This window comes from Poecile atricapillus, chromosome 3 (assembly GCF_030490865.1).
Source record: "Poecile atricapillus isolate bPoeAtr1 chromosome 3, bPoeAtr1.hap1, whole genome shotgun sequence".
Taxonomy (NCBI): Eukaryota; Metazoa; Chordata; class Aves; order Passeriformes; family Paridae; genus Poecile; species Poecile atricapillus.
In genome coordinates this window covers 93211780-93283868 of record NC_081251.1, presented here as the reverse complement: position 1 = coordinate 93283868, position 72089 = coordinate 93211780, and the positions used below count along the sequence as shown (strand labels likewise).

Sequence of the window (72089 nt, the reverse complement as noted above, 5' to 3'; positions counted from 1 at the left end):
TATGACATTTTGAAAGAAAACTATGACTTTTTTTACTAAGATGCAATCAGGGACACAACTTACCTTGGCCCTTTAAGTAATGTAGAACATGTGCTATACTTGTTCCTGAAACAGATTTTCTCTTCAACTTTCCTGATTTTGCAGAAAGATATTTTATAGAGATCCTGCCAAATATGAGAAGCTTTGCAGCAAATTTGCAGGAGATGCATTTTGCCACATAAAATCCAGTAAAATAGTTCACATAGCATTAAAGCAACATAGGCTGCACAACAATTGTGTTTCTCAACGCAGACATTTCTTACTCAACCTTTATCTCTGCCATGCTGCTGGATTTCAAGCAGCTGTTGAAGTTCCAGAGCTGTTTTTCTAAGACATGAGGCTCAGAACCACCCTTTCATGTGCTTGTCCAGTGCCCAGTCACTCTCTGAGCTCATAAGCTCTATGGTGATGTGGAAGAGTAAGAGATAAGGAAACACTTCTCCTCTCTCCTACAGTGAGAATTACTTGTATTCATGAAGTCTGTGTTACTAACACATTCTTTTGCTCAAAGACTGAGCTTTCTTGCTGATGCTAAAATGTTCGTATAATGCTGCTGTATTATTGCACTGTTGTACCAAAACAAAAATAAAAATATGTAGTTAAATTAAAAATTGGGATATTAATGGGCTTATAGACTTGCTGTCTTTATTCAGTGCCAATGAATGGCTGTGCTGTTGGCAGCACTCATTAACATTTCTCAAGTGGTTGTTGATGTCGTTATTATTATGGCATTATGGGCTTTCTTTTTCTTCATGCAAATATTATTTTTAACAAAGCTTGTGGGGAAAATGCTGTGCACACAGCTGTGTGAGGAACAAATTCAGAAAGGGCCAGATCAGTTTGTAAGAGAAATCAGGTGTGTTGCCATTGAGATTTGGGTCAGTAGCAGGGCACCAAGTGACTTGGCTTTCTTGAAAAACAGAGTGAGGCTTTTAATTTCCAAGCAGAATGGGGGAATGCGTGCAACCCACAGAGACTGGAGTCTCTCCAGGCCTATCTAACATAATGAGAGAATTCTTTGTGAAATGCATAAAATGATGACATTTTAGTGGTGAGTGAAATGCTTGATTACTTTTTCCATAACCTAAAATAATTGGAATGTTCTTATGCAATCCCATTCCCGGTGAGGACTAGGAATGTGTAACCTCACCATATATATTCCCGAGAGACATCTCTGGGGCAGAGTGTGGTGATATGGAAAAATGCATTGGAAAGTGTTTTTTAAGCCCCAAGGGAAAGTTATAGGCATGTTCATCTGAGAAAACATCCAGAAGACAAATTCAGAGTCATGGTCACAAGTCTGCAGAGAGAAAAGTTGGTCTGGGCAAGGTTTGCTGAGCTCCTTGGTGGCCACTGAGATAAAGATGAGTGCCTGACAGTCTGGCTTGTCCATGTAGCTGTTTTGTAGAAGGAGACAAGGGACACAATGCCTGCTGGCACCCTGGGACAGGGTGACACAAGCCTGGTCCAGGGGAGTGAGGTTTGGTGCCAATCTGGATGGACTGTCAAAAGGACAGCTTGGCCCTGAGCTGCCTCTTTGAGCACACTCTGTTCCCTGCCACCATCCTGAGGGGAGTCCACATCCATGCTGAGTGCTCCTGGGCTGCTGTAATTTATCCTCAAGTTTGGACATGGAGGATTAAGTGAATGGTCCTCAAGGGATTTTGGTATTTTGCAACACAGTGGAGATTTTAAACACTGTATAATATCTCTGACTAGCAAGGGTTAGCATGATCTTTGACAGAAATTCTTTTCTGGTAGATTGAGAGGCAGGATTTAGCATTTCAGAGGAGTACAGAAAAATGAAAATCTATTAAAATGGTCCTTGGCATTGAAGAGATACATGCTCCTGCAGCAATAGGAGTACTTCTGGGTACTGTGTTTGGGCTTGTATTTCACGTATAGACACCGAATATCTCTGTCACAGTTTAGCATCACACTGACACAAGCCAGAGCCAGCCACAGAAGAAAAGGATAGTCTCTGCCCTGTAGAAATGCCAGCTAGACATTCAGGAGGAATCTCCTGTGTTGAGATTCCCAGTACACAGGGAACTGCATTGGCACATGGAACAGGAATAGATGGGCATTGGGTGATACCAGTTTGAACACCTTGGTGTTGCTTTAAAGGTAGACCCAATCTTTCTCCTCCCAGTAGCATCCTACTCCTGCTAGCAGAGGATTATGTGTACTTAGTCACTGAGGACAGAGAATGCATTGCTCAGCATGGCTGTTTTATCAGACTCATTGGATAGTTCTTTCCTATTTTATGTTGCCTAAATGGAGAAATTTTATTAAAGACTAGTTTGCAAGTGGATTATATTGACCCAGCATTTTGTGGGGACACACAGTACCCAGAGCAGCTGTTTATAATATAGAAACATTTGAGCATTTAAAGCTGGACCAGTTTCATTGTGGAGTTAGACCATGAATAGTTGGTGCAAAGGAGCTGATATCTATAAGAGATTGAAAGACTGGAAAAGGCTGGTAGAAGTTATATATTGACTGAAGATGAGCCAGGCTACATCATGCCTATTCACCAAATTAATTATTTGTTTCAATATTTATAAAAGTGAATAGGAAACAGATGTCAGAACTGGAGATGTTTGTTAGGTTTCTGTAATGGAGAAAGGAGAAAGAGAGAGCAGAAATCAGAATCTCACCATAAGAGAGGAACAGGAAATTAAAATGTCAGACAACTGACAAAGCTGCAGGACCACACACAAATGTAAAGAGTTTTCCCATAGGATCTCCAAAACATTTTAAATGTAAGTCTTTTATCTTTTGCCACCTAGAAATCAGAATAAAGTAGGTTTTCTTTTTTTTTTATTTTTTTTTCTTGAGACGAAAATCTAAACATACACCCTCAATGCAGTTAGAATACAGTGTATTGAAAATTTTATTTGGAAACTTCTCTAAGTAGTTTGGAAAAGTCCTACAGATATATCTAACGAGAAGACAGAAAAGAGCAGGAATGGAAGTTGCTGATTTGTGTATTGAGTACCCACATCCTTGTCAGGAAGAATTCTTAGTCTTTATTCTGCAAAGACTGATGGTGTGGCCAGCAAAGGCCTTGCAGATTGGGGTCATCAGGGGTGTGCTTGTCCTCTGCACTTATTAAGGGCACCTGGGGCTTGTGGTCTGTCCTTGAATTTGGCTGCATTGAAATTAATTTCCCCTGATGTGCAAGATGTGGGCAAGAGAGTCCTGCAGGCATGAGGGGCATCTTTACAGTGTATGTTCTACCTAGAATGTTGGAGTGGGGGAGGATGAAAACAAGGGGGTAAAAAGATTGGGAGTTTTCATATTGAATAGATTTAGTGGAATTGTGGCAGTTGTATTAATTGAGGGTCAGGGATCCTGAATTCATGTGGGATTCTGATAGTCCATCTGCAGCCAGCACACACAGAAATCTATTCTCCATGCATGCCAGTAGAAGAGAGATCTGGAAAAGCCAAGTTGTACTTCACAGAAATCTGTTTGTGCTGCATCATTACCTGAATCAACAGGATTTCAAAAGAGGTTGGGAATCCCTATACACTTACTGCTCTCTTCCCTGCTCAGAATTGCTTCTAGTTTTCAGTATCCTTAGGAACACAGGGAGATATGTGTTTTGTCCAGTAGCCTTCCTAGATGGAACTGTTTGCTGCCACTCTAATAATCACTGCTTCTTTAGCTGACCCTTGCTTATGTCTCTTCATGTTCAGCAGTCATCACTGAGTAAGGGCTGTCTGCTGACCTTTCCTTCAATAGTGCATTCTGAGCCAACTGTGCTGCTCTGCTGAGATATGGATTTTTTTTTTCCTTCTGTCTTTTTTTTCTGTCTTGTGGTGGGGTTTTCTATGTCTCACTTTGACTTTGGCCAAATGCCTCACAAGCTATAGACTCTGAATGCCTGCCTTATTTGGAGAAGTACTTTCAGTTGGCTTGACCTCCCAGTAAGCTTTCTACTCTCCTTTGACCTGCTTCTGCCTTGCCAGTCTCTGTATTAAGCTTTTTTCCTCTCTTTCATTGTATAAGTTCACTCATCCTTCTTGCTTACACCCAAAATAGAAGAAAAAAGTTGAGTAGCTGCTGCTAACCCTTGCCCAGTCCTTCTGCTGGTGTTTGATGTTCACCCCAGGGACAATGAATTTGCAAGTTCCTATTCACACCACGTCAGCAGATGCTGCTGCTGAGGATTATCCTGTAACTTGTAAAATAGCTTTTTTGGACAGGTCTGCCTCAGAAAACTGTTGCCCACTGCATTTTAGCATTGATTGGCAAATCTAGCCCTTTGCAAGCAGGCTCTATAGTCCCTGAGAAACAGTCTGTTCTGTCTTCAGCTTCCAAGAGTCAGCTGTTTGGGTTAGTATTGCAGAATAGGACTATAATTTTAGAAGTAAATGCTGATCCCTCAGTTGGATCAATGAGATCAAGGTTGAGCCTTTTAGATCAACTGCAGACCACAATCTGCCAGAAAAATGACTTTGCAGCTAGCTCTTCCTCCAGCTAGCAGTGAGTAAGCCACAAGAACAAAGTGAGGAGCCGAACTTGGCATGGTAAAGTCCTTGGCCAATGACAATAAGATACCTGCAAAGAAGATGGGTTTTGTGATTTCCCCTGTATTTGCTTTCAAAAGGAGAAGCATTGGAAAGGGAGGTGAAATAATGCAAATCAATGGTGCAGCAGTTCAGGAACAAGCAGAGTGGCAGATGGATTCATTCTTTATTCATATCTTTTATTTTTTATTTGATCTAAAAGGGGAGTTTTCTGGAAAGACATGGCTTTTTATGGCACTTGTACACAGGTACTGTGGGAGCAGCAAATATATTTGGTTTTAGCTGACTGCTAAAAGGAGGACTTAGCACTTAGCTTTTGCATTTCTGCCTTCCTCCAAACACTGGGAGTTTTACCATGTGCTTCTTTGGCAGGTAGGTATCTCAGGAACCTGGTAGTTCCCAAAGATCTGAATGAAGCTTATCTGAAGTTACCATTTACTGGGCATGCGATGAAATCAGCGATGTTCAGGTGAGGGACACTAGGAATCTGTGTCTTTGCTATTCCCTGAGTGAAATGAGACTCACCTGTGAAGCAGCATTCAAAGGGGGTTTGTTGTACAATTTTAATTTACTTTTCTGACACTGCTTCTGATAAAGCCAGATCTAAATTAATCTCAGGGGCTACTCCAAAGGTGAGTTATATTTAGCCCATTGAATTTGTGACTTAAAGGCTAAAAGAAGATGTACATGTTACAGAAGTGTTGCCTGTGACTGACTGAAGAATAAAAATCACTCATTCTCCCCCAGAGAGTAACAGAATGGGTAAAGTTGGAGGGGTCCTCAGTGCGTCATTTGGTTCAACCTCCCTGCTCAAGCAGGGTCCCCATAATGAACAGTGCAAAAAATGGCATCCAAGCTTATTTTTTCAAAGATCTGGCTGAAACAAAAGGGCAGTCTGGAATAAATCTTAAATCTCTTCTTCTCCTCTCCACTTAACTGAATCCTGACATGTGTTTCATTGCCATTATTCCTGCCTTTCTCCCCACCATTGTGCTGCTGTAAAGCACAGAGAATTGTCACTGTGATGGACAGGACATGAGCAGGAGTGACCTGGTAAGGCCCAGTCTGGTGAAGGAGAAATGCACTGGAAGACAGGGAAGAAGGGTCAGCATCAGCCAATATCCAAGGAACTGATGCCTTTTTCAGAGCTGTGCTTATCCCTACTCTCAAAGCAAGCCTTTCACAGTGCTTCCCTCACCTGCAAGCCTTGCAAAGCCCAGCCTCTGGTGGGCTGCCTCCCTTTGCATCAGTCCCCACGTTACCACACAGCCGCTGCTGTCTGTGTGGTCTTTGGAATTCACACGGCTTGGTGGCAACCAGTAGGGAGGGAAAATAACGTGTTTTATTTATTTAGAGTCAAGCACAGTTTAAAGTCCATTCTAAATAAATAAAAACTCTTAGCCAGATTTATATAAATAAAAAAGCAGATTTTCCCCGTCTCTTTTGGCTGCTGTTGAACAGCATCAGTTTCAAGACCACACAAGGAGCTGTGTCGACAGCTCAGAAATGTGCAGGAAAGGCAGAGGTAGGAGGGGTTCAAAGGACCTTGATAACTTGCTTTGGGCTTCTAATGCATGGAGGTTCCCTGTGGATGTTAAGGAGTAGCCCTTTCACTGGGGTGAGTTAAAATGTTAGAAGAAAACTGTGAATATCTTAGGTCTTTAACAGAGGACTATTTCTATAAATGACCAGTTTTTCTTCAGATGGTTCATCCACTCTACCAAGGCATCTGTACAAATGGTAGGATTAGTTAGCACAAGTGAGCACTATTTTCTCTGTCTCTTAGTATAGCTTAGAGGTGACAGAGCACCAGTGAAAAGCATAGATTTGAGGAAAAAACGTTTTATTCTTAGGAGGCTGATCACATTTGGCTTTTAGGGCTTGGGTCTGTGTTACACAAAGGTTCCCAGTTTCCATCAAATGGTTCTCCCACACAGGTGCTGACAGTGTCGTCTCTCCTGTTACAGCCATCACTTAGGGAAACTCCAAGCATGGTTTAATTTTCTTGGGAATGAAATGTATTATGTCTGCACAAGGTTTCAGATCTCTCCTCACTTGCAGACCTGCCAAGATATCAGGAAGGGTGACAAGCAGCTGCTGTGTGGAGCACCTGGGTTTTGTTACTCCAGATGAGAGATTGTAACAGGCCTTAAATAGTTATCTGCTATAAATGGCTTCTCCTTGAAGCAGCATTTGCTGTGTTGCTCATGGATAAGGATGGGCTGGAGAACATGATTCTGCTGGCTGCAAGATTAGGCTGAGAACAAAAAGAGCCCAATTAATGATTGTTATTTTGTGGCTGGTCAGAGGCCACTACAATCCTGACAAGGAAAATCAAAGAAACACTTTGCAAAGCAAAGCTTTTCTCACAGTTCATTACCTCTTTCATATTCTGAACTTCCTCGTGCTGGCGGACAAAATGACCAACAGATGTTAGTCACATTGAGGAAAAATTTCAAAGAATAATTTTTTAAACATGTCCTTTTATAGCTTACTTTACCCACTTTATATATTATATTTAAAGTTATGTACAGTCATATATGCCACAATACTTTGGGTTGTCTTGTTTTGTTAGTAAAACATCAGCTCACTTTTCTCTTCCCACTTAATGACACAGCTGGGGTCACAGCTTGTCAAAGGCAATGGTGTCAGAACTCCTAAACATCTTCCCTAAACCTTTATCCTGAAGGAAGTTAGTATATCTCAGGGCTGTATTGCTTTGTGGTCCAGTTAGCAGTAAAATGACATTTTCTTTGTGCAGATTAAGTCATGATACGACTTCTACTTCTGCCATGCCAACCTGCAGATGGTTGCTTCATCTCCTAGAGACCTCTGATGCAGCAAATGGTCTTTGTCCCAGCCCACTCAAGCCAGAGACATGGAGAGTTTCCCTCCTGGCTCAGGGAGTCTTCCTCCTTGAGAACACTCCATGCCTCACTATGAAGGGCAGATACTTTGAAAATGCTACTTAAGAATCATTATTCTATTTATGATTATTCATAATCATAAATATGATTATTCGTATCAGTTAAGCAGCAATTCTCACTAGTTCTTACTAGCTTTGAAGGTATCCAAAGTGGGCACTTGGTGGTGGTCTTGGCAGTGCTGGGTTAATGTTGGATCTTGATGATACAGTTCTTTTCCAGCCTAAATGATTCTATAATTCCCTGATGCAGGAACATAGATAGTGTGCAATAGGCTCACATTGCCTTCTTGCATCAATTTCAAGGCCCTACAAGTCTACAATTGTTCCATGCATAGGGGACAGGATTCCATTTTTATGTGTGCATATTATTAGTTCAGGAAATTTTGCTGCTTTTTGAAAAGCTGAATTTAGGAGAGCTAGGACAGATAGTGCAAAGTACTTTCAAACCTGAATTACACTGATTTTTTTTTCTTATTTTTTTAAAAAAAATTGTTGAAATATTTCCATTATGAGTGTAAAACATCAGTGGCAATGCATTGTATGTGCAATAAACAGCTTTTTGAATTTATTAAATAACCCAGCCTTGCAACTTGACCAGCCATAAGTTCATTTATCGTGTTGCAAGCTGAGTTGCAATGAAGGATATCACTTACTTATCACAGCACTCTAAGTAATCACATCAGAGGTTATTAATTTTCACAACAGAGAATAAAAAATATGTATCTGATTTTTAAATCTCAATAGTAATATGAGATGTTTAGGCCTTGTATATAATTTTTTAATGAATTTTTATGAATTTTTATGAATTTTTTGATGAATTTTGATGAATTATTTTCTAAAAATGGTAGAACTGAACAAGAAGCAGGTGGTTCTATGCCTCTTTTATTGGTGACTATAAAATATCACACTATCTGTCAAGAATGGGCTCCTGGAGAAATTCTGTGCCATTTTACACAGAACAGCAACAAATCTAAGTCTTGAGAATCTCAGAGAGATGGAGCTATTCTTTCATTTTAAATATTTTACTGGAATTCAGTGTAAATGTTAGTTCTGAAGCATAAGAAAAATTTTAAGGAAAAAAAAATAAAATCCTGTGGGAGGCTGTGTTTTAGGAGAATAAACATAATTATCTGTGTGACTGTAGGCAGACTAATCTGGTACTGATTGTGAACAGAAAAATTAAAATCTTCTTAGGACATACAATTAGCTAGAGGTTAGAAAGTAATTGCTGTCAATGAAGATTGTATTTAAATCTAATTTCATATTTTGTGGCCAAAATTAAATGTGATGATCAGCTGCTCACTTAATAAACTAGACTGAGATAATTAGTAGGAGATAAAAGCACTCCATATTGCAAGAAGTGTCTGTGAAAAGGTTATCATCATCATCATAATAAGGGTAAAAAAGAGTTTTTTCATCAGGAAATCAGTCTGGCTGATTGCTAGTCCAGTGCTATAAAATTGACTTTTTTTCCCAGTTATTTGTAAAATATTATATTATATTATATTATATTATATTATATTATATTATATTATATTATATTATATTATATTATATTATATTATATTATATTATATTATATTATATTATATTATATTATATTATATTATATATTATCTAAAAGAGTTATTTTGATGTTTTGTTCTGGTAGGACCTTCTTGCAAACTATGGGGTACTCTTTGATACTGGTATGTTTGGAAGAACAGAAAATTTATCACAGACCCATGTGAGCAAAAAGGCCTGTATTTAAGAAGAAGAAGAGTCTCCATGGAAGACTTCTGCATGCTAGAAATTAGTGATCCTGAAAGTTTTAGAGTTCCTTGTAGTCACCTAATTTAACATAAGCTTTTAGGCTGCTTTTAGGAGCATGACTTCTGTATTGTGTGGGTGAGTGGGAGAAAACTGTATAGGGTTGGAGAGCTGATTATTCTTATGGATAGGACTGATGGGACTGATAGGACTCTTTGTTAGAAAAGCAGGTTAATTTCTGGTATCTGTTAACAAAGAGGATCATAAACCAAGGAAATACGTGGAAAAAAATCCCAGGGATGCTTTTAAGGGTCTAGTGATAATAGAGATGTTTAAGACTCTCAAATACACAGTGTATAGCATGCCAATATATATATAATAATATTGGTGCTATAATATATATATTATAGTATTTGTGTTGTATATATTATAACTGGTGTTGTAATTTGATCTGTAAATGTATGAACATTTTTATAAAGGAGTACATACGTAATATGAGCCTGTGTGTTTGGGAGGTTTGTGGTAACATGCCTCCTTCTCAATTACAATAGCATTCATTTAAAAATCTCAGACACTTAAAAGAACAAATTAATTCTTCTATCAAGCTGTTGTGATTCAGCTTGCTCTACCTGGCATGGTATTTCTGTGCTTAAAATGCAGCAGCACTTGGTGTGACTGGTATTGTGTACACAGCTCTAGCAGCAAACAGGCTTCTCTGATCTGTTGCAAAATGGACAGTAGGGTTTGGCCCCCTAAAATTTAGTATGTCAGATCTAAAATAATTTTAAAAGGAATTCACGTGTCTTCTCCTCCTCCGCACTGCCTGTAACCCGAGAGCATCCATGTGGCTAAGAATACAGACTTCTCTTCTCTAAATTGAAGACGTTCTGCTCATACCACTGGAGAAACAAACTAAAAAATAAGGCAACCAGATGTTAAAAAATGTTGAAAGTTCCTTTTTTTGGAAAGGTAGCTATGTTAAATAAACATTAAAATGCTATTTTTTCTATATAACTATTCATTTTAATGTCACCTCAAGAGTTCATCCAAGGGTCTTTGGGTCACTTGGGAGAATGTACAGTATATTTTGGCTTCACAGACTTCAACTTGCTACAAAGGGCTAATTCTTCCAATTAATGAAATAAATGTTGCTGATGTAGATGGATTGACAAATCAGTTCAAAGGCTAGTTTGTCCAGGCAGATGGCAAGTCTGATAGAGCTAGAATGCATCAAGAGGCCTCCCCTGGCAGGAAGAGGAGCCCCTGGAAGAACAAGATACAGTAACCATTCACCCCCATTCACATGGTGGCGATTTTTCTGCCCAAGCAGAACTGTGACAAAACCAGAGTGTGAAGCCTTCGTGTCCCATAAGACTTTCAACAGGGCTTCTTGTTTAGGGCAAAAGAAACCCATTCAGACAAGATACTCAGACAAGCTAAGGTGGCTGTCGGTCTGCAAATCTCTATTTGGTATACTGCAGTTTGATGTAGAAAAGCAGGTTAATTTATGGTGCCTGGTAAGGAAAGGTGAGCATAAACCAAGAAAATATGAGCAAATAATTCAAGGGAATGCTCTGAAGTTTATTGATACTTGCTCTATGATTAGATGGTGGAAAGTTAAACAGAGCAAGGAAGCTAAAGGGACAATATCAAGGTTACAACTCTTTTCATGTGGGTAAAACACTATTGGAAAGAACACGTTTTCCTTTTGAAAATACATTCCTCTCTTTGGGACAGCATTCTGAAGTAGCCGCATTCTAATACAGTTTACAACAGTTTATGAGAGCAGATGCATTGCGGTGTTGGTATTTCAGGGGAGGATCAGCTCCGTGGATTAATGCATTCACGTGCTTCAGCGATGATGGAGGTGGGTTACCGCACGCCTGGGACCCTCTGTAGGGCATGCTGATGTCTGGCTGCAGTTTCTGAGCTTTACAGCTTCAGCTAACTAATGTGATAGCCCCTGTGTTTCCAGACAGGAAATAACACTCGCTGTCAGCTGTGCTGGATGTGGTGATGGAAGGCGTGTTCCTGCCTTCATACCTATAGACATAAAAGGACTCACAGGTTTTGAGGCTCTCAGCTGGTGCCCATCAGGGTAACGTCAGAGGGTGTAAGGTGATACAGGATGTTGCACACTGCAGTAACCTGGATCTGCCACAAGTGGCTGGAAGTGCGCTACCTGGTGTGCCACAGTCAGATCTCCCACACCACAGTGCTCAGGCAGGTCCTTGCCAGAGCACAAGGATGATGTAGCAAACGCAGGGATCCAGCTTGCTGGAGCTAAGCTGCTTTTCTTCCCCATGTATTGTTTGAGCCTGCTCAGCTCTCTGTATTCTGTGCTGTGCTAGATTCCAAAGATAAAGATCACAGTTGGGCAGAGGGCAACCATCCCTGCAGTGGAAGTAACATTTGTGGTCTTAAAGTCTAGCTCAGTGAAAATAATAACTCCAAGTCATGGAATTGAATTGCTTTGCTACTGTATGAGCTTTAATGTAAATTAGCTATGTGAGGGGATATCTGTGCAAAAGTAGTTGAACTTCCAAATCCTAATTGGACATTACTCCATGGGGAAATACTGGACCTCAGTGTATGTAGATGGGGGGATTTTTTTCTTTCTTCCTGTTTATGCAGAGGTGCTTGTGGAGGCAGTCTTATTTTGTGTCACTTGGAGCTCAAATGAGCTGCAGAACAGTGCAGTATTATAGATAGCTGGCTGTTCACTGAGCTCTGGAAGGCTGAATCACCTCTTTTTAAAATACGTGTTTTCATTGATAGTAAAATTTGACTTTTCTAAAGAAAAATGTCAGGAATGCATGTAAGAAACTTGCTTATCATTAATGTTCTGGTAGCAGCTTAGTGATAAAAGCAATTATATTTGCAGTACATATGGATAACCTCTTATAAAGTATTGTTTAGAGAGCCCAGGAGAGAAATCTATGCAACACTCCAATGCAAGAATTTTGCTATCCCTTCTCTTAGGAGAAAGGTAGGCAAAGAAAGTAATTTGCTGTTTTGGGAGGAATCTATTTACCTTCCAAGAATTACCTATCAGGGATTGATTACTACCATAAGCCTATCTGCTGCTGCAGAGTGTTTGCTTTGTTTCTTAAAGAGAAAACAAAATGTGGTGGTATATCTCAAACGCATGGGACATGAATAGTATGGACTTGCATTAAAAAGACTGCTTTTCTGGGCTGAATTTATAGATAGATGTTAAGAAAGCAGCCAAAAAGCATATGCACCAGAGAAGTTTGTGTGCTTGATAGTATGTAAGATGCTTAAATTTTTCTTCATTTTTATTTATTTTTTTTTAATTCTTAGGCTGAATAAAATGCAATCCCATTTTTTTTCCATCCATGCTCTGTCTACAGATTGCTCCAGAATTTCCGTGCCTTCAACCTAATTTCTCTCTCTCTCTCTCTCTCTTTTCTTTTTCTCCATCCAAACTCTTCCAAGAGCAAAGAGGATAGTTGCTGGGATGTGATGAAGGCTCTGAAAGGAAAAAATAAATTAATATCTAATGGGCTTCTCCTCCTACTCTGCATACAGGAAGTCTTAAGGAGACCACAGGACACTATCAATACTGCCTCCCAACACATTCTGGATCCCAAGAACCCTTCCTATTCCTCTACAGCCTCTAATAACTTCACTTAAAATAAAACTCCTAGTTTGGTGTTTCTTGTGTGAAATAATTGGTGGTCTCTGGAAGGTGCAAACTGATGAATTCCCTCAATTCGTCTTAATGTCTGAAAGAGCTGCAATTGTAAGATGATTTTTGGGGGCTATTTAAGGGCAGCCTGCTTTAATTAATATCCAAAGGATTCAGCTCTTGGCATCTGCTGTTTTATACTGTTAAACAAACTGCTGTATGCTTGGTGGCACCTTTCTTGCCAAGGGTACCCTACTGATGTGGTTTCTATCTGGCCTACATAATAAGGGAGAGTCAGTAAAATGCTAGCACTTACTGCATTGTCATCTCAGTGAATATTCCTTAGCAAATGACAGATTTAGGGTTACCTTACATTTCTCAGTTCAGGCAGCAGAGGTGAGGACTACCATGTGGAAGAATACTCTCCTGGACAGGGCAAGCATCTTCTCCTGGCTGTAGCTGTCTTGTGTGTCCTCCCTCCGCTTCACCAGACAGCTCTGAGATACCTGACCAGCTGACAAAAAGGTGAATGTTCAATGTGCACAGATGAGATTTATTTCTGAACTTTGAAGTGCCAACTTGTTTTGCTGTGATTAACAAGGAAAGAAACTCTTGAGCCTTGTGGCTAAGAAAGGAGTGATAGCACTTTATCTGCACTGTGCTAAGCATTTCTTTGTCCTGTACAAGAGAAAATATCTGTTTAGATCTCACTGAAAGCAGCCAGAAAACTCTTGTCACTATATCATATTAGCTTTGATCTGGTGTACTTGATTATGGTTTTTGTTTTGGTTTATTACAGGCTCTCAATTTTCCTTCTTTGCTCTAAAAGCTATACTGAGAATATTGAATCACTTTTCTCCATATCAGTGAATCTGCTTATTGACATCCTGTTAGAGGCCTGTGCAAATAGTCTTCAAAAAGGAATAAATGAAAGACACCGGTGAAAAGCAAAGTTTGACCAGAGGGCAAAGTTCTGTCAAAAACACTTTATCTTTCTTTGTTACTGAGACATGACCAGATGTTTGTTTATAACAAAGTGCCTGCATTGGGATCTTTCAAAGCCCAGATGAGGAAAACTGTATCTAATTGCTTCTAGGGCTGCAGTCATGTCCTAGCAGCAACCTGGGTCGATGTGTCCTCAAATCCTGTGTCTGGAGATTCTGGGAGTGGAATAAAAGTGTCTGTGTCTTTGCTGAAAGGAGATAGGGCTGTCAGTTCAGGCACACACTAAACATCTGCTCTGCCTTAGCCCTGTGGTTTAACTAGATTAAAATGCCACATTAAAATGATCATCAGTCAATCAGAACACTTCCTCACTCTGAGGAACATAACATCACGCTCAGTGCTGCAGTTTCCAGGGAAGTCAATGTGTCATGCTAGGAGGAAAGAAAAATCAGAGCAGTGAAATGTTTCACAAATTGTGGTTTGTTTGGCCTGTGTGACATCACAGACTAATGTTTAACCTAGGATCAAGCAACTTGGAATTTGTTCTCCTAAACAAATCTAGCTAATAATTTGGAGTAATAATTTTTATTATTTATTTTATTATTTTAATCTTGGCTCTTAACTCTAGCTAGCAGAATGAAATATAATTAATGTTCTAGTTTTGGGAGAGTTTCCAATCAATAAATCTGTATCACAGACCACAAATTTGTGTTGTTTCAGTGGCACAGAGATCATTTTCCTTTTATTTAAACCCCCGGATAGCTATTAAAGACTACCAGACTACAGGTCTTATAAATTACAGAAGTAGTAATTGCCAGGAAAGCTCTGTTTTATTAATAAAAAGAAAGTAAATTCTAAAAGAAAAAGCAACCCAGACAAATTAAGGTAACCCCCGTCAGCTGGCTTTTAGCTGTGAGATAGTTTTCTGTGGCAAAGGATTATTTCTATAAACAATATACATTTTGCTAACAGTTATGTAAATATTGCTGTGAAGTACCTTATGTGATGATTGGCAAGGCCTTTTGCTGTATAGATTATGCATTACTTAGAATTAAGTGCCTTCTTACATTTATTAAGGCATTTAAACAATTTGGTTTTGGTTATTTTAATGAAGCAGAGAAGGTAGAAATGCATATTTTCTTTTGCACAGTTCATGTGGCAATATAATTTCTGAAGTCTATTTAATGTGGACCAACCATAAATGTATTCATCATGTGAAGCACAGTGTTCATGAAAAAAAAAAATCTATAACTCAAGTTACAGCAAGCTGATGTCCCCTTTCAGAAACACTCACTGCATGTTGAGGAAGCATCTGGTGCAATTTGGGCTTTTTTTGTCAATTAATTTAATAACCAAATGTGGAAAAGGGCTTACTGCAAGTATTTCAAAATTTTGCTGATGGAAGTTACAGATATGAATTGAGAGACTGGAATCAAGGGACAGATTATGGCTTTTTGGAGCCTGAAGTACATTATAGCCCATGGATCCTGAGTGCTTCTCCTGCCCCCTTCTCGTTCCTTCCCTCTCACACCCCTGGAACTGCAGTGGGAGGAAGGCTTCCTTCTTGGGAAGCATCTGTGACCCTTTTCCTTTGCAGACAGGGAATTTCTTGGAAGACCAGACAGCTGTGCTTCCAAGGCTTGGCTTGGCCTGGCCTGTTGCACCTTTCTCTGAGTAATATTTGACCACTCCTTTATTGGGGTGATGCAGAAAGGGTCCTTGCAGTGACAACTCTTACTGAGATGCATGAATATCAATATTGCAGAGCTTAAAAAGACCACACTACATTGGCTAAATGTCATGCTGTCAACTTAAAAAAAAAAATTTGCGCTAGATTAATTTGAAAAATAATAATAATAATAAAAAAATGATAATCCAGTATTATCAGATGATCTCAGGATCAGGAATGTTAAGAACAGCATTTAGGTGTCTGCACATTAACCTCTCCTACCTGTAGCCACTCCAAAAAGTCACATTTACAGGCAACAATGTCATTCTGTGTAAAGTTCTGAGGAGGAAAGCTCTGTTTCTTAAGGGAAGGTGATGATTAATACACTGTAAATTACCCCTGAACTTGCTTTGTGATACCTTCTCTATGCTGTCACAACTTGTTCAGTGTTTTACTGACACTTGAGAATTTCAGAAAAGCATGCAGTAATTACAGTATATTATCATCTGCATTTCTGATACATAAGCTCTCATAAAAAACCTCCTAAACAATTTCTTGGGGTTTTGGCTTCAAGTATTGCTGCAAAGAACATCATTTGTATGTGAACTTCAGCTGGATATGGTAACACCTTGTAAAGTACTTTAACATGACAGAAATATTTAAATAAAATTTGCAGTTTGTTTCAGAGATCTTCCCTTTAGGAGTAAATTCAGCCCCTAGATTGAGACTCTTTTCTCTGTATAAATTTAGATCTGCAGGGTTAACATTTCTTCATGGTGGAATTTAATTGCTTTAAAAGGAAAAACTACAATATTGCTGCTCATCTACAGTGACTTTCCTAGCCTTTGGAAAGTACATGTATTTACAACTAAGCATCAGGAATGCTCTATTCTGTCTATTCTGTCCCATATTTTTGTTTTTGTCCCATATGTTTGTTATGTCCATCAACAAGCAAAAAAAAATCTCCAGTATTCAGTCTTTCTCAGTATTTATATCTCATTTTCATCCCACCCTTTCACCTTTGGCTTTGGTCTTCTTTCACTTTGGCCAGTTTATTTACAACCATTAAACAGAAATGCTGCTGCTCCTGCTTCACAGCTCAGCAGACAGGGAATGGTGGGTTGCCATGCTGGGCCATGCCTGTTCAGCCCCTGCTGCTGGTGACATTTGTTATAATTGAGCTCTATCCATCATACCTCTCAAACCTCTCTGAATGAAGTCTGTCCAGTAAAGCCAGACTCTTAAAATGGTTGTGAACACTACAGGTTTCTTACATTTCTCTCTATCTAGCCATTTAAGCAGAACTGATTTCCACAATATCTTTCTTAAACCCAACATAATCCAGCACTCTCAAACCTGATGTAATCGTTCAGGTCCTGAACAGGACCTAGGATTCTCAAGTGATTCACTGAAATGTCATGTATTTTCAAGCCCCAAATAGAGGCTTTGTTTTAAAAACAACTAAAATAATAAAAGTGGGAAAAAGAAGATACTAGAACAGACTAGATTCTGTGCACATAGTTTGGAAATATCTGTATGGAATGCATCACTCCTAACTAAATGTCTACATCATTTCTTCTCCCCAGGTTCCAACTAATCATGGATGCAATGGCATACATAACACAGGGATGACTTAGGAGAGCAGGGAACATTTATCTTCACGAGGCAGGAAAGGGAAAGCACCTCACCCTGTTAGTCACTGTGGTGGTTAGAACACGTGGTGGTTACAGGGAAAGGTGGCTCTTGCTACAGCCCATTGTGTAATGGGTAAACTCAGCTTGCAATAAGTTAGAAACTGCTCTCTAGAATGAAGCAGATCTTTAACAATATCTCCTTTGCCCTGAGCAATTCCAGGTGGCATCCACATTAATGTTGAGGATAAAAAACTTGGAGAGAAATAGGAGTCTGAAAGTGGTCCTGGGAAAGCATACTCAGAGTTTGCAGGGCAGACCTCAGAAAGAAACTTCTGGAGAAAAACCAAGATGTTGGAGTGGATATTTTGGTGAATCTAAATGCTTGCAAAGAAAAGGCAAAAAATCCCAAGGCAGGTGAAACCAAAGCTTGTCATTTGTTTTTTTGGCAATTTCAAGTTCAGTGATGACATTTAGAAGGGGGGGTAGGAGCTGGAGAAACTACCATCACCTGGAGAGAGTTTGGAAGTGTTCATGGAGAGTACACAGCAGGCTGGAGGGGGAGTGATAAAAGTGGCATGAAACAAGGCGAGTTCCTCAGGGGAGCACTAAGCACTAGGCAAGGAGATAAATTAATCTGGAAACAGTGTGCTAACTGTTGGCTGGGGGTATAACCAGGACAAGGTCTGAATACAGAGCCAAGAGCTGCTATTCAGCCAAACTGCGTAGCTGCATAAAACATGATGCAGGAGCCCCCTGAGTCTGAAGCAAGTACAAAACTTCTAAACAAAGCAGAACACAGGCTGAGAAATACAACTCGGTGTTTAATGTCCCTATGTTCATTTGCAGGCCAGTTTTAGAGGAACACTTTCAGTTTAGGTGTAGACAGTGTGGAGATGCGATCAACAAACTGGGCTTTCAGGAAAGGCTGGAGATAACAGGTGAAATGTAAACAGAAGGGTTTCTTGGCATATATGGGTAAAAAGTTGATGATGACAGAATTTGTAATTGCATTTGGGGGAAAAGGTATCTTTTACTAGACCAAAATTATGCCAACCACATCAAGAGGGTATCCTTACTGTAAACACAAGGGACCTACCCTACTGCAGCCTTTGAACTCATCTTTCAGGTAACAGGAATGTTCCTTGCAGGGTAAGAAGTGGTCTGAGGACTGCCTTTGATGGTAGGTGCATTCCTCATAGACCAAGTAGCCGAACAGTGCTGTCACGGTGACAAATTTGGGTTCCACTGGCCAAGGAAATGGGGTAATTTGGTTTAACTTGCTAGTGTGGGGTGAGGTTTTCTGAGGTTCAGCCTTGCTCAGAGCACTGCTCCTGAGAGCTGAGCAGGGCTTTTAGGCTTTTCTATCAGCTTGGTTCCACCTGAAGAACTTCTGCTGGCCCCACAGTGCTCCCAAACAGAAACATTCCCTGACACCCACTCCAGTGCTCGTTGGGTGGGAGCGACAGCCCAGTCCATGGGGGAAGGGATGAGGCATGTTGGACCACAGCAGAGCAACTGGATTTCCTCCCTCCCTCCCTCCGTCCCTCCCTCCCTCCGCATAGGGCGGGCAGCACAGGGAGTGCAGCGCTGTGCGGCCTCGGCACCCCTGCAGAACAACCTCAGCCTTCAGGACTGGGAATTTCCAGGTTACAGTAAGTTCAGTAAGAGTTAAGGTTCATCTCAAGCTGCTGATGAACTGGCAACCGCTGCCTTGATGATCTGTTTGCGATTATCCTACTGAGAGTTTAATTTAGTTTTATTTTTGCCAGTCAATATTTGCTGTCCCAGGGGCAGGACATTGCATTGTATGCTCTGTATGCAACATTATGATTGTTTCTCAAATATATAAACTGAGGTAAGTTATTTCTCTCAAATCTCTAGCTATTAGAGCTCATTTTTAGTGCTACATGCACTTACTACAAATCCCTTGGTTTTTAAAGTCCCTGTTTCTGCTCTCAAATCTCAATCTCTATTTAAAAAGTATTATTAAAGTTGATTAACTGTAAGGAAAGTAAATACTGGTTTTATTGACTAAAGTACTGCCCCTAAACACAGCAGATAGGTTACTTTCGATGATGGATTCAAACACCTTCAGGGACTGCATGGTCTCTCTATTTATTATTATCAATATTGTAATATTTTTATCAAGACTGGCAGTTTCTTCTCACAGAAAATCTTTATTGCAAGGCTGACCTGCCTAACACCTCCCTATTAGTAACAGAAACAAATAAGAGTTGATTGTTCAGCTGCTGTCATTTAAAAAGACTAAATCAACCTGCCACAAAAGAATAATTCCCTCTGGTAACTTTATCCATTTGCCCTTGGTGGTGACACTGTAGATACCACCCTGGTTGAACTATATATTAGTTCCTAGAGAAGCACTTGGAAATACATAGCTCTGCACAGTGTTGTAATTGAAAAAAATAAAATAGGTATGCATGGTTCAGTAATCTGAAAAGAGTGCAAAGGTTCAGTTCTAATTGCTTTGCACAATTTAGTACCATTTTGCTGTGCTTTCCAAATGAGCTTATTCTGCTGTTCTGTGTATATATGTGTGTATGTGAATATACAATGTGGCAACACTGCCTATATACAACAGTCCTGTTTTTTAAAAGAATGTGTCAGTATTTTTATTTTATGTTTTGACCACATTTTTTAAAGACTTAACTAACCAAATTACTGTCTCTAGGTGTCTGCTCATCCAGAGTCCTACAAAGGATGCAGGTGAATCAGACTTGACCCAGAGTCAGATGAGTCGAGAACTTGATTTTAAGCTTATTCATTAAAGCTGCCTTTCTTTTACCATGACTTGGAATCAAGTCTCTACATTCCCTTTGGATTGGAGAATCTTTAAAAGATGCTGTGAAATATGTACTTTTAAAATTTAGATTGTAGCATCCACTGAGATTGACTTTTATTTATTTTGCATGCAATTCTTCTATGTATTTCTAGATATTAAAGTCTGTATACTGCCTATCTGTGAAGGGCTGCTGTTCTGAAATCTAAGGAAGAATGACTGAACACTCAATCATTGGATTGGAACTTCAATTTAACTTAAAATTGCTCTTTTATTTTATACAATTGACATAATTTTACTATCACATATTCCTCACATAAATCCTACATATAGAATGATTGTATTTGACAAATTAAAAAAATATCTAAAATAATTATTAATATTATTGATATCTATAAATACCCAGAGACTAAACCACCTTGCTTCTTTTCAAGGTAAATTATCATATTGCTAATAGGGATACTAATAAAAGTTAAGATATAATTCAGAATCTGTCTCTATCTATCTATCTGTCTATCTATCTATCTATCTATCTATCTATCTATCTATCTATCTATCTATCATCTATCTATCTATCTATCTATCTATCTATCTATCTATCTATCTATCTATCTATCTCTCAAAGATTTTCTTTCAAATAACTAAAAGGAATGTTTTGGTTGGTGGGTTTTGCACCTGGTTATTTTAAGGTTTCTGTGCTGTTTCTATAATGATATGGATGAAAACAGAGTCATACTGGGATTTAAAGCAGGCAACACCAGAAGGGCCAAATTATTAAAAAGCTTAGGAAAAACACTTGCAATATTTTTCAAGGTTTGTATAGATGTGTATGTGCAAAAGGCTTGAATATAAATACAATGACACTTGTGCCAAAATGTGTGCTAGTAAATAGTACAGTGCTTTTGGGAGACTTATTGGAAACACAATCCCAGATGAGGGAAGTGTATGGGAATAACTATATTGTCAGACTATCAGGATGCGAATGGTTCAATTAATCAGAATGAACAGCAGAGAGAAGCAATTTTTTATTAAAAAGTAAATTTAAAATAAAATTAGTCTCCATATTTTGTGGGAAAATTAATGACAAAGAGGGAATAAAGAAAAGAGAAAATAAAGAGAAATAAGATAAACTGAAGTAAAAAAATGATAGTTGATCAGGAGCAGAGATTGAAACTTTAGATTTTAGTTTCTAGATTTCACTTACTGGTATTGCACAATGTTCTTTGTTCTAGGGCCTTAAGTAAGCTTTAGAAAGTCTGTAGGAGATATGAGAAGTTTCTAGATGTTGGAGTCTTTTGTATGTATTTCAGTCTCCAGGTAGTTGTAGATGCAAGTTTTTGAATCATCCTAACTTTCAGCATATTTGCATCCCAATGATACTGTCATATTATTCAAGAATTAAAGTCTTACACAAACTGATTTCTTATTACCTATCAGTATACTTATTACAGGATATACAACTGTTGTTAGGACAGGTATTTTTAAAATTAAGACAGCCAGTAGAAGTTTTATCTCTCTAGTCTATTTTTGTTAGTCATGCAAACAGTTTGGGACTGATTACTCAAATGTTAGCTAGGATGGTCAGATCCTGACTGCTTTCTGGGGAGGCAGAGAATCCACTGAAGCTTGTTTTACCATAGCTGAAAAAAGAAGATCTGAATTTGGAATCAATAATAGGATATAGAACTAAAGAGTGAACTTCTACAGTTTCACTGCTATTCTTCTGTTACAGGGGCATTATTAACAAAGGCTTGATTGTCTTTTTGGCTACAAGTATTATGTATAAAAGAACTTTATGAAGGTCCCAGACAGACTGGTATTTAGACTGACTGTCCTTTTCCAAACCAGTTTTTTATTAAATAAATCCATTATTACAACATGGTAGCTTTAATTAAATCTGTATAATCTTCAATCAGGAGAATGGCATTAGCCTGCTAGCTAGGAAAACATGGTAAGTCCAAACAGTATCCCTGTTATTAGTACTTGATTGTCTGTTGGAGTGCTTGTTCATAGGCATGGAGACCTGGATGTTGTACAGAAAGGCTGGCCCAGTGCACTCAGGAGTGTATGTGTACTGGTGTTTATAACAATTACAATCTAACTACTTGATCTGAAATCCTAAAGGCTGAATAAAATACTGCTCCTACTGGCCTAGCTCCTCCTTGAGTGGCTGTGGCACTACAGAAGTGCTTGAACTAGCCTGATTTATTAGCACATGAGAAAACAAAGAAGAGTGTAAGATGTATTTACCAAACATAAATGTGTCTTCCCCTAATGGTTATAGTTCTGGGAACAATATATAAACAAAAATAAAATTATCGTTTTTGCATTTAAGTTTTGGTTAGATTGTACTATAGATATACTACATAACTTGTTAAAAATCACACCTTTAAATGTTGGCGCAGATGTTGAGGTCAGGAGCATTCCTAAGGGATTGAATTAATCTCTCTGGATAAATGCACTAGAGATAAAGAACTGGCAAATAGCAGCCACTGATGCGTTTGTTTATTGATTGGATTTAAATGTTTCTGTCCAATTTGTCTCTAAGATTTATACTTAGCTTTTGTCTCCTCACCACTTTTGGGCAAGAGGCCATCCCAGCAGGGAGTGGTGCACAGGAGCTGTGTGTGCTGAGTGTCTGAGTACACACTACTGGGGAGAACTGCTCAGGTGTCTGTGTCATCAGACAATTCTTTCTTCTAGGCAGTAAAGGCAGTAAAACAGAAAAGCATGGTGCTCTTTTTGCTAGAAGTCCACTTTTCCCTGTTTCCATTGAAATGACTCTCAGCTGCTGTCGACTCCAGGGGAATGAGAATGAGAATGAAGTCCCATGTGACAAATATGAAAATTATAGTAGTCCTAGACTTCTGAGTTCTATAGGAATGCAATTATTTTAAATATGGGCTGTTACTACCACCACCACAAAAAAAAATCCAAAAACCCAACCAAACCCAGCCAACCAAAAAAGGGGAGGGATGCAATTATCCAAAGAGCAAGTGGCATGCTTTTCATTGATTAGACTGTCCTGTTCGATTAAATTCCTCAGTATTTTTAATTTTCTATCCCTAATTGCTGCCTTACATTTTTCTTGGGTCCCTTTGTTCTAATTCATCTGCTTTCAGGTCCAGATTTATTTTTTCAATTCATTCAGATTCTCCACAAACTTATCCTGTCATTATGTGTTTTGTCTCTCTCTGCAGATGGTTATTTGACAGAAAGTTTCCATTGACTCCAGAGAATGAGTCCTGTAAGTACCGCTTGTGGTTCTCAGATGGAGTAGTTGCAAAATGGAATTGATTAAAAGGTCAAAAAACATTACTGTTGCAATGTCTGAATTGCTCCATCAAAGTGTTAGTGGGACAAATGTGTGCAAATCTTTTCATGGGACGAATCTGGATTAAAAAATTCTATTTTTGATATTAGCTCTCTCATGTTTCCCAACAAGAGAGATATTTTCAAATTATAGCTAGAAACTAGCCTTTCCTCTTACACCATTGTCAATTTGTAGTTACTCTGGAGGTAATGAAGCTCCCTCAGTCTGAGTTACAGTAAGATTTAGAGTCATAGCATGTGATCTATTTTTAAAACTCTATAAATTCTATGTTGTCCAAAGCAGCAGTTTTGAAAACAAGAGTTTCATTAGTATATCTAGGTAAGGTGAGAATTCTTGCAGAAAGTGGAAGTAACCAGAGCATACCTGGGTCTTTCTACAGGGGAATCCCTGATGGGGAGCCAGTGAGCATCAGTAATCCCAGACTTGTTTCTCATATAGCACATGACACAGGAGAAGAGGTGGGTGTATGATCTCTCTGGCTCAGCAAGTCACAGAAGGCCAGCAAAGTCTCAAAGGTGAGGATACTAATTTACGAGGATATTGTAGCTGGGGCTTGGCAAAAGGTTAATTTTCAGCTTATTTTCACAGCAGCTTTTACTGTCCTGTTACCTAGCCATCCTACAACAAAATGTAAATTTGCTCTGTACTACTTAAAAAAACATCCCACAAATAATTATTGGCCACTGCATCTTGGCTATCTGCACTGAATCTTGTCGGAGACAACATAATTATAATTTGTATTGCCAGCTAGGTAAGCCCCATACGGTGCCTCCTCCTTGAGATTTTTCTAGCAGCAAATGTGGTGAAGCTGAAGTGTAGAGTCCATGGTAAAACACAAACCTTTGCTCCACGATGAAAGCAAAGCCTTGGTGCGTATAACCTCTGTGTGCTCACTTGAGAGCAGAGAGAAATAATTAATGTCTGTCTGCAACATCTTTCCAGAACTGAGCACTTGAAATAAGCCTCAAGAGCCTAAACAGGGAGTTGTTTCTACCTTTTCTTATGTGTTTTTGTAAAAGAAGAACTTATTTTGGGATATAGTAAGCCACTCTGGCCTACTCCTGGCTTAGGGAGGCAATCAATGGGCAAGAAGATTGTACACAAATTCCTTGTAAAGTTTGTATGTGTCTTGAGTGGATTTAAGAGTAGTCTTAAAATTTCTTTCAAATTCTCATTGCAGATTCACAGGAGCATTGAGGCTGGAAGGGACCTGTGGAGGTCATCTGGCCCAGCTTCCCTACCCAAGCAGAGCCAGTTGCCCAGGACCATCTCCAGAAGGCTTCCAAGAATCTCCAGTGAGGGAGGCTCCACAACCTCTCTTGGCAACCTGTGCCAGTGCTTGGTCACCCCCACAGTAAAAAAGTGTTTCCTGTTCAGAGGGAACCTCTTGTGTTTCGGTTTGTGCCTGTGGCCTCTTCCCCTTAACTGGGCACCACTGGGAGCACCCTGGCTCCACCTCCTTTGTGTCCTCCCTACAGGCATTTATGCGCATTGTTGAGGTCCTTGCTCCTATCAAAACAATTTCGAAGCAAGTAGGCTTTTTGAGGGAAAATACCTTTGCTATACCTTTGTCTATGGGTTTGAACAAGGCTGTTTTTGCATGAATCCTGGGAGTACCTATGTCTGTAGAATGTGTCACTGGTGCCTAACCTCCACTCTGTCATCTGGAGCCCCCTGCAGATCTGCCTTTTGATCACAAAGGAGCTTTCTGCTACATGGACAGCAGGGCTGGCTGGCACATGCACAGTTTGAGCCACAAATGTGAGGCATGCTGTCACATAGAGGGTGAGGAGAAAGATGGTAAGAACGGCCAACAAGCATTGATTTAGTTTGTGTGACTAGAAAGTGGTGATGTGCCAGAAGAGCTGTTGTGGTGGGCAGATGGCAGCTGGTAAAAGCTATGAACCAGACATGTGACCTTGTTTATTGAACAGTGAGAAGTATTCAACACATCCTCTGGAAACATTTAGGGATTGCTGGTGTTATTGCAGTTTATCTAAATTATTTGGATAACAAAAAGTTTTTCCAGATAAATGTGACTTAGCATAATCTTAAAGCACTGCGTAGAGACAGCAGAAATATGGCAGTTCAATGGAACAGGAAAATTAAATTGTAAATGATGGGACAGTCCATTTCTGTATTTTACAATCTTATGAATGATAGATTACAAATGTCAAAAGTAGAACACACTACAATATAATTCTATAAATAATATAATGAGAAATTTCTAGTTTCTTATTAGAATTAATTCACCATTCCTTATCAGACTATTATTTCACAGCAACACTTGTGATTTTTCATATCATACTATTGCTTGAGCAAAAGCTCTTTTGGATGAACGTAGCCTGTAAAGTAGCACATTGCCAAGATAGGAAATAGATCTCTTTCAAAATAAAGTCCTTTAACAGAAGAAAATAAACACACAATATTAAGGCACCAGAGAGGTCCCCCAAACTCTGTCACTACATGAGAGGGAGAGAAATCTTTGTCTTTTGTGCTTTTTCCTGGCTAACAAGAGGAGCTGTACATGTTCTCCTGGTCTCTTTGTTCTGCTCTCACACTGCTGCACACTGGGATCAGGTCTGCTCTTACCTGGCTTAGTGCCTGGTTGGTCTTGAAAAAACTCAGGGTCTGCCCAACTGTTGGGCAGTGTTCCTGCATGTGTTCTCAAGGTGCAAGTCCTTAACTTCTTTTAACTCTGTTTCATGTTCCTGCTCAAATTTAAATCTGCTCCCTTGATTTTAGTGTGAGAACTTAAACATGGGAAAGAAAAATACAAGCAGGTAGACAGGCAGTGCTCTGTAATCTGGGTGCTGAGGCATGGCTGTCCTCCTTCCACATCACCTGCTGAAACAGCTCTGGTGGCTCTCAAGGTGCCACACCTGGCTGTCATGGCTTTGCCAGCAATGTTGGTCTGCCCTCGTACTATCCGTGTTCTGATGCTGCTTTGGCAGGCTGCTCACACTTTCCTGAGGAAGGAACACATACAAGGGAAGAAAAACAATGAATTCAACAGCATGGAGCTGCTGAAAACCAAGATTCACTGCCCCCTCCCCTATGATAACAGTGCTGTGAGTAAAGCTTCATCACCAGTGTTATGTACAGCTATTGCAGCACAGGGCTGTCAGCTCTCGTTATTTAGAAGTTCAGCAAATGGATTGCATTACTTCTTGAAACAGTCCTCTGGAATCAGGCGGTTGAACAGAACAAGAGGCACCAGTGCAGCTAGAGACTGTCACATGGTTTGAATTGAAGCAATCATCTTTCCTTCACTCCCCTTGCAGCATCAACGAGTGTCAATGCACGACCAGGGAACTGAAATGCAAAATAAACCTGCTGGGTTTTTTTGTTTGGTTGGTTGGTTTGTTTGGTTGGTTTTTTTGTTTTGTTTTTTGTTTTGAGTGGAAGTGTAGAACTGTTCAGTTGGTCCAGGGTGGAAGAAAAAACATTCAGTTAAGAATAAGCCTCACAAATACAGAAATATAAGTGAGGCTATAGCATGCAGTGGACAGTTTAACCTTTTTTTGGGTTTCCAAAGTGTCATGGTAATCTGTGAAAGGTTTGAAGTTTGTGAAAATTCCAGTAGCATCATCAAGTCTGTTTAATGGAAATTCCTGTCATTTTGTAGAGCATTTGTAGTAAATTACCAGACTTGGAGTACCCACACATTGCAAAATTTAATTCTTATTATGCTCTACTACCATTATGGGCTCTTTAATATTTCATCAATGAGAATATTAATATTAATTAATTAATTAATATTTCATCAATTTCTTCATAAAAAATGAAGAAGCAGTGGGATAGAATTCCTTTTGGCCATAAGAAGGCAATGACCACAGAAAGCCATCATTCAGCATATAGACCTAACTTCCAAATGACGAACATATAATGTTTTTTTTCCACAACTTATTTTTTTATTAAATGTAAAAAAAGTGTATTAGACTGTACTAGAATTGCAGTCCCTGAAATATTCTCTGTATGACCCAAATGCAAGACTGTTTATAACTAGTTTTTAAAACCTGTAGATATTTTGCTTCTGTGGGACTTCTGTGGTCAGTAGCACTTAACTTTACTGTTTGCTTTCGGTCTTCTGCTTAGGGTTTGTGTAGAGCCTAAAACATTTAAAAATAAAGTTTAACAGAAAGAATCTATTTGCTAACAGTGCCACCCTCTCACAGTTCTAATTTATGATTAAAAATGTGAGAAAACCACTGTGCATATCCTTTGGTATCACACTGGTGCCAGTGCTGTCTTCATGCTACCTTTAAAAGCTTCTTTTCCAGTTTACAGATTGGCAGATATAATTTGTCCTTTCCAGCGTCAGTGACAAGAGCTGGTGGGTATGAAGTATGACCAAGTTTGTGTTTGGAAAAACTCAGGTATTTTTTGCTTAGAAAATGTTTATTTTTAAGTGAAAATGAGAAGAAAACTGAGTTAAGAGTAATAGAAATCATTCTTGAGTTTTAAAAGCACAAAGACCACCTCATTAAGAAAACATTCCTTTTGAGTTACAGAGTAAAACCTGAGTATACCTTCATTTTATTGGTCTGATGATGCATGGCAATTTCTTTCCCTAATGATACACTTTTGTCCCTTCATAGTCTTATACTACACCCATAATGCATGATGCTGCAATTTCTTTCCCAATGACACACTTTTGTACTGACTTATTGATGTGGCTGACAGATTATGATGTAGAATACAATTTTATATTTATGTCTAAAAGCCAAGTTTTAGTTCTTCACATGCTGCCTTCTCTGAGGTGTCATGTTCAATCAATAAGGCTATGAACAAGTTGTTTCAAGCACATATGCTTTTTCTAGTATGATTTACTTTTATTTTGGCAAATAAGCTAGACAGAGTAGTCTAAAACTCAAGCATGCATTCATTTTTTGCAGGTTAGCTTGTAATAAAAAAAAAAGTTTAAACTTGTTAGAGAGAGGCACATCAATGAAAGTTAAGGAGATTCAGAAGTCTAGGAAATTAATTTATTAATCCAATATGGCATATATATGCTCTCTCACATGAATTTTAGTTTATCCTGTTTGTAAACCAGCTAAATACTAATGAGGAGAATATCAGTGACTTCTGGGTACAATTTCTTGTCTTTTCTACATCACTGTTGTGAGGTAAAAACCCAACAGATATGCAATGCCATTGTAGGCACCAGAGACAACAACTTGAAATGTGTAATAAAAATTCTCAGTTTATTAGATTTGTCCTTCTGTGATTAAAAACATATCTTAACAGCAGACATCTGTTAGACAACTTACAGGGTTCCTTTTTGTCTTGGTATGTGAGAAAATCCTTCAGGCTGTACTGCTCAGCCTTGTTAGACCCTGGTATGTTGTGGATGCACAGGAAATGAAGCATATGTTCAATGGTGGAGCTGTAATAACACCCAAGTTTGGTGTAATCTGTTGAAAAGAAAGAGTGCCATTCCCTATGATGTGCCCTATGGAAAGAAAAAGGTGGGTAATGCTAGGAGCCTTCTTTCCTCACCTGATCCCATGTGATACCTCTGGTTGGCTGTGAATCAAGTTTGACAGAAAAAATAAGTGTGTGATAGGCAGCATGCTAAAATCAAATAATTTTGCATCTACACCTTTTAAGCCTTGTGCTGTGGCCATTGCATGAAAAGATCACTGTAAACGGGGAAATTCTATGAAGCAGAGCACCACTCTCACTAATTTTCACAAGTGAAGCTATATTTTTTTTTTCCACTCAGTAAACATATCCCTTCAGGCTTCCTTGAATGGTGTACCTCTTTCCTTAGTAAAAGTATTTTTCTTCCTGTGGGCCAAACTAACTCATCTTTTGAAAGGTGTCTGCTTTGAAGCCAAAAGAACAAAACAGCACCGTGGGCCGCCAGCATACTGCAGGTTTTGTTTGTGTGTGTTGTCAAAGCAAAAAAAGACCTTCACTGTTTCAACAAAGTGTTTCAGAAATATACAGGGCCAACTTTGTGTTTTGCAAGTAAATATGCGATGAAGCCAGTGAGAGGGTCACCAAGGACATAATATTTATTTACATGCCCATGGTTCATCTGAAATTCGAATGCTACAAAGGTATGAAAACAGACAAAAAGCTTTATGAGGTAGATTTTCAAAATTTGGAAGATTCATATGAATAAAGACATAATTTAACCAATTGTAGAAAAGGCTTAAATCATGTTTAAAGGCTTTGATCATGCTTCAGGACACAAAATAGCCTCCATGGAATTTTACAAAGGAACTCTACTTGACTCTAAATACACAGTTTCCTGCTGAGACACTGAGGTCTTTTCCCCCAAATCCAAATCAAAAAAGAACTGTGAAAGAGCAGTAGGCTACTTTGATATGCTGTGGTGATTACCACAGAATTGTATCTCCATGTGCATCCAAAAGGACATACACAAATATATCCTGCCCTTGCTGAAAGCCTGGGAGCTGCAGGAAGTACTGAAGTCCTTTCTACAGTGAATGTCATATTATCAAAGCACAGAGTTTCAGAAATTCGGCTTTGTGCCTTTCTGGGATGTGGACAACAACTGAGGTTAGACCTCTACAGCTCAGGTCTTGCATCAAAGTAATGTGAGCAATATCAGGAAATGCAGAGATGAAGGTACATGCTGGGCATTTATCAGTCTCCTCAGGACCAATGATTATTGCTGTAAAAATCAGAGTTAATGAAGTACCAAGTAAGTGCTTCTTCATTTCTTGGCCTCCTCAAGTTGACACTTGACACCTATTGGCAGATCAGAATGTAATGATTCTAGTATCAGAACAGCTGGATTAATTTTATATGCTGTGATCTACCTGCTTTAGAGAGAATAGAATTCAAACTGGAGGAATTTAGGACATTCTCTTGTTGTTTATGGATAAGGATGAGAGAGGACTAAGAGAATACTCTCCCTGATGCTTGCATCTGGCTTGAAAGAGTTAATTTGAACAGGAATTTCAGCTGGATTCACTCTGTTGGCTGTATCTAGTCTGAGTGATAGAGAAATTCCTTAGAGCTAAGCTGTGAGTGTAACATGAAGAAAAGTCAACATGAGCTGTGAGAAATCAGGGATGTCTTTTCCCAGTGTTTCACTTGGTATGTTGTATGAATGAAGAGTTTTCTCCCTGAGACAGTGCAAGTGGTATGATAGCATGTATGACAGCTGGCTTTAGAGCTTGGCAAGGAGTGAGTGAAGAAGGTTGAGAAATTCTCCTCTGGGAAGTGATGAAGAAGTGACTTGTACCTAGTCAGTTTGGAGAAATTCTGTCTGATTTATAGGCCACAGGACAGGAGCCCCTTGGGGATATGTTCTGCTGAATTGCATGAACTGAAAGGAGCTTATTTTCTATAAGATTTGGAATGTTTCTTTTACTGAAGCCTTCAAAAAAAGTGTTTGATAGCTAACCCACAACTTCTATAAGTGGGTTCTACAATATTCTACAAGATTGAAAGATTTGTAGAAGATTTAAATCTTCTACAAGATTTTTCTAAAATCAACAAGATTTAATTTTCCCATGTTGTTGTTTAACTTTTCCAGTGTCTGATCAAGCAGGTAAATTATTTTGTGTATAAGTAGCATATTTTTCCTAAAAAGAAGGCCTTTGATAATATTACAGTTCTGACAAATTTAGTAACTGTATATGCTACCTGATATCAAAAAAATTAATATTTTTTTTTATAAATACAGCTAAAGCTGATTTTTATGGCTACTTTAGTCCAAATAACTAATCCTGACTTAGTGGATCAAGATAAAACCACAATCTACAGTTGCTTCTTTAACAAATACCAGACTGGGACAGTCATTTACCCACTCATGGATTTTCTGACTTCTTTATTATTAGATGTTAACCAGAAATTAAAAAAAAAAAGTCTAGAAGAAGCTTATACTTGATTTTGGACCTTGGACAAATCCAACAAGTTTTTGAAAAGGAAGATTTGAAGTAGCGGGTATGTACATGAATTTTATATTTTCAAGTAAAGCGGTGGGGACAGTCACATAGCATGGAGGTCCTGCTTTCCAATGCAGTCACAGTAAAGATGAAAATCCCAAAGTCTCTTGATCTACAGAGTTTAGAAGGTATCACACAGGAAGCCTTCAGTAAAATCAGGAATTGCTCCCACTCCTTCAAACTGATTGCCATGAAAATGCTTATTTTTGTCTCTGCCAGTTGACTACATTATTCCAGGAGATTTTCCCAGTGTAAGGAAGAAGTTGATCCTCAACATGTTTTCTGTAGTATCATAATTTCCATTACAGAAGTAGAAAGCTCTTTTATTTTATTATTTTAATTTTTTTTTTCCTTAGAAGGAGAAAGACGCCCGCTTCTTGGTGTGCCTCCTGATTTTTAATAATACCACAGACTTTGCCTTGCAGTGAACCAGTTCCACAAGGAGATTGCCACATCAGATTATGTGAGTTTCCTTCATTTCTAGGCAGCACTATTTAATATACATCTGCTATGTAATAGATGCAACAAACTGAAATGATTTTCAGTTGGGTTAGTCTTTATTGGATCTGACCTCTGGTCTAGGAGGTGAAGGGAGAGTGGAAAATGAAAGCTGATTTGGTATTAGCCCACTATTCATATTAGAAAAAGTAAATGCTTTTGCGGTTTTCCTTACAGAGGTGTCTTTATTCATTTGACATGCCTTTAATAACTAATTCTAGTTGTCTGGTTGCCAAGATAGATTTCCTACAGGCAGACTTAAAAGTGATTTTGTCCTTTTTGAATGCATGGCTTCAAATGATCCCAGAACAGCAAACATTAAACTTCCCCCTAGACCTTGAGATTTTCTGAAGCACTGCAATAACATAAAAGGATAAGACTATTAGAAAAAAATAAATAAATGAATTAAGCATGCTTCATATGATATGAGCAGGACAATAAAAGTCCTTGTTTTTCCATGCAAACTGATATCTCTTTTCTACTGTTGGCCATATGCTGTGGATTTCTCACAAGTCCCATTTTATGGATTTTGGTATCATCATTCATAGTTGCCTGGGAATGTTTTGTAGGCTTCATATGAAAGCAAGGAGCCAACAGAACTCAATTTTTTTCTTTCACAGATGGCTTTGTCAGTGTTTGTTATTCACATTATCACAGAGCTTTAAATGTGTATCCAGTGTATGTGCATCTGTGTATCAGGTATGTCTATGAGCATACTTAAACTGGCATGGGAAGTGTGAAGTAGAATGCCTTCCTTGTCATTTAACTGGGCTGTCCACAGCAATTAAATGCAATTTTAAAACTTAGCTTCGTACACAGCCAAATTGCATTTGGGTCTGCTGGTTACTTAGAGAAAGAGCACGAGAAAGAATATTGTCATTTCCAGCCATGAATTCACACTCAAGGGATATATCTGCTATGGGACTGCCTCAATGAATTTTGAGTTGCTAGGTCAAAATTTGCTCTCTAGTCCACTGATAGCCAAAATCCACCTTTTCTTTTCAAATTAGATTTGAAACAAGATATTAATCATGGCTAATTACTTTTACCTCAGCTGAATCTTAAATCAGCTTGTTTTGGTAATAAACAGAAAGAATCTTCTGGCTGAAAAGGACTTGGACAGATTTCATTTTGCAGCTGAGGATCTTGGTCTTGTGATAGACAGGTTGTGCTTTCTAGCCAGGTCACCCAATTCAATACAAGGAATTTCAACTCTGTTCTGCATTGCATTGAGCAGACAGACGAGTCCCTACCTCTCCTTGAAGTTGAGTTGTTTAATTGTTACCTTGTGAGAGCTGATTTAATAGGATGCCACACACTCTTCCTCACAGGCCATGCCCACCAGCCATTTCTCTGCTGCTCCTTTGACACTCTTTAAGCACTGTTGACAAGATCAATATGTTTTGATATAACAGATCACAGCAATAGCTTGTGAAGTACTCACGCATTTTCATTTCACTGTAGAAAATACCTTGTGCATGAGCCTTGGGTCCATCCCATTTACCTGTTGGAGTGGTTACATCACAGTGACAGCTCAACACCATTATGTGACTGGTTCAAAACATGGGTCCAGAGGAACAACCAAAGAGGTTGAATTTCTGGCAGCTGAATGCATCGCTAACATCAGAAGTTCTTGTTAATTCTCCTTTAGCACACTGTATTACATCTGATAAAAACCAATTTACTTTCTTTTGGGTGACCTCAGCTGGGGACATTAAAGCCTTTTGACATGTCATTCTGACACTACTATACTGCTGGTACCATGGTCATCAGGAAATTTTGTCAGCACAGTTTCACATTTTTGTGCAGAAGCCATGGCTATAAATATCAAGCATGCTCAGTCCTGACTGTGAACAACTCTGAGTAGCCATGAGTGGCCTCCAATGGAGCTGATCACACTTCTCAGCTACTCACTACTGTTAGCCTGATCCCTTTCACTCTGGTGTTGTGGGGTTTTAGCTTGTTGTTTTGTTTTTTCCCAATTTTTCTAATAATTTACTGTCTACCATGGTACTGAATGTGTACAGAAGCATAGAAAAGTGAGATTTTTCATTGTCTTAGAGATTGGTTGACTTTCTAAATGGAGTCACAAGGTCTGATCTGCCTTTGGTAAAATCATGTTGCACATTTCCTATATAACTGTGAGTCTGTTTTTTGTTCTTAAAAATTTCGAGGCTTACTTGGTACCCATGGACTAGTAAAGTTCAGGACTACTGTATGACTCAGTTCCCCTGAAAACTCTCAGTGGAGCAGCAGTCCTGTGACATAAATTAAATTTCATTTTGAGAAAAAAACAAAGTCATATTAGACCTCCTTTGCTGCTAAAGGATGCCAGTGATAGGATGAAATGTTCTAGAAACAGCCTGCGGCTTATAACATTACTCTGCCAAAATGGAAGTATGAAAGCCAACTTGCACACTACAAACCTGCTTAATGAATTGCAATTTTAAAAGTAGAACAGTTGTTTTGAAATGCAAATAAATATTTTGGAAAGTTTCTAATAAGTATTGTGTTATTTTTACAGGACACCGATTCTCACGCCATGCAAGTTATAGCCATTTAATTGTATTTTATATGGTATCAAACTTTCTGCCAAAATCTGGCGTTGGAATGTTTTTCGTTGTTATGGGTCTATCAACATTACATCATTTACTGACTGCATCATGTGTGACACACATGTCTGTGCTTAACCTTTACAGTTGGGATATCTGAGCTTGCTTTAATCAAATGTTACAATGCCAAATGAGTGTTATTCTTTAAAGCTTCCTTGCTGAGGAAACAGGTCTGAGTTTTTGTACGCTCACCCGTTAGAGGTTGCTATCAAATTTAAAAGAACTTAATTAGCAACAAATTGATATTTAGTAGAGCCCAAAATTTAGGCTTGGTTGCCTTTTTTCTATTAACTTAACATTTGTTTCCATAGCAAGTATCCAGAAGCTGTGGACTGGGAAATGCATGTCCATACTCTCAGGAAAGCAGTAAGGCTTCTTTGCAGAAGGAAAAATGGAGAAATGCTGGAGTTGTTCAAATGCAAAAATGTTTTCCCCCCTTATAGGAGTCTGTGGATACCCTCGACCATTCTGTCTGTTCTCAGTGCTATTGATCTTGCCTCTTCAAACATCTTGCCTCTTCAGTAGCATGGGGGGCAAAGCCTTTGAGGCTGGATTTCACACCCATCAGGGTAACTGAGAGCAATATTTCCTCAGTTGCTGAGCAGCACAATGCAGCTATCAGTAACCTGTCCCACAGGGGCCTTTCTTCTGGCATCCCTTGATTAAGCTGATGACTCTCTTCATTCCAAGCCTTAGGTGGTAGCTTAGGCTTCAATTTATGCCATCTTTTGGGAAACTCAGATACCTTGCAGGGTTTCTTTGGAGAATGTGACTGTCAGAAGTGTGGGAGGAGATGATCTTTATGAGCACCTTTCAGAACAGGAGCAAATAATAACTTATAAAAAAAAAGCTTTGTCTTAGAAAGCCCTCTCCTTCCTCTGTCTTTGCTCAGCCACCCCAGCTGTTTGTCAGCTGTGAAAGACATACACAGATCAAAGACTCTCCTAAAACTCAGGTGCAAGACTATGGTGGGTTTCCTACCAAGTTGCTACTTCCATGTTTTCAGAAAAGTTCAAAAGATAGAGTGTATTGCAAATCCCAGGCCAGGACTTGCACATGGAAGTGGCAGCAGCTGTGCTGGAAAGACATGGAGCTGCCCCTGGATGTGGCCCTCATGTGGGGCAGAGCTCACAGGCTAAGAACAGGTAACAGAACTCAAAGGTAACAAAAAGGGCTCTGCAGGGCAACTCCATCAGCCTCTGAAGCAGAAGAACAAAGCCACTGATCTCAAACTGATTTCACTTGACTAAAGTAAGTACTATACATAAGTATGTTGCAGGGTTTGAGCTAAAGGTTCAGTCTTGATGTTGGTGAGACCCGCAGAGACACCCCGCACAACTTCTTAAACAAAAGTGCCAAATCCAAGGCTTTTCCCCACAAATTTCAGCCTCCAGCTTCTACTGCTCTGTCCTTATTGAAATATAGACTTCAGGAAGGTCAGTTCAAATCCGGTGTGATACAAATGGAGACAGTAATTTATTTGCTTGTCTGGATCCTAGAAAATTCTTTGCATCAAAGACAATATAGAGATACCCATCTCAAACTCTGTTTTCCCAGAAAACAAGGAAGACAGGGCATGAGTAAACTATTAAGTTAAAGATCCTCTCTGGACCAAAGGTGGTTGGTTTAAATAAATAGAGATTTTAAGCAACACTATAAGATATATCTTTTTCCAGATGCTTGTGTGCTTGTAAATATTAAACATTAATTGAGAAAGACTGTTACCTATGAACCTGGGGGAAGCTAGAATTATTGAAGGGTGGGTTGTGGGGGGTTGTCTGGTTTATTGCTTGACTAATCAAAACATTTCTGTGCCATTAATTATTCTTAATGACTAAGCCTGTATGAGGGTTAAAGACTTAAAAATTATCTGATTTGCAGCTCTTTTCTATTTCATTTTGTAGGTAGTGTAAGTGATTCTGTGTCATGAGAAAATGTATACAACACTGATAAATCCATAAAATATTTGACCTTTAATCAATCCTAATATTTTCAATCCACAGAGCCTTCTTAAATGCCTGTAACCTTGGCCCTTCCACTCCCATTCATCACAATTACTGTTTGAGCTGTCTGATGCAATGCACAAAGCATTGCATGTTGACATCCAATATTTTATCATTAATAAAATAAAATTTTAAAAAAAGAGAGAAGTAAGAAACATTCCAAGTATTTTTGCTGGTTTGAAATTTTCCAGTGCAGTGCCAGGAGAGGAAAAGGGACAGTTGTGATTTATGTTAGTGCTAGCAGACATTGTTAATTAGTATTTACTGTTAGCAGAATGTAGATGTAGTTGGCTCTCTAAACAAGCTGATTCTTGAAGTTATGCTAATTTTCAGTGATTGTTAACCTTTTCATACTGAGAATACTGTTTGTAAAATCCTTAGGTAAACAGTATGGATTGCATTTTAAACAAGAGTTTAAGGAAACTGGTGCAGGAGCATCTATGAATTAAGAGAGCTTTGGACCAAACCACACAGGTCTTATTCATACTATAGCTCACGAGTTAATGCTAGTAGGATTGTTACAAGGAAACTAACATTTTCTCCTATCCTTCAAGATTTTATTATTGTCTTGATTGAAGAACATTCCAGTGATGGATGGAAATGCTAACGAGATTTACCCAAAGAGAGATTGGCTTCTGTAGACAGCTGAATGAATCAATGCAGAGAGCACTGGACTCCTCATGAAGGAACTTGAAGTTGTGCTCTGCATCCAGGCAGTTGCTTCATTTTTTGGGGTGGGGGCGGGGGGCTTTTACTCCTTGTGTGTCTTGTCAGTAAAAATTTTAAAACCTTTTTCTTGGACAGTGTCCTTTCACACACGTTCCTATGTCAAGTACAAAGAATAACACATTAGGATTGAGATAAGTATGATAAAAATAATATTACTGAAATTTCCTCTTGTGGCATTGTGTTTCACATCACCTATGATTCACAACCCCCATGAGGGAGTAGGTGCTGCCCAGGATTTTTGCTGAGAGTGAACTTATATTTCCTTTGCCTTTGGAATGAAATATGAGTCCTTGGATCTCTGCTATATAAAAGCAATATTTGGATGTGTTATCATACTACTATTAGTCCAATTTCAGACTTATAATATGCTCCCCAGACCTCTGACACTCAGTACCAAAATACTCTTCCGCTGGAACCATAGAAACATTTGTGTTGGAAAAGGCTCCTATTAACCCAGCCCTGCCAAGTCCATCACTAAACATGTCCCCAAGTGCCACATCTGTACATCTTCTAAATCCCCTCAGAGATGGTGACTCCACTACTTCCCTGGGCAGCCTGCTCCTGTGCTTGACAACCCTTTAGTGAAGGAATTTTTCCCAATATCTAATCTAAGGGTATTCTTTACACACACACATATATATCTTTATGTGCACACTTTTGTATATATGCATTTCTATCTATATATCTTTCAGAATAAGGAACTATAATGACTATTTCAACATCAAAAGGTCAAAAGTGTAAAGAAATGGCAACATTAAAACTTTAAGGCATGTAAGTTCCATCTTTGCTGGTAGAATTTTATGTTTTCTATCTTGAAGGTTTTTCTTAGCATAATTTTTATAAGTCTTAACAATTTATTAGCAGGAATTATATTTTTAATGGAAACCATGAAGAAATGACATGGGAATATGATCTAAATCCCCTTTCTCCCCCAGTGATAATTCTCTTGGTTTTTCCCAGCTGTTTTGCCAAGGCAAATAATATGATTATAACTGAGCACTGGTGTGTAAGAATTAGCATGATCTGCCTCTGCAATGCTGGATGGGAGAATGAGTATGATTTCATTTTTACTGCAGTTGCCACGCAAACTCTTTCTGCTTCTGCAGCTTCTTTTTTTTTTTTCTGGTGGAATTTTCACAGGAGTGCCATGGAAAGATTTACAAACTTTTTGGCCAGGTTGACCACTAGCCTCTCCAGCATCCTGACTCTGTTGACAAGACGGTGTGTAAAGTCTCAGCCTGCTCCAGAGAGCTCAGATCATCTGAGTGTGGGAAATATCATTTGAGTGTGGGCTGTAGCATTATTGTACAAGGGGTACTCAAAGACTAAAGCACCAGACCTCCAGTTCTACACAAAAGAGGCTCTGAGAGAAAATAGTAGGTGCAGAGGCTGACAAAATTAGTTAATTCTGCTCTCTTTAGTGGAACTAGAGAATGCTAAAGGAGCTGATAATGTATTCGTAAATAAAAATTGTGGCAGGAATTCAATTCTGCTGAGCATTGAATATCATTAACTCCCAGAAGAAAATGGCTAATCATCAGAACTCATGTTTTCTGCCATTCATGCAGAGAACATAAAGTTCAGGAGGTCCCAACGAACATCCATTTCCTTGACTTCATCTATGCACAAAACCTCCATTGTGCAGATTTTGTACATTTTTATAAGGCTTAATCAGATAATAATGCAGCTTTGTTTCAATCTGGCATAAAAAAGAGTGGCAAAGATATTTGTCACTGCCTATGATGATAAGGTTTTCCATGATGGAAAGTCTGCAAAGAGGTCAGCAATCCCAGGTATGAGATTGAAAATAGCTAAATTTAGTTTGGGAATATCTTCACAGTTTTGTGGAACCATTAGATCATCTCCATGAAATGATGTAGGATGCTAGAAGTAGTCTCAGATATTTACCAGCATGCATCTGTTCTCAGACAGGGACTAATTGTGTGGATGGTCTAGGATTGCACTTGTGTTTCTATAAACACTTACACATTGCCCTGTGGAGGAAAACACCTAAAAGCAGCTTTTTTATGATGCCACCATACTGCTGGAGAGACTTTGACTGAAGATCTGACATATATTGAGGTGCTGTGATCTCTTCCTTCCCCTCTTTGACTCTGCAGACATATACCTCCGCTAAGAAACATTTTTATTAGTCCCATATTTTAGGGAAAAAGCTTTGCCAATATTGTGAATGAGTACTGCTCCATAGCTTTTGATTGCCCAGCATTCAATCTTCTGATGAAACTGTGTTTTTGCAGCTTAATGTCAGAGATGCAGTGCTGGTGAGACTTGTCATAGGCCTGAATTCACTGGTGTCATTGTACATTGAACATAGAGTTGCTACTGCAGTGCTCATTTATTACTGCATGAAATTGTGCCAGCTCTCCAGGAGCAGATCTGTGAAAAATGCCATTGGAAATGTTTATGCGGGAAGTAAATAGATGGGGAATGAATCCCACTGTCTGATACAGCCCTCCATACAGGCAGATGTAATGATGGTGTATTTGAGCCTCTGCACGTGGCAGCCATTTCCCCCAAAGTCTTCTCTCTTTTAAATCCCTACCCCACTGCACACAGGAACTGCTCAAGCTGAGCTGGGGCACCGTTTCTGGGGACATGAGAGTGGTCATAAGTTTATTCCTCAGGGAAGTGTTTGGGATGTTAATAATAGTGTTGCCTGAGTAAATGGAGTGAGGTTCATCTCTGATACTCGACTCTCTTCTGCCCTGAATGTATTTCCTTAGGGCTTGGACTCAGTGTCCATTCTCTTCCCATTCTCTGCCTCCTGTTTCCTTTCATACTCAACACTCATTTGAAAAAGCCAGCCATATACAGACACTGGAACTGTTTATCTTTGTAGAGTGTGCATTATCTATGCTGTTCAGCTTTTTGCCTTAAATCTTTTGTGCCTCCTTTTTCTGAACTTGACTCATTTCCTTGAGTCTTGTTGTTCAGCAGCCTTTTTATCCAGATACTAAATTCAGAACAGGCGACCTTCCCCTGTAACTGTTTTCCAGTCTGAGGTTTCCTGAGTTCACCTTCTTTATTTTTTTCCTAACAAATCTCTTTTTTTTGGCAAGTCATGAACCAACTTTTGGAAGTCAGTGGCCTAGGTTGTTTTTAATTGCTCAGCAAATACATCTTCAGGCCAAAGTGTGGTTTCAGATCAGAGAAAAGAAACCTGGTAACAGTAATCTCCAAAGGTGAGCTGAATCATCTGTTATTCCATGAGCTTTCCATAGTTTTATAGTGAGTTTTCTCACTGCAGTTCTTTCTTTCAGTCTAAAAGTTTTTACAAGGGTCTGATTAAATATTATTCTTCTTGTGTATTCTGTCTTGGGAGTTTAGGGGGTCCCCCTTCCCCTCTTTTCTGAAAAGGGAAAGGAGAGGTAAGAAGGTATATGTGACCCAGCAAGATGGAAGTTTATTTTGAAGATATTGATAGATAAATGTTGTGGTATATGGAAATCTCCTTCTGAAAATTCCTAAAAATTTTCCTATCAATGTCTCTTGAAAAACTTTGGAACCCTAAAGTAAAAACTTAAAAATTTTTAGTCTGTAGGGTTGCTGGATTTGCCCTGTAAGTTTGACTGTGCAGACCACAACCAAAAGAGTTGTGTGGGTAGTGAGACATGACATAGGAAAGACAGTAAAATAAGAAGCTGTAGTTCTCTGCCAGGAATTAGCAATAAAATGAAAATTGCATCCAAGTTTCTGTGAGCGAAATGATACTGTACTTTTCCAATAGATGAGGCTACAGATGCATAGTGGTTGTTCACATCCACACATCTTTATATGTGGCAGCTTTATCATTGAAATATCAGCAGCTCAGGAAAAAGTATCAAAGTAAATACTTTTTCCTTCATTTTAGTTTGGTGAATTGTTAACAGCTGTTGCTTCAGTTGCAATTTGGGAATGTTCTGTAAAAGGAGAAGAAACTTCATGGTCTGAAGTCTAGTTCCTACGTATTCCTTCATCAGAGGCTTATGACAGTGGCTTGTCCATATGTAGAGGTGCTTGAATTTCCCCCTGCTAAGCTCACAGGGGTACAGGGAGCCTGGGCTTATATGGGTCTGTACCTTATATCAGTTTTACACTTCTGCTAAGTGACTGTGAAGCTCATCTGTACTTGCAGACCTTTGGACAAACATACTGTGGCAGTCAATGCCCTTCACTTTTGGGGCTCCCACTGTCTGTGTTACATGGTGTTGGGGAGAAGTGCCATGTTTCCCGGGGGGAACTTGGGGTAATGTGGAGGAACTTCTTTGCCTCCTCTGCAAACCCCCTGATCTATTCAGTGCAGTGGAATCCATCACACAAAGGCTTCTCTGGGTACAGGACCATCACTCCCTGCCAGTATGTGCATCTCCCCACCTTTCTCATATCCCATGGTAGTGGCTCTGTGATTGAGGGGCTTAATGTTCCAGAAAAATTGTCAAAATCATGTGCTATTGTGAGATTTCACACACACAGAGTCATGAGCTGTGAAAGCATGTACTTCCCTGAGCAACAGGGCTTAGCAGCCCTGTCTCTCTCTGTTATAAATATATGAAGCTGTGGTTGACCCTTCTTTTATTTCAAATACAGGTGGAATTTTGGAAGGCTATAAAGCTGTTAAGAAGGCATTCAGTAAGACTGTATGAGACTAACCATTTATCACTGTTTTCTTGGAAAGCTAGATATTGTGTAATTAGTCCCTTTTATTTGTTTTGCTTCTGATGCATTCAAGTGTGTTTGGGTAATTTTTCCTCATTACCATATGGGATGAAATTTACATTCCTGTAAAGCAATAAAGACGAAACCAAAAAACCTGTTCTTGCTTCCAGAAGCTGAAGATGTAAGAAAACACCAAGCACTTAAGCCTGTAGTAAAACACTGAGTTGGCAATGCTGCTGCTGTTCTCTTTTACCAGGATATATAATACACGTTCCTGCAGAAAGCAACAGTGTTTAGCTTCCAGGGAGCACACCCAGACTTCTCGAGGAAACCCAGAAACCACAGCAAAGAGGCAGATTGAAAGGATCCCCTAATGAGTAAATACATCCAGGGCTTTTAGTTCCCCATCTGCTGTTTTGACAAATATGTGTGAGCTGTTTTGCCAGCAGATATCACTATGTGTGTCCAAATTACAAGTGAGAATGAGAGAGAAAAAGCATTTCTCTACTTATAAGTGACAGGCAGATTTAAGAATGTCTGCTGGAGTTTATGTGCATTATTAGGCACATTTTTAATTCTTTTGTCAACCTCTATTATGAGGTCATTTCACTTCAGTGCAAATTAAACCATAATTTTTCACCTTCCTATGTTCTTTTTTTCCCCCATAATATATATTTTTAATGTGTTGCTCAATCACGGCCGCTAGAATAACATAAAAGCCTTTAACTGTCTGAATTGAACTACTGTGGCCTTTCTTGTCAAAAAGAGCTCCTGGATTTATTTCTGTGTACATTGACACTGTAAAATGTTACTTGCTTTTCTCTCTTCTGGAAGCAAAGAGTTATAAAAATCAAGTTTCATTGTCATTTCAACCTTTGTTCTGAAACATTATGATGTGTAGAAAATTGATTATGCTGGAATTTAGTATATACAACAAAAGGAAACTTTGTTGAAATCCAGAGGGCCATTTCTGTTCATTTGATAAATGTATTAGTTTCTTTAGTTTCCTGAATTACCAGGTAAAGGGGAACATTTTCCAGATCTTACTAATTTCACTGAAACATATGAAAGACAAATACCAGAAGTCAAATCTAACATATTCTTCCCATGGGCCTTTAAAAAAACCCACCCCAAAACTCTTTATTTTGAAAAGCTAAAGTAAGAGTTCAAAATTAAATGGATGATTCACGTGAGATATGTGAACTGAACAACACATTGAGCACCAGCTGATATGGCCTGGGTTTTCTCAGCACTGCTAAAGGAATGAAACAAGAGGTGAAAAAAATAGATTGCTGTGCTACTCCATCTACTCAAGTGTTGCCATATCTCAGGGTCACAACAAAGCAGACCCTCTATGAGGAGCTCTCTGTGCCAGGGTGAGAGCTTCCAGCTCTATGGGTACAGGGCCAAATTTTGCTCCCTTTGTCTACCCTGGGCATAGAGGAGCTGAGTGCTGGACACTGTAGGTAGAGGGTGCTGCTCAGCAGTGGTGGCCCTGCAGAGCCTTTGCTCACACTGGCAGCACACAGTTGCAGCTCTGTGGCTGTGTGTTTTTCCTCCATGAACCTATTCCCTCCTTCTGGCACCTTCCTGGGTGTGGAGTGCAGCAGAAGGCTCCCATCCCATCCCATCCCATCCCATCCCATCCCATCCCATCCCATCCCATCCCATCCCATCCCATCCCATCCCATCCCATCCCATCCCATCCCATCCCATCCCATCCCATCCCATCCCATCCCGTCCCGTCCCGTCCCGTCCCGTCCCGTCCCGTCCCGTCCCGTCCCGTCGCATCCCGTCCCGTCCCGTCCCGTCCCGTCCCATATCCCATCTCATATCCCATCCCATCCCTCCCATGGAAATTCTTGGATGTGTGTACAACTGCTTTAGAGACTTCTGATCTCATGATCAGAAGCAAAGGGTCCTGCTGGGGTTTGCCATGGATCTTGCCAGTGTGAGGGATACAACAGCTCCTGCAGTCAAGCAGCAGGAGAAAAAAGCAGTTCAAACAAATAAAATGGTTATCAATTCACTGGCAAAAGTACAATATATTTCTTACTGAAGATACTGAAAGAAGAAATCATGTTCTTGTGTGTGATATAGCAGAATGTAAACATGGTAAAAATTATAATAGATACTGCTGCCTTTTTTTTTTTGTTTCTTTTTGAGTAACAATAACTCTAAGCAAAGGGAAATGTTCCCAACTGGACAAATGAGAATCCTTAATTTAATCTACTGGGGACAGATATGGTCCCCAGCAAATATTAACCTCTGCCTCTCCATGAAAAAAGGCCCCTTTGCCAGTGTTAGCCACATTTATTTCAGTCTAGACAAAATAACTCCTAGGTGTTGTAGGGAGAAACAATGGTGTCTGAGTGCCTCCTGGAGAACATTCAAACCTTGAGCATATTTTGGTTTGTACTGGAGTTGAACTTGATGTGATAGGTCTGGAAAAATATAGAGCTGACAGTCTATATACACAACTGGGTTTTTAGTCCACAAGGATAATGAGACCTAAGCACCCAGCAACTTTTTTTTGTGCCACTGTCAATTTAAAGTGCATTTTTAAATGAACAGTGGGGTTATTTGGGTCTATTAATTACAGTAATTGTTTCCTGCGTGGAAACCACATGTATGAGATGTGAAAGGCGCGTGTGTGTGAGAAGGAACGCTGGCGTGTGTGAGACTGGAGCAATTCCCCTTTGAAGATTTTTTTTTAGTCCCTAGAGAGGGAGCTTGTAATGAGCAACAACATTTATGCTGAGGACTTCAATGCTCCTTGTTGCCCCATCCGCTGCCTTGCCTTTCACATGGAGATTAAAGTCAGTGGTTGAAGCTGCTCCTCCTTTTCCCATGTGGCTGATATAAATTCTACATCAAATGGAAAGGAGGAAGGGCAGGTTTGGTTGTCAGCAAAAAATGAAGGAGAGGTCTGAGAGCGGCAGGAGCAGGGGCTCAGTTCTCATTAATCTGGAGGGCAGAAGAAGAGTAAACATAAAACCTTGGGAAGATGCCTACTGTGCCCCTTAAACAAAGAGCCTGTGATTGGCATAATAAAAAGAGCAGTGCTGATGGGTAAATGGGTAAATGCTTTTCCTAAGGTTTACTTGTTAATGGATCTGTTGGGAAACTCATGCAAATTTTCATTGTTTGTATAAAACTTGAATGTTTTGATTTGTGCATTAAACAGGTACAATAATGATCCTTAGTTTAATTTCTAACCTGTATTCTATTACAAGTCTCTCCATTCTAACTTTCACAAAGAAGTTGTCTTTCTGCCTGCTTATGGTATTTTTCCTAGTGCAGAGCAATGCCAGAGGAAAAATGTTTGGGAAAAGTTTGGCATTAATCTCATATTCTTGAAATGCAGAATGCTATTTCCCCTTTTACACCTCCTTTTGCTGCAGCGACACATCTCAAATGTGACTCAGGTAATGTGTGTCCCTACAATTTGCTCTGTGGAACAGCTTCTTTTGGAGAGAAGAGGGAAGGGATGAAAAAAGTTCAGCAACACATCCTGACAGAGGGCAGGCAGATAGTGTAGCTTTATTAAGGAAGACCTATGCTGGGAAGAGAGACAGTAGATTTCCTGAGACATCTAAGAGCAGATAGTTTGTATGTTGGAGTCAAGGCATGGGCATAAATTCCTTCTCAAAGGCAGTAGGGATCATAGTTTATATAGTCATGCTCTCAGCTTGATTTTAGCAGCATTTGCATATTCTCTTTTTTTTTTCTTCTTCTGTGCTGAGGTCCTGTTCCCTGCTCATGCACACAGAAGATGAGTGGCAGACTCTGCTCTGATATACCCAGAAATATAAAAGCAAGAGGAGTAGAGTCAGCACAAGGTTTTTAATCCAGCATTTAGTTTGGGAAGGTCCCTATGCATGAACATGGCAAAACTTACTCCTGACACAACTGGGACAATAAAGAGTCAGAAATCTAACTTTTGACTACTCTAATCAGTCCTATTTCCCCTTTATCTTTTGCTTCCTTTCCTGGGGAAATATTTATATTAGTTTATACTGGCCCTTTTACCTCTTCTCATCCCACCTGAAGATACATGCAAAGACATCAAGGTTCAGAGACAAGGCTGTGAAATAAAACTCTTTGTTGGTTCAGCTAGAAACTTGAACCACCACAGAAGATTATTACAGAACTTTTAGGTTGGGGTAGACTTTGGTACTTTTTGAACAGAGCTGAATGTCAGAAAAAAATTATGTCAGCAGTGAGAGCCTGCTCAGCAGATCCTGAGCAGATAAGAGGAAACCACATTTTTCTCTCTCAAAAACCCTGTTGTTATCTCATATTATTTGCAGTCTTAGTGCAACTATTTCAGGATCTTTCCAGAGTTTAACGAGGTGGTTATTTGATGGTATTTGAGTCTCTGCTGATTTTGATGAATAATATATGGTTTCTTTGAAGCCACTACTTTAATGCCAGGCAACATCTTGTCACACGCGCACTAAATATTCCACTAGGCCAAATGAAGAAATAGCTGGGCTTAATTCCTGGCCCAGTGACCCTCTTCTCTTTTTTCCATAAGGTGAATTTTGCAGTTCTGTCCAGTGTTCATGCAGTGAGATCTGTGGAAAGCTTTAACCTTCTCGGCTCCAATCAGTACACCAATTGATGGGACAGGATTCCTGTGGCAGTTTTTCTGTGGCAAAGCCAGAACAGAGGGAAATTTGTTCTTACCTGGGCTCATTCAGCAGAACAAGGAGACTCAGACTGGCCTCTGCGGTGTGAGCATTCCAGGAGAGAAATAACTTTGGCAGATGCTCTCATGATAGTGCATTGATACACAAAAGGATAAAGTTCTTGTGAGCTCATTAAGTTCTAAGTACCAGAAAAGGAAATTAAGAAAAAGATGAATCTGACAAGGAATCTGTGTTTCTTTCTAGCAGGTGTTTTGAATGAAAGTGAAAAATAAAATATGTTCTTCCTGAAACTTTCACCTATTTTAAAACACTGGATATTTTGAAGTATTTTTATGATGACCAAGTAATTGATGGAAATATTAAAGTAGTAAAATTTAATTAAGATTAAATAGGTCAATTAGTTGTTTTAAATGCGTAATTTAAAATAGTATCTCCAAGCAAATAAATAAATATTATAGTCTCTATAAGTGAACTACTTCAGCCTAATGGCTTACTATATTTTTCTTTGATTTATTAATGAAGGAAAAAACAAACTTCTGCATGAGTTATTTTATGTTTTGGCATGATTAAAGGTTCTTGAAGCATCAGGGGATATTAACAGGCAATTATATTTTCAGTTTAAAATGGATTGATTATTCCTTCCTGAGAGAACAGCAATGCACAGACAAACTGCATAGAAATAACATGTCAGCAATGTCACACTACTGTACAGATTTTAAAGATAAATTTCCATCTGGCAAGCAGACATTCAGGAAGGAACTTCTGTTAATGTGGCTTTCACACAAAGTTTGTCAGGGATAAAACCCGGCTTGAAGATTCATTTCTACTTCTCACACTTGGCAAATGTTAATTTACTCTAGACCTTTCTGAAAAAGACTGAGTAGAAATATGGAAAAGATAATGAAAAAGCTGTGTTTCTTTTGTTCCATTGGCAGTTTTGGACTACTCAGATGGTCCTCCTAAAATCCAAGAGCCAAACAGAAAAAAAATAGAATTTAAAAAATGACAACTGCAAACTGAGAACAAAAATTCTCTGTAAATGTCAATACTTCATTGAGAACTTGAATGTGCTGAACAGACAACAGTTAATTCAACCTCTGTGAGGAAAGATAAATAATAAAAACCTCATTCACAAATTAGAAGGCAGGAAGAGAGCCTGAGCATATTGGAATGGTATCCCTGCTGACTTCAGTGGTCTTTGCAGAAGGTCTCCTCTCATCTGAGCAAGGTCAGGGCTGCCGACTGCCACAGGATGCAGATGAGAGCCAGGTTCTCTTCTGTCTTTCTCCCCAGTGCTAAACCAGCATCACACAAGGTAAGATAATGGAATAATACACAGAGAACACATTGAGTTTGTTTCCCTGAGGTACATACCATTGATAAACAAAAGAATTACGCTCTGTTACTGTGGTACCACTTGACCCGAGGTGTTCAAGGACTATTTGCAAAACAGGCACTACGTGTGTTGGGAGGGAAGAAAAATCAATCAGACAAAAAGCATACCATACTTCTATTAAGCATACTATAATAGGAAGTTATCTTTGCTCATGGAATTGAAGTCACTGGTGTTGAACTGCTACTGGTAAACAAAGTAAGTATTAAATCCAGCAGAAGAAATGAATAGAGATGGCTGAAAGATAGAATTTTAAACTGGATTGGTGGCTGGAATTTCAAAACTTTCTTCATCCCGTGCTGAAATGAAGTGTCAGTCTCAGAAATGTATTTCGGGAGAAAAATATTGGCAATGATATTAAAATATGTTCAACTACATTGAAATTTTAAATGGTGATGAGATCAAGCGTTCATGCAAAATATTTTGACATTATTAATCTATGTTTTGTAAAGGACAGAAGATTTCCTTTAAGTGTTTGATTGTCATTGATTTTTTTTCATAACACTTCATAGTTTTTAAGGAATAGATTTGACTGGCTCATGCTTAGTCACAAAGAAAGATGCAGCTGATTCATAAGCACCAATGGCATGTTCCATGTTAATTATGCATCTCTTGAGTTTAAAACAATATGGTCTGTAGTCCTTGCCACTAATAGGAGTTACCCAAATCTGTCTAAGAAAGAGAGCGCCTTTTGGATATTTTTGTATTTATGTTGCATATCACCTTTCCAATGACCACTGTAGATTTGTTCCCCATTTTAGAGAAAGCTGATTTATGTGCCAGTTGACTCTGTGGTTCCCTGAAATGAAGGCTTGTTTTTAAAGGGAACTGTATTGTAACTCAACCTGGTAAGTGTGGGAGACAGCTGTCTGCAGTTCATATTTTGAAATATTGTTTTAATAATTGTTTCTTTCCTTTTCTTACATCAGTGGTAGAATATTGCCATTGTGGGATTTTAGGTAAAAACACCCATTTCTTATAAGAGAAACAGTCTTGCAGAGCATGAGGCTTGGAGATGGGGCACCTGTTAGTTATTTTCTCCATCAGTCACAAACTGGGATCTGGATTCAAACAATTCCTCAGACACTGGGATGAATGGAAAAAAGTGTCTAGCTGGTAACAGCCAAACCAGAAAACTGTCTCAGGCTGAGAAATGAGCTTTAAAATGGAGGAGAGGAGGAACAAATAAGGCTTATTTTCTCTGTGACAAACAGGGTGAGGCTGGCTTAGATGGAGAAGCCAGGTTGGGCAAATAGGTCAGCTGCAAGTCGTTGGAGAGGGTGAACAGGTCAGATGCTGAAGTCAAAAGTCATTGGTTTCTATGCTGGAAGTACTCATTGAGTATAAAGATTTGGCAACCTACTTGGCAATCTCAGTATACATTAACTTGCCTAATATTAGCTAGCCAGGTTTCAACATTTTTACCTAAACCCCATTTGTTTTTGTAGTCACCTACAGAACTACTGCAGAGCATAAAGCTCTGAACCTAAAAAAAATTGGGGTAAATAAGGCCTTGATTCATTAGTATTTGCCAGATTAAATAATTTCATAGTACACATCCTTTAGACTCCAAGATTTCTTATGATCCTGCATAATAAACTGTTTGTGCAATTAGCAATAAATTTGTCACTGTAAGTCACTCTTTAAAGCTGGGAACAAGTATAACATTTATCAGTGTGTTAAAGTTTGCAGTTAAAAATAGCCATCCTGTTTTCATATGGCCAGGGCACTTTCAGGCTTGTTTTCTCCAGCTCACTTGATACAGGGAAGGTAACAGAATCAGCACGAGTATGTGATAGAGAATGGTATTCCTTGTACGGAAAGGAAACTTATTTGCTTGAAGAAATTCTGCCAACTTTGAATTCATTACATTGCCACCGCATCTTTCAGCTTTGTCTTTTGGGCTTTAATGAACATTTCCCTCTTTTAATTGCAATAGGCCTTATCTGAAATGTGGTCTGGTGGTATTCATGTTAATACACTAAACAAATGTGCAAGGGTAACACATCATGCAAACCCAAACAGCAGCCAGTGCCCAGCATGCTGCTGTAGGAATTAACACTTAGGAATTCCCACACAGCAAAGGACTTTCTTCACACTGGACACTGTGGCCCAGCACGGGCCCCTGAGGTGCCAGGCTGGCAGATGTCTCTGCACCAAACTCCACGGTGAAGTTCCTGAGGCTGCTGCCCACCCTACTAAGAATGACATTTAGACTATGTAATGTGGCATTTACTTTCATAGCCTTTACCAAACTTGTGGCTATTTATTTGGAAATCTCAGACACGAGGTGTTATTTGATTTAGGGAGCAGTCTGTGTAATTTAGATATCCTTAAACTACTTAGAAAACACCTTAATTAATACTATTTCCTTAAATAGCTGATTCCTAATTCAATTTAGTGTGTTGTTCTTATTTCCTTTGGTTTAATTTTGTAATACATCTTTTAGGCCACTTATCATGTCTATTAGCTTTACCAAATCAAAACTGATGCAATATACAAGAAAGAGTTAAGCTCACTAGAAGCTTCAACCTGTAAGAGGTCTCCTTTACACCAGTAGAAGAACAATCTGAGCCCCCACAGAAATCATATCTGACCTATGTGTGGAGTGCTGGGCAAATTGAAGTCTGGAAAGGAAAAGGGGAAGACTTGGGGCAAGAAGGATTCCAAAGAAAGGATTTAATTATATTGGAATTAACTCTAAACCGTTCAACTGGACTGAAACAAAATTAATTATAAAGCATTTGTTTTGAAGAAGCTGAGCCAGAAAAAGCACAATACTGCCAAGTAATATTTAATAATTATATTCAAAAATTAGAAAAAGAACCCTTTGGGACTCTTAGTAGATCATTGAAACCAACTGCTCTTTTGATGAAGTATGTGTCTTTCTCAGATTAAATTACAGGGGCTGTCTCATGTTCTCATGAGATTCTGGAAACCTATATTACATTATTTTAGTTAAAGCAAAGTAAGAAGAATTAATTGGTGATCATAGACTTTCTAAGGAAGGGCAGAGCAGAATTTTAATGAGCACTTACTCAGCTGTCTGTTTTTACTGCTTTCCCCCAACGTGAGCCTCTTGTTTTCTATGGCCCTGGGAGAAAATATTTTTCTTGAACAATTTCACATTTCCTAGCCCTGCTCATGTCTTGCAAGTGATGACGTGTCTTAGAAAATAGGGCAACAGAGAAAGAGTGATGGCTCTTGAATGAGTTGGGGAAAAAACACAAGGAAACCTTAACAAAGAGAGAAAGTGATGTGTTTACCTTTTGCTTTGGCTTCAGCCATGTCTAGACATAGCTTTATGCGCTTAATGGTAACTGCAGGAACTAGGAGAGAGTCATCTCACTCATTAGTGCCTCCTTGGGACATTGGCTTCAAGGAGGCATTAGGCAGTGCCACTAAAACTTCCAGTATCAGGTCTAGCAGGACCTGGCAGTGTGATTTTGGATTCTTGAAAACAAGAATCTTGAGTGCTGTGTGCTTTGAAATGTATCCAGCTGTTCACAAGCAATGCAACTTTCCCTTGAAACTTGAATATGGGTGCACATTCACTGCTAACTAACTTCAGGCAATGCCTCAATGTTTGTGTTGGTTTGATGGATAAGGCTTTCTGAGATGTCTTGTGTAGAGAACTCAAATGTAGTCACAAATGAGAAAAATGTTAATTGGATCAGACAGCTCTGTGTTAGATCTCAGGTGCCCACAGCTGTGAGCCTTTTTTCTTTTCAACAGTGTTTTAGTCAAGAAGTGGAATTAATGTTTGGTTTGTCTTAACATTTCTAATTTTTTTTTTTTCTGGCTTAACATGGCTTCTCTCTTGCCCATTTTGAGACTCCCACTGGGAGATAATTGAAGTTCCTCCCTGGAGAGTTTCTGCAGAAAGACTGTTGGTTTTTTTTTTTTTGTTTTTTTTTCTTCAGGCTCTTTTTCTGTTTTGCCTCACTTAAAATTGATGGAAATATGGCTGGATGTACTGATCAATTTTTAACAAGGCTATGGGTGACAAAAGCAGGCAGGATGGCTGATGTGCAGTGTTTTCTAATAAAACACAGCTAAGGCTCTTGGATTTTTAGGCATTTGATTTATAATTGCTCTAGTGTGTCAGGCATATTGTCATGTCTTAAGTTTCATGAAAACATTTCTTGATAGCATACCCTGTGAAGGGTGGGCTGTGTGTGGAACAGCTTGGAGGATGGAAAGATTAACTTGGCATCCACTTCAGGATGTGGACCTCCTAATGGTCTCCTAAGGACTGTCACAGGACTTATTCTCACAGGTATGCTTCTTCCAGGATGTTTCTTCAGTAGGGAAATTTGTGCTGTCGTTTCCAGATTTTAGTGAAAGAAAAGCCAGTGCTAAGTGTCCTGACTTTGCCTCTACATACAGGTGTTAAATCTTTGTCCAAAGTTCAAATCAGGACCTCTCCCTAAGTTAAGAGGGATTTGGAAGTCTCTCAAGGGTTTTACAGCTCTCTACTGCAACAATGTAGGACAATGTAGGATCATAGAATTGTTTAGGTTGGAAAAGACCTCTAAGATCAACCCAGCAGTGCCAAGCCCACCACACATGTCTCTAAGTGCCATAGCTACATGTCTTTTACATTCCTCCAGAGATGGTGACTCCACCACTTCCCTGGGTAGCCTGTTCCAATGCTTCACAACACTATTGGTGAAGACATTTTTCCCTAATATCCAACCTAATACTCCTCATGTGAGCGTCATGGTCTTGGAAACCTCATGAAAATAATGCTGCCACAAGGTGAAAGGAGGGGAAATAAGAATTGATGGCAAGGTTGATAATTACTGAGCGACATTTTGTATGTGAGTGGCTATGCATGGCCTTGCTCCTGCTGAACAGTTTAACCCCATCTGGAAAAGGCTCTGGATTTATTGGAGACCTAAAACAGGCACTCTCCCTTAATCTCATATAATTTCTTTCCTTTTTTAACCCCAAAAATTTAATGTTGTGAATCAGAAATAAATAACAGCAAAACATGTCTGGAAGCTCAGGGATAAAATGTAGAAACATGAGAAAACGTGTGGGTCATATCTTGATGGAAGTCTTTGCTTTCCAGAAGAGCAACAGTTCCTCCCTTGAGGTAGGGAACCTGTATGGCTTTCTGCCATTCAACAGGCAGGGCAAAGAGGAAGAGCATTTTAAAAAGCTGTAATTGCTTAGAAACCCTGGTAATTCCTGCACATCTCAAACTATCCCTGTCACTCATCGCAGGCTTGGATAGAGAGATGATCCCAAATGGCTTCCTCCGGGGACTGGGGCTCTGCTGTGCTCCTCAGGTAGTGCTGTACCACAGGTAACTTTCCATGGGTGGAAGTAAACCTCTTCCTGTGGCCATTGTAATGTCCATAAAGGGGCTATTGAAAGAAAGTCACACCACAGCACTGTGGTCTTGCCTTTGAACACATTCTCAAAGATATAATTAAAACCACCAAGCTTATTTCAGCCAAAGTTCGTAAGTGATGGGTCTGGCATCATGCCGATTGCAGGAAGGCTAATTACACCATAAATTAAACTTTTTTTCCCCCTAACCAAACATTATGACCTTTAATAAAATTGTTTTTACAACCAGCTGTCAATAAATCATCCAGGAAAGCTAGTGAGAAATGTTCTGTGAACACTCCACTTCTGTGAATTTCATTAGCTGCAGTTTATTTGATTTTTTGTGAGCTATGATGGTTTTTAAATCTCAAATTAAAAGCCCCGAACCATAAAAACTAATTCAAGAACATTAGCATCTTGGTCTCTGAAAATGAGCCTCTCTAATTGCAGAAATTAGTCAAGATTGTATAACGATCAGGAGGTCATTAAAAAAAAGAATAGTGAGTAGGCTGTGCTTGACCCAGCTACAGCAGCTCCAGAAAAGCTTTTTTTTTTTTGAGAATATGCCCTTAATGGAAGAAAACTGTCTCCTGGTAGATCGATTTGAAAGCAGTGTGAAAGCCTTTTAACCCAGAGGTTTGATTTCTGAGACATCACATTTCTGGCCTTGTTTATTCTCTTAGACGCATCAGGACACGAGCCTGGACACGTGCAAGAAGTTTTACTGCGCGTTGTACTCTTGTGTCTGCAGCAATGAAGTATGAGGTAGTGTCAATAGGCTTTACTTCAGGACCTCCTTTTGTTTTGCATTCTTAAGGCTCCTGTACTACTTCATCGTAATTACAAATATTTGTAAGAAATACACTATACTGCTTGATTTGTGACTTTAAGGTGGACATATTTTAAAGTGAGGCATTTTTATTAGATTGGTACCAGAAAATGAAGCTGTTAACATTCTACTCCTCTGCCTCATAAAGCTCTTCTAAGTAGAGGAGCGGGGTTATTTTGTGTTGCAGAAATGCCTAGAAAGCCTTTAGGTTTGAATCTGATAAGAAAAGATGACAATCCTTATTCTCAGCTCCTTTTTGGAACTGCGGATTTCCTCACATTTCTGTTTTCCTCTCTCTGTATTTTGGCATGATAATTTCAAGCCCTTCTTAACTCTCACTGTTCATCTGACTTTCCATAGCTCATTTACATGGAATATGTATTATGAAAATGAGATACACCTTGCTGAGCCCCATGTGGCTTCCATGAGTCCCTGTTCAATCAGTTTCTGACATCTCACACAGACTTCTCTATTCCTGCCTAGTGGTGTATATTCAGAAGGTTCCCCAGGAGCTCATTTGCAAAGTGTGCCCAATCCCTCATCATTTTGTTTTAGGGACCCCAAAATTAATATTTAATTTAAAGAAGAAGATGATGTTTTCTATCACCTACTTTTAATTAGAAAATTTAAAATATTACCTATTTTCCTGTACTCTCCCTTTTTTTCCCTTCCAGACATTTTTATCCATTTTCCTGTCTATTGTCACAAGCATATGTGCATTGTCTGAACAAAAGGTCTTTTGTCGTGTTTATACCAAAAATATGAGAAAATAATGTAAAAAGATTTTGAGTCTTTATTTCTCATTTCAGAGAATTTCCTGGGAAAATTTCAGGGAAGTTTTGAGATATCCACACCCATTTCATGAGCTCTTCTGATTCTCAGCTTCAGACACCAATTTCCCTGCTGCATGTTTTCCTCCTCTGGCTCTCACAAATAGGTCCATTCACTTATTTCTTGCCATACATGCATGTACTCTGCCAAAAACAGCCTGTCAAACACAAACACTGTAATGTTGTCATTCTCATTGTTCCCCAGCTTCCAGCCCCACATGCATCAGTGTGTCCGTGTTTATCTATGGAATTGTGATGGAAGTGACAGTTTTTATTCTGTGATTTGATGTTACAATGTGGGTTCTCTTAGTCTGCTAATATATTGTAGCCTTGTCATTTCAAACTTTCTGCTTGTTCCTCATCTTTGATTTTTAGTGAGACTGTTACTATGGCTTTTCTCGTGATCTTTAATATTTTAAGAATTTCAGTTAAACTGGGGTGTTTTTTTCTCTAGGTATTTATGACATTTTCCCATGCCCATCTGACATGGAACTGTCACTCAAATGTCTTGGCAAAACAGTTTGAACTACTGTCCCACCCCAATTAAACACTGAAACAGAAACTCTAAACCTTCTTGGGAGTAAAATAAATCAGTAATAAATTAGCAAGCTGTAGGCTACTGATGAGGGCAAGAGAAATCAGAATGTATAAATATGAGTTACTTGAACTCCTTGAAACACACACACAAGTGTCTGCATGCACACACAAGCATAATGTTAAACTTGATCTGGACTTTTTCCTTCTGGCTTCATTAATCAACTGGCCAGTTAATCTGAAATATTTCACGTCAGCTTCACAGATCTGTTTTATGTATATACATTTTTCAGCTTTTATTTTGTTTGAGGTTTTTTTAATATTACTTGGCTTGCCCTTCCATTATTCTTGAACATTTAAGATTTAAAAAAAAGTAAATTACAGACCCCCAAGGACTGATGTAACACAAGAAGGCAGATGTTTTACACTATACTCAGGTCACACATTGTTTGTAAACTGAATGTAATGAGCCCAATAAAATGCTTTACAAAAATTACCAGTTTCATATAGTGGTAGGCATCTCATTCTGCAATCATGTTTATTGTATGTGGAAGTCATAGGCACTTCAGATAAACAGTTCCTATTTAGTTCTTATTAAGTACTAAGTTGAATTTATATGGCTTTATCCACATGAAATATGCACATGAAAACAAAACTGCTTTGTTTTCCACAAATTCTCTACCTGACGGTCTATTAATCTATCTATCTATCTATCTATCTATCTATCTATCTATCTATCTATCTATCTATCTATCTATCTATCTATCTATCTATCTATCTATCTATCTATCTATCTATCTATCTATCTATCTAATCTATCTATCTATCCATCCATCCATCCATCCATCCATCCATCCATCTATCCATCCATCCATCTATTCTATCCATTTATTCAAATTACAAACAACTGACTTTCGAAAAGGAACTGTACTTCTCAGACAATATTTTTTTCATATTGATTTAACAGGTAATTTTATAAACACTACTCTCTTCACACATTTTCACCACAGGTGAAAATGGAAACCACGGCTACTGAGAGAAGAGTGTCACTCCATGGGACTCTCACTCTGATATGACCAGCTTGTTAATATTTTGTATCAAACTACTGCTGCTTTTTTGTTTTCTTTTTCCTTTTTTTCCCCCTTAACCCCCTTAGCATTAGCAGGACTACTTTTTCCATTGAAACTGGATCTTTCTTATTGTTTGGCTTTGTTTTGCCGCAAGACTAAAAGTTCCTACAAGAGACATTATAAATACCAACTATATCAATAAAGGGCTGCTTCTGAGAGATATAAAATGTTGCCAGCTGCAACCTTTTTGTTCAAATTGGCATCGGAATTTTTGAGTTCGGAATGAAGATTTTAACTGAAGCCCTGTACCAGGAGTGGATGCGCTCAGTATTTTTAATGAATATGTGATTCCCAGCAGCCCCAGGCTCATCATCAATTGTCCAGTTTTAAAGACATTGCCATGAGATTTTTTTCTGAGTTTTCGAACTGTTGTCTTTTTATTGCATTTTACTTGTGCAGGATATAAAAGACAAAAAATATCCTTTTGTGGATAAAGTTTTTGGTTATTCAGTATGTACCCATAACTCTAGACAAACTCTGGTATTTGACTTCAATCCTGAAGTGAAAGTAAGTGGTTTTTTGGACTGCTGAAAAAGTCCCTGGATTGTGGGAATACTCAGGGAAAGCCAAGATACCAAACACCTGTTTTTCACTAAACTTGAGGAGGTTGGGTAGGTCAAGAGGGGAGCTGTGGGTTAGCTCATTCCACTGTAAAGCAATGAAAGCCATAAAATATTATGAGCAAAAAGCCACCTGTTCTTGAATTAGTGCTTGCCATCTACCTTTGTGGTTTAAATTGAAAGTTCAGTATCTAGGCAGCCTGTTTTCCTTTTGCTCTGACTTAGCCACAGTATATCAATTTATACAGTGCCTTCCCAAACAGCTCCATCTCAAAGCTCTTTGCAGAATGTACGTGCAGGTGTACAAATGCATCCTTTCTTCTCCCAGGCATATCACACTAACAGGAAAGCAACTTTTCTGTAAACAAAGTAAAAAAATAGGTGAGTGTCAGAAACTACATTCAATACTAAAGTGCTGGAGATGAATTTCAGAAAGATAAATCTATCATGATAAATGTCTGCAACCACTCCTTGATTTACTCCAGGTGCTGTATTTTACAAAAGTAAATGCTTTCCAAGTAGCAGCTCTCCTCTGTCAGCTTCACAATTCTCTTTTGTTGGACAGGAAACTTGATGGTCTTGGTTTGTTGAGATTTAAAATATAAGTGTGGAAGAACAGAGGTGATCTTACAGAGGACCTATGTACCTGACAGAGGTACTCTGAAGTCTGAAGGGGCCTTGCTATCCTGTTACTACATTGACCAAAAGACAGCTGGCTGAAGGCAAGAAAATCAGCTTGAGAGAGTTTTATCATGAGGTACCTCAGGAAACTGTAGCTTAAGATTTACTCTGTTCTGCTCTAAAGGTAATGTCTGTGCAGCTGACTCAGGGACTAAATACCATACAAGTGTGTTGATTTTGGGTTTCACTATGAATCCTTTGAGCTGTTCTAAAAAATGCTTGTTGTTGCTGATCTCAGTGATTGCTCTGTGCCTGTTTTTGCTTGTGGCTTAGGCTATTTAGCCTGTTGTGTTTTCTTAGTGTGCATGCACTTCAGTGGGCTCTGACAGGTGAGCCTGGGGTGGCCATGTTATGTTCTAAGGAGAAACTGTTTTTTCATTAAGTCCATTGCCTTTAGGATATTCAGGACAACAATTATTTGCTGATATTAATTTACCTGTGGTGCCTAAGTGAGACCTACACTCATCCTCCTATTCCCACATTGTCAGTGAAGAGAGAGCACATTCTTGAGGTGGTGATTCAGGTAACACCTCACAGGGCTGCAGCATCATTTCTGGAGATGCATCTCCTCTCCTCAGCCCAGTCCAGGTTCTTTACTGTTAATATATGTTTGCCAAGCAGTACAAAATTCCCAGAAGTTCAGCTGGCTTGTGTTTCAATGGTTTGATATTTTCACATTTCTCTGTGGTTTTGTTTGCTTAAAAAAAAAATTTAAAAAAAAAAATATATATTTCCCTCAGATAATAATATATATATATCATAATATTATATATATATATATATATATAAATATATATAAATATTCCCTCAGATAATGCTAGAAATTTTAGTCTAGCTCTGATTCTTCTTATTTTGGTAACTCTGGCTTATTCAGACTCCAGGATCAAATAAGACAAGTTATTGTTTGCAAGCAAACAAATAGGTAAGAATGTTAGGAAAATGGCAAGAAGTCATTTCAGTCTCTGTAAGAACTACACACAGATTAACTGATGGATTTTAAGGCCAGTATTTCAAAGTTAGCTTGTATGACTTTTGTTAGAAATACACTAACTACTACTTCTAATGTACTACAATTAGAAAACCCTTTAAAAAAATCACTAAAAGACAAATGAAGTACCCTCTTGATTTAGTATTCATACAGACAGCTATTTACCAAAAAAAACCCCGCATAGTCTGTTCTGCATACTCCAAATCCACTTCCTAAGTCTCTTAACCTGTGCTACCAACTATTTCTAAAGCTCTGTGATAGTACCATTAATCCTTTCAATATTATTTTCTCTAATAAACATAAATAATCTTGAGCTTATTTGGTATGAGCATGGATATTATAGGTCTTTCTATGGTATTCCACCACTTATAGAAACATTCAGGTGTGGATCTGACTAAAACTCATTGCTGTGGGTGAAAACTTGAAGGAATCCCATCTCATGTTGTGAGTATGGGTGCCATTGTGTACCGTGGTGTGAATTTTGTCTGGATTGTGGCAAGTGAGAAAATGAGGGAGGCACATGACCGATTCCTGCCTCCTCTGAGCCTGGAGAAGGCTCCCTGTAGCATCCCAGGAACACAGTGAGACTGCAGTCATGGGGCACAGAGTGCGAGCTCTCCTGCACACAAAGCCAGGGCCAGTGTAGCTGCTCCTGTTTTGCTTCTCTCTTTTGGTTGCTCAGGTTAGTGATGGCAAAGGTTGTGTCCTTCTTGGATGGGGCTGCTGGCTGCAGAGCTGGGCTGCTGCCATTGGGTCTTTGCTTCTTGTAAAGCTTCATCTGTCAGAGCTGAGATGGTGTGTGAGAATCATGGCTTGATACTGTCAGGATGTGGACTTTTGCTGTGAACAGGCCTGAAGCTGAAAGAGGAGCAATAAGGTCCTCCTCAGATGGCTTTTCAGCCCGTGTAAGTTGCTGTTGCTCTATGAGAATCCAAGAATGATTTTCACAAGGGAAGGTTTTCCAGCTTTGGCTTTTAAGCAGACCGCCTCATTCATCTCAGTTGGAATTCTGCTTGTATTTCATAGCAGGGGGCAGTGCCACACATGCAGCACCTGTGCAAAGGAGAAGCTACTCATGCTCTGCTCTTCTGGTCCTGCACTCTGAAAATTCCTGCTCACAGCAGGATTTCTCCAGCTCTGGGGAAAGGTGAACTGATGGGCAAATATGTGTGCAGCATCACAGCACATCCATTGCCTTTTGCAGGAGGAAAAAAGGCAGGCCTGAAAAACTTAATGAAGACAATTGGACGAGGATTTCCTGTTTTGACTTTGAATTAGGTTTAGTACAGGGCTCTGAAAACTGTGGTTGCTGGTCCTTATGGCAAAGACTAAGCACTGACATAGATTAGAAAAAGGAGATAAAATTATACTGTCACTTCAGTCCATTATGAACTACAAAGATGGATTGAAGAAAAAAGTAGAATGACTCATCTAACATGGCAAAATAGAACCCCTTCTCTACACCAAAGAGACTCTCTCCACTGCCACCTCAAATATAAAGTCTGTGTTGAAATTGCTGACAGATAATTTAAACTCTGCTCTTGATTCATACCATGCCTTTATACTGACATGTTAAGTAAGGTTTTTATTATACATTTTGGGTTTGCTTTTTGAAGGATTTGTTATTTACATTTAGACTGGGAAGGCAGAACACAGACTGGTTTAGAAGCTTCACATGGTTGACCTTTTTTTTCATACAGTGGGATATTAATTTGGCAGTAATTGCAAATGATCTTTGCACTTTAAAGGTATAAAATGTCACATGCTCAACATCTATTCAAAGTAAGGAAATATGCCAGCTATTTAATGAATCAAAACACTGGTCTGCATAATGTGGTGGAGGTAAATTATATCCTTTTAGGACACAAATAATAAAAATAATTTATTTTTTTTCTGTTAGCCTTTTTACTGTGGTTAAATGTTTTTTTCCTAAACAGCTTCTTCTAATATCTTTAATTTTCAGTATTTTTACTGATGCCAATTGTTCTGCTGAAGTTTTGCAATGTATTTAAACCACAATGGTTTGTTCATTGCACTAGATGCCTACATATTTCTTTTTGTCTGTAAGTGTGCTGTATTATTTTTATGTGAAATTGATTCTGTACAACTGTAACTAACAGGATTTTCCTGGAACCAGTCAGAACATCTTGTACTAATGTTTACAATAAATATATAGGAAGAAATTGATAGCTATCTAACAGTTTCCAGGAAGATGAGAATTAATACAAAGCCAGCCTCTGAGTGTTTTACAAAAAGAAAAATTGGGGTTTATTTTATTTCTATTGAAACTTGTCATATTATATGAATTCCCTTGACATTTTTCGTACTTCAGAGCCTTTTTAACATTGTCCAACCATCGACCATTCTGGCCTTATGTGGTGCCTGGGAAATGTTAATTGAGCAATCGTGAGTTTAACCCTTCCTTCAAATACTTTGCAAAAATACAGCTGTTAATAATGTTTATTTGGCTTCAATTTAGATATGAAAAAAATCCATTTCAGGAGGTTACTGAAAAAAGATTTAGACTTAATATGTGTTCCCCACATATTAAGAGCAATGGCATGTGCTGTAAAGAATAAAAACCACAACACACAGACATCAGTCCTCATGGGCTAATGGAAATCTAGACCTGATTAAAAACCCATTTCAGGACTTTTTTATTGCAGGGGTGGGTTTGATAGCTGTCAGTGTACAGGAAAATAGCACATCTGGAATCTTACTGTGTACTTGTGCTGGCTGGTATAACTCAACCTGTGTGTCAGACTTTTTTTTTTAATAGCCAAGATTTATTTGGTTTCTATTAATTTTTTAAAAGTCTTTGCTAAGTATGCTTATTAAGTACTAAATTTTTACCCTCCACAAATTAAAAGCTATATTTTAGTAGTGAGCAGTTTCCTTTAGAGAAAAGTAGGAAAGCCAGAAATACACATTAGTAATGTAGAGAGTTATTTGATTACAAATGTACCCCTGTGACTTCTCAGAGATGACTATTTTGCAGCTGGTTTAATGAAAGTTGCATTTTTTGGTGACTTTTCTATCTAGTTATGAGAAGTCTAAAAGGAGATATTGAACAAGTAGTAGGCTCTGATTACTATTATATCAAGAGTTATTTTCCCATTAGGAAATTGTATATGTCTAGGAAATTGTAACTATTGTTTAAAAAACACTTGGATTTGCTTGTAAAACATGAAACTTCAGTAAAGAAGAGGCTTTTCTTCTAAGCAATGTCTTGGGGAAAATTGAACTGTCGCCTATATATCAAGAACTTCAGTGTTGTTTTTACATGGTTTACATGTAACCATAGTATTAATTAAATGAGTGAATTTTTAATCATCCTTAAGTTAAAAGCAAGAACAGAGGAATAAACATCTTTTGATGGTCCCCTACAGCCCGAGATTTATTGTCTAGTTAAAATTTTAATAGTGCAGTTCCAGAACTTTTATACTTTAATTGCTCTAGAGAATTGTACAGCTGAAATTTTTGATATATTTTCATATATTCAAATCATGGTCTAAAATCAATAATGACTTGAATGGTGCCTGTCTTGGATGGTCCAAAAAATCTCTGAAAATTGAAGTACACATGAGTTATTAATGTTTTGGTGGTGTTATTTTAGTCCTGTTCCACTTGGCAAACCCACAATATTTTGAAGTTCTTGCAGGTTAGAGTTACAGGGGAAACTGTAATTCCTCCATGGGAAGAGAGCCAGAAGGGGATAAATTTTAATCACATTCTATTATCTTCAAGATGTCAGTGTTTCTGAAGCAAATTATATACTATTTATTCAATTTATATACAGTATAAATGGACATACATTTAAATGTCATTCCAGTGTTCAAATGACTCAATATAGAAGTCAGAATAAAGTACCTCTAAGATGTCACTACAAAGTGCTCCAAAAAGTCCAACCAGTTCATTTTGGCTGAGGTGGAGGAAAAAAATGCACACCCTTCTGGGGCAGAGTCACCCACAGGAACAATCTGTCATCAAGTAGTCATAATCTTGACACAGCAGAGTGTCCATCAATTTTATTTTCACCAAAGTCAAGTGAAATATTTGTGCATAAGAAATTCAGGAATTTGGTGTAATACCCTAATTTTTCTCCCAAACATGCCAATATTTTCAGTTTCTTAAAGGGTTTAGACCAGGGTTCAGTAGTGACTTCTCAGATCGTTATTTATGTTTTAGAAAATGTACTATGTGCATTTCCCAGTAATTTAGAAGGTATTATCCATGAGAACAAACTGTACTTTATGACTGCATATGTCATAAAGTAGTAGCCTGGCTTTTGCTTTTCTTATTAAACAACAATTTTCAGAGAACACTTTATTTTAGAATGTTGTGATTCATGGTCATTGGGAGATATTCTGGGCTTTTTTTTTTTGAAGTTGAATGATCCTGGTCTTTCCTGGGCTCTTCCCTGGGCATTTCCCTTGCACTAGGTACCTACTTTATATTCCTAATTCTTCAGAGGTCTAAAGGCAGGGACAGAAAATTATTGGTTAGCAAAGTCAGCTTTGCCAGACATTTGCCAGACCCCTCACATTTTAAGTCTCTAAACCAACCAAGAAAGCTATGAAGTTACTGAGAGGCTTGTGGACTTTGCAAGGACAGGAGTCTGCAGTTAGAAATTATTGACAGGTAGCACTTTATTTTGTCTTGTGTAACAGAACACTTCTCTGATTTTTGAAGTTGCACATGAATGGACAATTTCTGTTAAGGGTGTGAAAATATTCTCACAAGACTGCAGCTCTTGCATAGATTCCTGGATTTCAAGAGAGAGGACAGATCCTAACAGTGGCTCTCAACCATTTCTACCAGCTATTCTCACATGAAGCTTACAGACCTGAACTGAACCAAACCTTATATTTTAGGAAGACATTTGGTTTTGCTATAAAGTTTTCAAGTGACAGGGAATATATTATATAAAGTTGACTATTTTAGTGCTAATTTACCTACCTAGTAAGAATTCACATTATTTTCAGTCTGATTTTTTCTGCTCTTGCCATTGGACTTTTTCATATCCCTGTCTCCAAGCTTAAAGCAGACTTGATGATTTATAAGATGGGAAGTATTTTTGGCATGGATGGGCTTGTAATCTATGATCAAATCAAGCATTCAAATTACCTTGGATAAGTTTGAATCTATAGAGTCTTTCAGGAAAAGACAGATTTTCCAGCCACAGCCCCATGCCTGTAACCTTTTTCTGGGCTATTCCAAATTTCTGAACATCCCTTTCAAGTAAAAGTCAGCTGGAGAGCACAAGCCCAGAGATTCTGCTTGTCTCATGCTCTTTTATTAGTCAAAGTAATTTACCCTGTGATCCTAAGATGCCCATAGTAAAAACCTATTTTACTTAAAAAAATGGTAAGGTTTATAAACTTTACAGAGCTCTCTTTCAGGATGGTAATTCTCATCATTTCAGCTGTCACACCATATTTACTGCTGTCACTGTTTTCTGTAAAAATAATGAAATAAAACAATGCCCGCAATTGTTATCATCGTCCTGGGTATGAAATGTCCATGTTTCCTAGCAGATCCTAAACCAGAGAGAAATAAACTGAGGAGAAAACCTTTGGCAACCATAGGCAGAACCATGAGCAGAAATTTGCAGCCTAGGGCCAGTGAAAGGAGTCGGAGCATGAGGATGACAAATGGGGGTTTGCGTGGGTGACACCTCAGGGGACGGATCTGGAAAGCTCTTAGGTAGGGTGGGTTTTCTTGTGTCCCAACATGGAAAGTTTGAGTGCAAGAGCCTGCTTGGCAAAATACAGTTGGAAGAAGGAACAGTTTTGACTACCTCTTGGATGCACCAGAGTTTCTGCTTCTGAAAACAACATAAGTTCTACAAGAGCCATGTCTGCCACCATCTGCCAGAATGTGGTAGATATTGGGCATTGGCCTGTTGGTATTAGCTCTCATCATGCTTGAAGACTTGTTTATTTTTAGCATTCACAGTACTGCCATTATTGTACACATTTATTAAATTTTATATTCTGTAGAAACTTCTTCATATCTGTTATTTACAGGGAAAGATTTTTTTTTTTTTTTTTTTTTTGCCTGTTTGGAGTAAGTGATCTTTCCAGCCCTGGACCTTAAGAGACTGAGGAAACAGGATTTGGTGTGAAATGCCTTGAGGGTTTTAACCCAAACTGAAATGCAGGTCTCTGTGGGTAGAGGATATTCCTTTATGACTGGACCATAGAAGGTCTAGTGACATGACAGTAAAAAGACTGCTCCTGTCAGACTTCAGAACACTACACTTTATTTACAGTAAAAGGTAATTTTTATAATATAGTAATTTATTCTACATGGTTTCTAGTCCTGCTTCCAACTTTAGCTCATTATCCCTTTGCTGGTTTCATTATTTTCTCAGATTCACCCCCATTTTTGACTTTCCCAGGACTTCTCACTCAGGTATACCAACAGCTAAATGTATGAGTGTAGAAGAAAGGGAACCAGAATGGCTTTGTTACTGTTTTGGTGAATATTCTAAAATATACCAAAAACCCAAACAAAAAAAGAGGACACTCCAATGCAAAAATTATTCTGATGGGAGTGTTCTGAGCTTGTAAGCAAATGTACAGATTGCTGCCAGAAGGCGGTAATTGTACAAAGGCCTCCAATAAGCTGTAGAGTTTAATCCATTGAGTAGAAATTTGAAAGCCGAAACAAATGGTTTCTTCCAGAAAATATCAGTTTATGACATTCAAAGCTGGAAAGTACTATCCCTAGTTTATAGAAGTGGAATACAATTCAGAGATGATTATGTGATTTGCCTATGATTTCAGAGATATGTAGAAGAGGACCCAAGAGTGACAACAGTTCCAAGGAGAAATGGCACCTTCAATGTATGTAGACAGTCAGTTTAGCTCCTTGATGCCTATGAGCCCTACATTTTTGCACTTAGTGGCTGTGAAAAACATTCAGTCAAAATGTCAGCATTTAGTGTGTGTTTACTTTTCATGGGTGCAAATGGAAACACCAGAAGAAACCCAAAATTTAGCTGGCTGTGGATACTTTAGTGGCTGTCTCAGGCATTTTTTTCTTAGGAGGACATAGATCTACTGCTACTTCTCTTACCAGAAAGGGTTAGTGAAAAGGTTCAAATGATGGTGCTTTTCTAACTTCTCTGAGAAAATTGGCTGCACTAAAAATCTTCCTCACTCGTGTTACCACAAAAATTGTAAAAACAGTTTCACAAGCTGTTGTGCTTTATTGCAAAACAAACATATTAAAAACATTTAATGATCATTGCTTCTTGCATCTTTCTCTTCATTTACATAATTTAGCCCTACGAAAGAACCAAGAGTTGTTTGATTGGAGCAGCTGAAGATGTTTATTAATATTTGCTGGTCATGCTGTATTTGCCATGTGAGCTTAGGCAGGAACATACAGCTCTCAGTGCTGCTCTGTCAAGAGAAGTTAACTTTGCATTTGCATAAGCATATAAGAAATAAAACAGTTATGATACAGTGAAATGGAGTAAAGTTTTTTCTACTGGATCATTAACTGGAATTTCATATCCTGGTGATGCTCATCCTGACCCTGAGCCTAAGGGACCTCGCACCTCTGCAGGCCTTCCAAAACTGCAGGATAGGTGCCTGGTTCTAGGGTGATTTGTGATACTATGGATATGTGCTGGGTGCATGATTGGAGTGTGATTGGGAAGTGATAAGAACAGAGTGGGGGTGGGATGGGTGCAGGATGTGCGTGGGATGGGTGCGTGATTGGCCCGTGATGGGTGAGTGATGGCCACTGGTTCCAATTAAAGCTCAAGTGCAGCTGCAAAATTCCAATGGCACCCACATCTTAAGCACAGCTTTCCTGCCTCTCTTCCTGTATCACTGGGTTAATTCTCAGTATATGCAACTGATTTGGCAGATATATGGATTCCAGAGTAACTTGGCACCAGCTGTACATATTATTGGCAATTTTTCAAACCTCTCCATTTGTGTGGATCTCAAAGCCGGTCTCACTTCATTTGTACATGCAGTAATTTGCCCAAGTCATGCATGTTGCCCTATAATAAAGTTATTTCTCCAATAAACTTAGACCTGTTGGACAACTTTGTGCTGGAACTAATTGTGCTTCCTGACATCCACTGAGGAGTGACTCCCAATTTGCATATGCTTGCTTTGTGTCAGAATTTCTGACCTGTCAATTGATCTTGTTCTGTATGTTCTCTATAGTCACACTTTAGAATATTGTGGTTTTTTGTAAGTCATATAAGTTATGCATTTTATCATCTGTAGTTTCTTTGTGTCAGAATATTTGTGCTTCTTTTTTATATCGTGGATGCAAATGAAATCCAAAGGTTCAATAAGTGAGGCTTTATGAGTACTGCTGAAAGTTTTCTACTGTGGAATTTTAAAATACACTAAAAGAACACAGTATTTCATGTTTTGAAGTTCTGCTCTAGTGGAGGAGAAAAATGATGAAACAGGAGAGAAAGAAAATGGCTAGTGGTGAGAGAAATGTGAAGACATGGTATGAAGGAGACTGGGGCATCAATTTCTTTTCTCTCAGTTCTTGCACAGAGCTTGCACACAGTTCAACATGCTACAGAGCTATGTTTGATATGTTAGTGAAGAAAAAAGAAAAAGTTTGACATAAATTGTAGGCTGTGTTTCCACATGGTGCCAACTTCTCCAGTGTTGTTTTCCATTTTTGATTCTCCTCAGCATCAATCATTTATTGTATTTACTTTGATAATTCTACTTTGTTCTGTTATGAATGACCAGGCTGGGTCCAGTTCAGGCTGGAATATCAGGTAGAAGCAGGACATGTGAAACTAAATTTAGTAATTATGCAATACTTTCTGCTGGCCTAGATTTACAAGGGGAAAAATGGGGTTTCTACATTGAGGTTAAATAGGTCTGCAGGTGATATGGCTGGAGCAATAACACACCATCTAATTCACTGAATGCAGCTTCTGATAGGACTGTGATGTGGCAGCTGGATAGAATCCTGATATGAATGGATATAAACCTTTTTATTAAATATGGTTCAGCTTGTCTTTACTTCCCTCTCCCCTCTAGTTTTCAGAATTGCAATTTCTATCTTTTTTATATGGTAGGAAAAATAAGGAAAAGAATGAAAGATTTCGTCTGAATTATGAACCTGTTTCCTCAGACCTCCTAAATGGAAATTGTTCCTGGAAAGTTTGGACAGTTCCTTTGTTTCCCTTAATAATTGCAAACACTAAACCACCACAGCAGAAGTGAGATTTGTATTGCCATACACTACTTGGAGATTTTCTGTCCATTATGACTTCTCCCTGTCTCTTTCCCCTGTCTTCTAGTGCATCTTCTAGCGCATTGTGGAAATATGTCACATTTCTGTGGTGCAGCAGAGTGGGAGGCAGAAAATCTGGATCTTATTACCAGTTTGGCCGTGGTCTTCCTATATGAACGTGGGTAAGTAATTTATTTCTGCACTCATAATACAGCCATGTTAATCACCTACTTCACAGGGTGAAGGTGGCTGATCTGTAGCATTCTTGAAGTATTTAAGCAGTTAAGATGGGACTCACAAAGTATGTAAATTATGTCTTTGTGCTGTGTTTGGCTAGTATGGATTCTTCTGGGCAACCTGTAGCTTCTCTGTGTGGCAGAAAAAGTGGCTACAGCTGCTCATGCTCATGCTCATGCTCATACCACCCAGATGTCCTGGGATGTGGCTGCGTGGCAGCCCAGACCTGCTCTTCAACAGCTCCTCGGGTGAGTCACCCTCATGTTCCACCCTGTTAAGATTTTGGTATGAAACATGTAGGATTAACAAAGTTGGCTATCACTCTTATGTGAAAATAAAAGGAAAATACTCTGAGCTCTAGTGAGAATTATCAGAGCAAAGCAGGCTGGGAGAGAGCATGTGGTCCACTCCCTCCTGCCAGATGCAAGTTTATACCTGCATGTCTGTTGGAGCCATGCTTTAAAATGTGCCACTGATGCACCAAGCTGGTACCAAAGTGCAAGTATGAGGATTGATTCATATTATAGTGTACCTTTCAGCCATCTTCTTGTTTTCCAAAATAAACAAACTGCACGGGTTAAAGAGTGCAATCTTCCCCATACATGTCAAAAATCTGTGGCTCACTCTGCTCAGTTCCTCTGATCCTATAAATTACGCATACTGTGTTCATCTTGGACTCCTACTGCCTTATTTTCCCACTTACTGCATAGCTTGGCAATGATAGAAGGGACATATTTTTTCTCCTTTTCCTTTTTTTTGTTTTTCTGGCTGTGCATTTTATTTAACTGGGACTGTAAAATGACAGCATTAATTGGTCTGGCACGGGCTTCATGCTTTATTTGGTAGTGGGCACTACTTACACCAGTGTGTAAGTGCAGCAAAGAGTCCTGCTAACCTACTCCTTCGAGTGCAGCTTGTCTGTGCAATGTGTGTAAGAAAAAAACCCACACTTGGGACTGACAGGAGTTGAGAATAGATCTGGCAAAACTTATTGTTCCCCAGAAACTTAATTGTGAGAGCGAGCAACCTCCAGGCTCACAGGCAACAGCCTAGCATTGGGCTCGGGTTCAAACTCCATGCAAAGCTGAGGGATGACACAGCCTAGAAAAAAGGAAGAGGAGGGAAAGCTTGGTAAACAAGCTGTTCCCCAGTTGATTCTGTGTTAGATTCTCGTCCAGCAAAGACTCCTGTGTGCCCTTTGTACACTTACATAGTTCCACCAAGCCAGGTGTGACTTCAGGGTGCTGTCCAATTAAACTAATGTAAAATTATGTCTGCAGATTAGGTGACTTCAAGGACTGGCCTTTACTGACAATCTTTGGATCATTTAAGAAAAAAATGCACATTTTCAGAGCAATCTAGACTCTAGGAACTCATAATATGAAAAGTGGACCTGTTTTTCCTCTAATTTTCTAACATTAAAGATTCTCAAACATTTTATTACAGTTTTTCACTGCTAAGTCTTCCTTGATAAACTGTGCTAAAGAGTAAAGTTTTTGGAGGTGGAGGGGTGTATGAACAAGTTCAAAGGTCTTAAATTGCATTAGTTGGTAGGGTGTAGCTGGTTTACCAGAGTTACCAAACAATACTTAGCTTCCATACAAACACAACGTGCAATTAAATGCATTCATCTTGTTCAACAGACTGGAATTGAATCAGCTTCCAGAATTTAACTGTGCTTGATCTCTGCACATAACATGAAATGATCTCAAAAAAGTTTGCCATGATATTTATTTTTGTCTTTTCCTCAGTTTACTGGAAGGTAAGGGGGCAAATCTAATGGAGCAATTTAATCAGAATATGGGGGTAAGTGATGGGAATTTAAAGGAAAAGTCAGGGTTATTAAGGTGTTTTGCTTCTGCTGAGAGTCATCTTGACTCCTCATGCAAGACTTCTGAAACTTCTGCTTTTGCAAGTAGCATTGTGGGTCTTCATAGCTGGAAACCTGATACTGTCTGTGGCCTTCACGGGTGAGAGAGTGAGTATGACATGCTCACCTTCTATCGATTTTCCAGATCCAAGAATGCTAATATTTTTCATATGCAATCACACTGGTGTTTACATTATTTTGGGATTTGAAGTCTGTTTTGATGCTTTATGAAGTCTGACATTGCCTGAATAAACAAATTTTTAATAATTGATTAAAAAGCATAGCTGTACCACTTAATCTGTCTGCGCGAGAGGCATTTTTCCTCTGGGACAGGACTAACCCAGCATTTAGTTAATCAAGTTTTAAAAGCTGTGAATTTAAGCTCTTTGGGATATATACATTACCAATTGCAGGAAGTTGGGAAATAAAAGGAACTTTTAAAATAAAAAGATGTCAATTTAATAGCAAAGGAGCTGGAAACAGATGTTTCACGCAAAGCATAAGAGTTGTGTCATTCCTTTAGGTTTTCAAAGTCACTTCTTGTCAGATGCATTGGTTAAGAGAGAAAATTAATGAGCTGTGTTAAGTTTTATTACACAATCTTCTGATGTGGGAAAGCTTCCCTGCAGGAACAGCTCTGTGCATGGCTTAACTGATTTAGGCATGCCTGGTGCAGTATTCTCCAGAATGTGTTGGAGATCAAAGTAGGGAGAGTTATTCAGGTTTTATGGCAAGGTAATTAAAAAAATATGGGGATTATTACATATAAATCATACTTGCATGAATTTGCTAGTAAAATAAAATCTAATAAACACATTTAAAAAATGAGATCAGTAAAATATTCAGTCACATTTTTTATCACTTCAGATGGAAATCTGCACCCTCAAGTCTACAGAGTTGACCTCTTCCACTGCAGAGAATTTGGCCCAGTTGCATTCTAGTGGTGTTTTCATTTAGTTTAAACAAAACAAAACAAAACAAAACCCAAAAGAACAAATCCCAGAAAAACCAAAACAAAAAAAAAACCCAAAATCAAAACCAAAAGACCCACAAAAAACCAAAACTAAAAACCCCAAAAAAAGCCAAACAAACCCCCCAAACAAACAAAAACAAACAAACAAAAAAACCCATACTGAGCAGACTGAGCTCCTCTGCTTTGTGCCAATGTGAAGATGGGTACTTTGTACCAGACACAAAGTGGTCCCAGGTAGAGCAGTCCCAAGGCTTCCCTGGGTTTCTGAGGTGATTTCATCTGAAAATTCATTCTCCTAGAAATGGACTTGTGTGTCTGAAATTTGTTAGCATCTGTTACGGTGCAGACTCTAAGTGAAGAAAAGGTTTTGATCAACAGCTTCTGGTTAAAGGGGTTAAAAAAACCCCAAGGAAAGTGCAAGGACTTCCTATTCTCAGGGGAGTGTCTACAAGCTCAGGAAAGATTCTGGCTCATCCTTTCTAAGCATCTACAGGAGAAATGGATGCATGCACTACACTCCAAGTAAGGCTCAAAAAGAGCTCAAAAAGGCCCAGCCTAGAAAGGGAGAGAGATCATCCAGTTGTAAATGTTGAAGTACTGATCATGAAACGCAAAAAGCATTTCTCTCTGGGTGGGAGAGAAATGAAAATTGTTGTGAAACTTCTGTTTAATCAGAGGAGTGCTTCCACATTTCTGTCACATAAATATGCAGAAAGGATAAGCTTATAGCTTCAGCTGTCCTGAATTCAGTGATACCATATGATGACAGAACACACATGCACGTGCCTGTGTAAATATATACACAGTTGAAGTCAAAACATATAATGCTGTCAGGACTGAGCTTTCTCTCTTTAAGGATGTGCATATGCCTTCTTTGGTCTAACTGGGTTTATGACTCTTCATGCATGTGTATATGCAAGAGATATAAAATACAAGCACAGTAGCTTTTGATGTGAAATAAAATTTTCTTGTACCAGCTACAGGTCCCTGAGAGACCACATGTGAAGTTCACAGTGAAAGCTCTGCAGCAGAAGCCCTGGCAACAGAATAAGTGGAACATACTTGGCTGTCATTTTTCCAGTCTTTGCTGCAGTCCTAAATTGCATTAAAGGGAAGCTAT

General features: G+C 38.8%; 1 long non-coding RNA gene across 1 annotated transcript; it reads left to right on the top strand.

Moving 5' to 3' along the window:
- The first annotated feature begins 18714 nt into the window (after positions 1–18714).
- On the top strand, positions 18715–24695 carry LOC131578234 (uncharacterized). Its single transcript, XR_009277415.1, has 4 exons — positions 18715–18804; positions 23150–23196; positions 23663–23798; positions 24464–24695. It is a non-coding gene; the product is annotated as an uncharacterized LOC131578234 (long non-coding RNA).
- Positions 24696–72089: the final 47394 nt, after the last annotated feature.